Source organism: Equus caballus, chromosome 2, assembly GCF_041296265.1.
Source record: "Equus caballus isolate H_3958 breed thoroughbred chromosome 2, TB-T2T, whole genome shotgun sequence".
NCBI classification, from domain to species: domain Eukaryota; kingdom Metazoa; phylum Chordata; class Mammalia; order Perissodactyla; family Equidae; genus Equus; species Equus caballus.
In genome coordinates, this window is record NC_091685.1 from 103,582,974 (window position 1) to 103,655,062 (window position 72,089).

A 72,089-nucleotide genomic window follows, 5' to 3' on the forward strand; every position below is an offset into this window, starting at 1 on the left:
CCTCACAGGTCTGTTGATCTCACTTTAAAAAAGTTTTATGAGTATTTCTACTGTGGAAACAAAACTAAGAGGTGTCTATATTGTAGTCCTAAAAGGAATATCACTTATTTTTCATCTTTGGAGTCAATGGTTCATTATGAGAATTTATGTTTATGAGAAGATTTTTAGTGTTTGTAATTCTTTGAGACTTTTTGCCTATTGATATGGGCCACAGCAGAAAACCAGTGATGACTAGGACAAGGTTAGCTAAAGACAAGGATTAAAAATTTATAGATTAAATAACTTTTTGAACTGTGCATAAATTTATGTGGATATACCTCTATGCACATGAACACACACACACATACACACACACATTCTCAAACAAAATAGAGCTTATGTTTAATGACATATTCATTGATAGGTATGTTTCAAAGGTACTCATTTCTGCCTACTATAATTTTAGCAACCCCATTTCATGTAACCATGTTATTATCTTACTTTTAAAAAACAATTTTCACTTTCTTGTCACTTGGAAATTTTAAAGCATATTTAAATATTTTATTACACATACATCTGAAGTAGGTGCAGCCTGTTTCAAACACTGGTTCATTGTTCCACAGGATGGAAATTTTAACAAAAGATCTATTTAAAATTACCTTCTTCAGGCACAGAGAAACGGTGTTCAGCTATCTATAAGCATTCACAGAGCTCAGCACACGCACAGTGATGTGATCATTTAGAAGTTCGGTTATGGAGTGTGTGTAAGCCAGAACAGCTCGCTCAGCAGCCCCAATCTTATGCAAAACTGACCCAGCCTGATAGCCATCAGCCAGCTCTGTGCCTAACTCTCTGTTACAGCAGCCTTCTGTTATTCTGCAGTGAAAGAGAATATCAAATCAAGTCCATATGCATATTTAAATATTTAGGATCCTATTTTGCTGGTAAAATTCCCTTTATGATATTACACATACTTAGATTTTACAAATCAGAATGGGATTCTAAAGACAAGTACTGTTTTATCTTTTGAAGCAATAAAATAATTGTGAAACTTTTGATGTTGGGTTACTGGGATAAAATATTATGTTGTACGTAGGGCCACTGTGGTTGATTTTAAGATACCATCATGTTGATATATTTATACAGACTTAACAAGAGAGAATGTTGTTTCTATGCAAAGCAAGCAGTAAGCATATAATAACAGCAATGTAATATATCACAATGAACAGAAAATGCAAGGCAAATAGAGCTTTGTAACAGTTGTATGTATAAATCTAAAATTTATCCTCTAATGTAAGTAAAATACACTTTTACGATATTCCACATTTCAGGGATATAACGATGATTGACTGTAAGCATTTAAGTTATTTGACTAAACATAAGGATTGGATAAGTAGCTATCAGAAGAAATCAAAGGAAATCATGTGAATTAGCAAACTCAGAATGCTGCATTGCAAAATAATTATATATCTATAATGATGTTAATATATTTGCCATATTTTGGATTGAATTTCTATATATTCTACCATTGGGTTTCATCAACAAAGTCATCTTTTACACAACCCGGATCACAACAAACAGTTTATATTTTTTATTCCTGGGAAATACTTTAGCTATCAAGTAGTCTGGCACATAGATTCTACAAAATATGCTGGGTTGCTTTAATTTTCCAACACCGGATAATGTTGTATATTTAAAAAATCCTTTATATTAGGTTTTTTGGTATATTAATAAATTAATCAATAGGCTAAATAAGCTCTGAAAATATAAGAAGCAGGGAATGTATAGAAATTTAACATGAATTTTATTTTTAAATTTTTTTATTTTTTTTTAATTGAGTTCATAATAGTTTACCTTGTTATGAAATTTCAGTTGTACATATTTCTGGTCTGTCACCACACAAGGGCTGCCCTTCACACCCTTTACCCACCTCCCACCCCAGCTCCCTGGTAATCACTGAACTGTTTGCTTTATCCATCTGTTTGTTTATATTCCACATATGAGTGAAATCATTTGGTGTTTGTCTTTCTCAGTCTGTCTTATTTTGCTTAGCATAATACCCTCCAGAACCATCCATGTTCTTGCAATAGGATTACTTTGTCTTTTTTTATGGCTGAGTAGTATTCCATTGTTTATATATACCATATCTTCTTTATCCAGTTATGGGACAATGGGCACTTGGATTGTTTCCATGTCTTTACTATTGTGAATAGTGCTGCAATGAACATAGGGGTACATATGTTACTTTGGATTGTTGATTTCAAATTCTTTGGGTAGATACCAATAATGGGATAGCTGGGTCATATGGTAGTTCTATTTTTAGATTTTTGAGGAATCTCTATACTACTTTCCATTGTGGCTGCACAAGTTTGCACTCCCACCAGCAGTGTGTGGGTGTTCCCTTTTCTCCACATCCTCTCCAACATTTGTTGGTTTTTTTCTTGGTAATTATAGCCATTCTGACTGGTATAAGGTGATATCTCATTGTAGTTTTGATTTGCATTTCCCTAATTATCAGTGATGTTGAGCATCTTTTCATGTGTCTTTTGGCCATCTGTAAATCTTCCTTGGGAAAATTTCTGTTCATATCCTCTGCCCATTTTTTGACTGGATTGTTTTTTTTTGTTGTTGCTATTGAGTTGTCAGTGAGTTCTTTATGTACTTTGAAGATCAACCCCTTGTCTGATAAATGGTTTGCAAATATTTTCTCCCAGTTAGTAGACTATCTTTCTGTTTTGTTCATAGTTTCTTTGCTTTGCAGAAGCTTTTTAGTCTGATGTAGTCCCATTTGTTAAATTTTCTTTTGTTTCCCCTATGCTAGTAAACATGGTATTCGAAAAGATGTGGCTAAGACCAATAACATGAATTTTCTAACATATTCTGCTAAAATAGAAACTCTCACTGTCCACATTTTTAGAAAAGATACACTTAGTCTCTACCCAACAATTTCACTGCTAGAAATTAAGCCACCAATATATCTGAAAAAGTATAGTAATATATATGCAAGAGGATATTCATTGCTTCTATTATTTGCATTGGAGTGTGGATAGCTGTTGAAACCAACAAATGTTAATGAATTGAGGGCTGGTTATTAAACTTTGTTACAGTCATACAAAAAATTACTCTGGAAATGTTAAAAATAATGAGGTAGTACAAATTTAGGGCAGGAATGGGAACTTTATTGCAAAAATAATATAAATAGATAAAAATATCTTTCTGGGGCCATATCCAGGGGCCTAGTGGTTAAGTTCTGCTCACTCAGCTTCAGCGACCCAGCTTCAGTTCCCAGGAATGGACCTACACCATTCATCAGTGGCCACACTGTGGTGGTGGCCCCCATATGAAATAGAGGAAGATTGGCAACAGATATTAGTTCAGGGTGAATCTTCTTCAGCAAAAAAAATATATATTTTTTTTCTGGAAGTATCAGTAAGAAAATGTTTTTGATAATATATTTGGGGAGAAGTACTATTAAGGTTAAGAAGCTGTGGGGTGACGTTCATTTTTATTTCCTACCTTAACGGATTGGTTGACTACTCTTAGATTTTGCATGCATTAAATCTATGACTATTTGATTTTGTTCTCCAGAGTGATTATCAGGGACAATGGGTCATTTTAATATTCTCCTTTGTATTATTATTTATTTTTAAAAGGAATAATTATTATCAAAAATTAGAAAGTTAAGATGCCAGTCCAGACCACAAACCTATTTTATTAAAAATAAAAGAAAAACACTGTAAAACTAGTGCCTTTTACGGAATCTCTGATTCAGATCTAGAATTTTAAAAACTTGAATCTTCTATTTCTTCATCAATTAATATTTTAGAAACTTACAAGGAAGGAAAGATGCACTCACTTAACATTTTAGTCATATTGTCTGAGAAAAAATGATTACGAATATTGAAAAAGTCACTATGTTGCAGAAGTATAATGATTTTACAGATTAGAACAACAAAAATAACCAGTTTTATACAAATTGTTGGTTATCATTTCAATTCATGAATTTTACCATCTGTGTAAGTCTGACAGAATTCTGAATTCAGGCTTCTGTTTTACTAATTAAGTACATTTTAACGTTTAAAAAAGAAATAGAGAACATTTTTGCAATTGGTGACACATATTAACATGATTATATGAAACTGAACTTTTTGTACAATTATATTTTTCCTGTCTTAAGTAATTTCTAAAGGTATTTGTAACATCCTGTTGACGTTTTCCTGTTCCAATTTTGGATGAGCCACAACTAATGAAAATTATTTCTTGATTTCAATAGACATATCTTTATTAAATAAATAAATATTAACGTAAATATATACTTCATTAACTAAAGCTGAATTAGCTATAAACATTTATACAAACTTCCAACAGTTAGTTCTCGATTATTTTTTATAACAATTATCCATTACTATACCGAACTGTGAAAGGTCTGAAATTTTTACCATAATTACAAGCTAAAAAGCTAGTCTGTTATTGTTCATGGACACAAGACTTAAGACAGCTGGATCAGAGACGAATAATTTTACTACTCACGGCAAAAGTTGCAGCAAGAATTTCATGTTCATGCTGTTTCTCTATGTGCTCCAATCCCCAAAAGGCAACACAGGTGGGCTGAGATAGATAACTGCACACACAGAGGCTTGCATTACAAGAGAGAAACGCCATGAGCTGGGTTAACCTACTACTTTTATTGAAAACTTGCTCTTTGTCTGAGGGGTGGGTATTACATCAAGATTGCACATTGCAAACTGAGAAATGGACCATATAAAAAGTCATCAGGGCTTTTAATTCTACTCTCAGCATGATAGTAATAAAATGCAGGACCTTTGGAAGATTGTCTCTCATTACAATTGCTATCAATTAAGTTTCACCTGAGAGTTTTTCATTATATGACCCACACAACATTCATAGTGCCTCTATCATAAGGCATGATTGGCATATAATGAATTTCAGGTTTTCATGGGGGTGTTCTGGAAGCTCTTTTAATATGTATGATTATAACAAATGTAGTAGAGTGTAGAAAAATGTCAATGATAGGGAACTCAATTCTTTATAAATTCATTAAGAACAGGTTGAAAAAAATGTCACAAAAGGGAATTATAAACTGGTAAGTAGCACACTTAACCTAGTGGAAAGCAGCTGAAAGTAGTAGAAAATTATTTAAAATAGTAAGTACAACCCAGGTCAACAAACGGAAAGTTATGCCAAGAGATTTTAGAAGTATCTCCCGTGTCAGTTAGAGCTAGAGTTTGAAATAAGTATACAGTTGTGAAATGAAAACTATAATCCTTAGATAAAATCACTCTAGATTCGACTCAAGAAAATTAAGAACTCAAAAATTAGGAAAAATTAGATCTCTAGTAGCAGATCGATAGGTTGGATATCCACGAATGTGTTGAGGATGAAAAATAAGACAAAATGTAGAAAGAGATATAAAAAGAAAAAAATGAAAGAATGTAAACAGAGACTATATGAGACAAATATTAGTTAAGAAATCATTTATCTGTTTTCCCTGGCCAGGCACACAGAGTTTTCATTTCACTACCTTCTGAAGAGAAAGGAATGTAAAAGACACGTATTCTAATTCAAAATGTTACTTACCTAGTAGTTATCATTGTGACTTCTCAACCTCTTATGAAAATGTTTATTAAACATTAAAATATTTAAAGTGTCACAACACTAAAACTTAAGACTAACAGGAAGCAAAATGCCAAAGTCTGTGTGATATTATCATTAAACAAAAAGCAGAAGCACTTGATTAATATAAATCTACAGTGTTTACTTAGTTAAACAGAAGGCGATAGAAAGTCAAAAGATCTTTAAACTTCCCCCTTATTTACTAAATGATGCAGAAACCCAATGCTCGTGCCAACCCTGAACTATACACTCACCTCCCTTTATTTTTCAAGTGCAATGCTTGTGAGTCACTCCTCTGCCATCTAATTTCTATATATCTATTTTCAGGTAGATACATTTGAGCTTCAAATGCAACTTAAGGGAATGCAAAAACACTAATTTTCCTGAGGAAAGTTGCAGTGTCTGGACCAAGTGGAGCCAAAACCAAAAAAGCAAATAAAAATGTAGGAATAGTTATTTGCCAAGTGGAACACCCTGGGGTTTTTCTGGTGGGGGGAGGATTTTTCATTGTGTTTGTACACAGCTTGTGACAGTTTTTATCCTAGACTATCATTTCAAGGATGTTTGCATCACAAAGAGTCTTGGAAGATAGAAGAGTTGTCTCCTTCGGGTGAAGAAGACAGATATATTTTCTGACCAGAATAATAATATCTCCCTGTGAAGCAAATGCCAGACATATTTGCGAGCAGCCTTCTTACAAGACATGGGATTTTTTTAAAGTTAGGTTCCCTCAGATGTGACACAAACACATCCATCTGGATTTGCCCTGCATCACCCTAATGAGCGGCAATGGAAACCTATATGAACATCAAGCTGAGGCTGCCTGCAGGGCTGTGAGTAATAAATTATTTTGTCTCTGACCCAGGAGTTTCCAGTGTTTTTCGGGTATCTATAAAACTATTGCAAGCTAACTTGTTAACTTGAGAGTAGGCTAAATCTCAGACCCTTTAAAGCTCTAAACACCCAGAAATGCATGAGGCAAGGCTCCTCTACACTCCTGCCCCTTTGTCCATCTTGCCAGGTTCCAAAGCCTCTTTAGGTGTCCCTGAAGAAACGCTCAAACAGCAAACAAAAAGGGAGGCATGGCGTCTGTATTATGGTGGTTGTTTCTCTACAAACTTAGGAAAACCTTATTTTCTAATGTGAATTCCTTTCAGTGCAAAAGAGGGCAAATGCAAGGTTCTCGTCAACACCCACTCCGTTTTCAAAACTCGGGTCTATGTTTGGGAGATGTGAGAGGGGAACATAAATATTCCTGTTGATGGGAGGGGTTTACATAGAAGTAATCCTGGCTCTGTGCTGGTTGTTAGCTCTGCTGACCTGATGGATATTTAGATCTCCCCCAATCCATCCCATTCCCTACCTAGTTAGGGGTCTGAATCATTCCTGGGCAGGGCTAGTGTCTGAGCCTGAACTTACTGTTTTGGGTTTAGGACCTTGGGATAGAACAATAAATGTCTGGAGTGAGCACAGCCTTTCCTTCAGGGATCTCCTTTTGGAATCTGAGAAGGAGAGAAACAGTGCAATTGAGGTTGGAGCCTGACACTCCTATGCTACTACAAGAAGAGGGATAGAAGTGATATGCCAAATCTCCAAGAGGAGAACTCAGCTTCCCGAGTTCTTTTCAAAGAAGAAATGAGGCATAGACTAGCTTTGGAGAGAAGCTAGAAGTGACTAGAGAGAAGTGTCTAAAGTTGCTGCCTCTTTCCCAGTCCCCTTGAGGTCCTCCTGAGTCCAGGAGAAATAGCAGCTCCTGAGTCTCTAAAGAGTTTTGGAGAGAACAGACAGTACATCTCACCTTCAATTGTCCTGGAGTTTCCAAGGAAATTGTCTCAAGAAGAAATAGAGATAATCATCTTAAAAACTGTTAAATGATAAGCACCTACTACTGTTCAAGATGCACAAAACCACACAGGCAAGTTTATTTTGAAAAGAAGTTGGTGATGTTTTTTAAACAGAACTTTTCTGAACAGTCAAATGGAAACTTCTTGAACTAAGTTGTAAAGGTAGCATAACTATCCATTAAACAGATCTATACAGCACATGTAAATGAAAACAAACTAAAGGACTGCTTCACTCAAAAACATAGATGCAAAACTACCAGATGAAAACTAGTAAATACATTCCAGCAAAATCATTAACAGAATAGTGCAACATGACCAAATAAGTTTTAGTTCAGGTATAATTTATATTACATATTAACGATATTAAGATTATGTCTTATATCAGTATTACAAGGGAAATGAAAACAAAAAATTTATGATTAACTCAATAAATAAAGAAAAACACTAGGAAAAAACCATATCCCTCCCCCATAAGTATAGGAGTTGAACTAAAAAAATTAAAAATCAGAAAAAAATAACCTCTAATCAAATTCTAACAGCATTGTTTCCTTTTTATTGGGGAAAAAAGGTTCATTCCCTTCAGCATGGAAATATCCTGTAATATCTCTCATTTTAAAATACACCAAAGCCATCTTTGATCCTATTTCCCTTGACAACTATAATTCACTCTCTGCTTCTCTTGATAGCAAAAGTCCTCAGAAGAGTTGTATTTCACCACCCTTTCTCTCTTGAGTTCTCTTCAATTAGCTCTGGGTACTATTCATTCCATGGAAACTTTACAAAATTATGAACAACTAAATTCCATTGTTAATCTTTGTTATTCTGTAGCATTTGTCTTTCTTATGACAATCGTGCCACTTGACATCAGGGATACCACACTTCCTGACTTTTGCCTCACTTCAGTGACTGTTCTTGAGGACTACTATTCTTTCCTCATTAATCCTCCTAGTCTGTCTCCTGAATTCTGGAATGACCCAGGATCCAGTTTTTGAATCTTCTCTCCTGTGTACTCAGGCTTTGGCTGGGATGATTCAATTTCAAGGATTTAACAACTATCTACCTGCTAATAATTCTCAATTTTATATATCCAGGCCCAGGCTCTCTCCCACACTCTAGATTCATATGTCCATCTGTCTACTAGATATTTTCAGTTAAGGTATAATTTATCATCTGAATCTCAGTGTGACCGAAACCACAGTATTGGTTTCCCACCCGAAACCTCTGCCTGATTTTATACCTCGTTATGGCAGTCTGTGGTACTCAGCTGCTAAAGAAAAATATTTGAAGTTGATGGTCACTACTTTCTCTCACATCTATAGTTCAATCCAGCATAAAATTCTATTTTATTTACCTCCTATATATGTCCTGAATTGAAGCATTCTCACCACCTCAGTCACTATCTATGGTCACTGTCATAGGCACAATAATCTCTTAACCACTATAGCATTCCGACTTCATTCTATACACTATAGTCAGAAAGATCTTTTAAAAATGATTTAGATTATGTCATTTGTTGTTCAAAACACTTCATTGGCTTCCCATTACTCTTGAAACAAAATCCAAATCCCTTAACCTTGGTGTAAGGAGGCCTTTCATGATCTGTTTTGGTTCTGTGTCTTAACTCATCTCCTGCTACTTTCTGCCTCATCATACACCCCAGCTACCATCTTACTAGTCCTCAAATACACCACGCATTCATGGACTTTGCATTTACTGTGTCTTTCGATGTTGTCTCAGTCTGCACTACTCCATGCTAAATATACAACTTTTCTCCACGTCATTTTCCAGTTTCTGTTACAGCTTTATTGTTTGCTCACCACTTTATAATACATACAATTGTACTTATTAACTTATTTATTCATTCATTTTACATATGCCTACACCACTGAAATGCAAATATTGTGGGAACAGGAAATATATCACTTTCCTTCACTACTCTATTCCCATTGCTCACACAGTGCCTAATGATATCAATTGTTCCAAAAAGTGTCCAAACGAATAAATGCAACAGAATTTAGACAAAGGTTACATCATACAGGGCCGTGATATGGAGCTTAGATTTTATTTTGAGCGTGATGGAAAGCTACTGAAAATTTTAAGTGAGTTTCAGACACGGTTTGATTTATAATTTTCAAAGATCATTCTAGCATACTTTGAGAATTGACTATCTGGAAGAAAAACAATGGAAGCAGGGAACTTAGAAAGGTAATTTAGTGCCTTGTAATATTTATTACTTAGAAAAATAAGGGTTTATAATGTTTTTATATTATACCAGAATGATTTACAAATGGATTAAAGAATTAAGTACTAAAAATAAAAGCATAAAACATAGGGAAAAAAGTGTATAAAATGTAGGGGAAAAAGTCTGTAGATATTTTTATAAAGTCACAGTAAGAAGTGGCTCTCTAAGTAAGATACTGAAGATTGGAAAAGTTAAGGAGAGTTTTGTGACATCTGCTTACATAAAGTTTCAAAATTTCTATACTGAACACATACAAATAATATTAACTTCACTGTAATAAAGATGCATATTAAGATAGCAAATTGATGCTATTCCTAGTTGAATCAATTTTAATCAAATAAAAATTTAATCAAATTATATCATTTGTTGATAAGGGAGAAGTCAAATTACAAATTCCTTATTTACAGTATAAATATATATTGGTGCAAACTTCCTGAAATAACTATTAGCAATAAAGTTATTAATAATAATAATCAATTATAAACTTAAAAAGTGCAGAAAATTTTTACATATGCAGACAATGTTTCATCTATTTATAGGAAATTTCTCTAAGGAAGAAAACAGGAGAATTAAAAATACATGTGTGAGAGAATATCTATCATAACAGTCTGAAAGGAAAAAAAACAGAAAATTAATGTATGGCTTTATTAACTAAATTAACTTTAAATTAAAATTAAAGTGTGTATTTAACAAATACATTATTATAAATTATAGAAGGGAATTGTATTCCATCAATAAATGCTTTAAAAATGAGTATATGTGGAAATGGGAATAACATTCTACTCTAACCTTTACTCATTTACAAATAATATATTTTGGGTGTTCTAAAGAGAATAAATTATAAGTTCATGATCTATACTTTTTTTAGTAATCTGTTGTCCAACTTATTTTACTCTTCTGTAGGTGTGAAGGTTCTTTTTCTTTAATAGACTTTCTTTTTTAGTGCAGTCTTTGGTTCACAGCAAAACTGAGAGGAAGGTACAGAGATTTTGCATAGAGCCCATGCACCTACACATGCACAGCCTCCCCATTTTTAATATTCCCCATTAGAGTGGTACACTTGTCCATGTGCGGGTTTTTGTGTGGACAAGTTTTCAGCTCCTTTCGGAAAGTACTAAGGAGCGATTGTTGGATCGCGTGGTAAGAGTATGTTAATTTTATAAGAAACCACCAAGCTGTCTTCCAAAGTGACACCAGCACTGAATGAGAGCTCCTGTTGTGCCACATCCTTGCTAGAAGTTGGTGTTGTCAGTGTTTTGAATTTTGGCCATTCTACTAGGAGTATAGTTGTATCTCATTGTTTTAATTGGCATTTTCTCCGGTGACATATAGTGTGGAGCATCTTTTCATTAGCCTATTTACTGTCTATGTGTCTTCTTTGGTGAGGTATCTGTTTAGGTCTTTGGTCCACTTTTAAATCAAGTTGTTTGATTTCTTATCATTTAGTTTAAGAGTTATTTTTATGTTTTGGATGGCAGTCTTTATCAGATATGTCTTTTGCAAATGTTTTCTCACTGACTCTGGCTGTTTTTACATTAATGTGTAAGCAATTACAAGTCCATATTGAAAACAACGAAGAATCTGTCATGATAAGTACATTAAAAGCAGCAAAGACAAAAACCTAATTATAATATGCTCTAACATAAGTAAAAATTATTTATATTTAATTATAAATAATGGGCTGAGCTTTCATTTTGATTGACGAAAGATAGATATTCTACAGGTGTATGGGATTCGAAATAAGGTAAAGATAAGTATTCAGGATTACAGGTCTCTCATCTGAATTATCTTCTTAGAACTGATGAAATTATATGATTTTATATCATTCTAATGTATATTCTAAATATATTTACAAATTAATATATAAAGATGCAGTAGACAGAAGCATGTAAACAAAGATCAATCTTATGGAAAAATGCATTAAATGTAAGAACCAATTTTGTTTCATTTTTGAAACTTCGGTTAACTTTTGGTGAAAATATCAGTATCAGTTATCCATCTTGTGTCATATAAGGTTGCTCTTGTGATATTTTGATGATAGCACTATTCTATAGGCAGAAACTAAATTTTTCATAAAAGATCTTGAGGAATTTAAGAACTATTGTTTCACTCTGATTTTAATGAGTGGATTTGGACTCACAGCACAAAATGATACATAATCCATATTAATAATCTTTCTTAGGAAGTAATATAACAAATGGAATAAACACATACTGCATTGAGAGTAAATTTTACTTCCCATCCAAACGTGACCTCACCCAGCCTGTCTCCTCTTGTATTCCACTGATTGTTGAATGCTAGCATCATCTCCCTGGTCAATCAAGCTTGAAACCTAGTGGTCATCCTGACTCATCTTTCTTAATCATCCTGAGCAGCTATTTAACCAACAGTTCTATTTATTCTAACTCCTCATTGTCTCATAAATCAATCTCTTTTTTTTTCTTCCCACGATCCCTGTGTCGCTGCGAGTGCTCATCTTCCCTCAAAAAAGGGGAAGAAATAACAAAATCAGCTCCTCTAGTTTAGCCTACTTGAGAATCCCTACAATGTGACTTTTCTCAGGATAATACAACATAAACTTTCAATGCAGAAAAAAAATGCCTTTTAAGCAGAAATACTTAGAATTCTATGGAAAACAATGGTGTGTGTTTTCTAAAAATGGTATTTAAAATTTAAATTTAATATGGAAACAACTTTGAATAAGTTAGACTATTCTATTTTGGTGAATTTCTGAATGAGGTACCTATATTTCTATAGAAGAAAATTTTGGAGAATTATTTAATATTCAGTGTAACAGATGATTTACTTAATTATTTTATAAATGAACTGCAAATGATGCCAAGAGGGCATTACCTCCAACAAATATCCATACCTGAAAGCTTTCTTTAAGGTTAACAAAATTTGTGTATATGGAAACACACACCAAATAATTTTTATGCAATTATTTAGATACAAAAAAATCCTAAACTATCCTCCTATGCATTTTACATTTTATGAAATACGGAAGAATAATTGCAAGTGCAGTTACTACATAGCTAGTGGAAATTTGATGCAGACAGGAAGGAATAAGTTTTGAAAAGTATTCCTTCACAATTTGGTGAAACAAAGATGTCATTCAAAAGGAGCAGCTGGTGGGGCCGGCCTGGTGGCGCAGCAGTGAGGTTCGCACGTTCCGATTCAGCGGCCCAGGTTCTCCAGTTGGGATCCCGGGGGCCAAACACGGCACCACTTGGCAAGCCATGCTGTGGTAGGCGTCCCACATATAAAGTACAGGAAGATGGGCACAGATATGAGCTCAGGGCCAGTCTTCCTCAGCAAAAAGAGGAGGATTGGCAGCAGATGTTAGCTCAGGGCTAATCTTCCTCAAAAAAAAAAAAAAAATTGTAGCAGCTAGTGAAATCATTCTAGAGCCCTAAAGTTAATCAAAGCTCCAGAACACTGTCAAGCTGGGGAAAGAAAAATTAAGTGATGCTGTTTTTTAATTAAACAATGTTAACATTATTTAAATTTGCTGAACTTAAATGTATGAAATATAAAAGAAACAATTGTTCAGTTATGTCTTGTGTTTTCACTGCAGCAATAAATTAACTTAAAGCAGCTTTCTATGAAAAAATATAGAATAGACATACTAGTTTGAACTAAATTTGTGCTTCTTAAGTATAGCGGCTTTAGGTAGATTGGAAAGATGTACTTAAAATATCTACTATTGTTTTTCCCGTAAGTCTTTTACTTTTAAATCAAGAGTTGCAGTGCAGCCATTTCCCCCACGTACTGCTCTAATCTCGGGTTGTAGAGTTCACTTTTCTCATTTAAAGGCGTGAATATACCTTCTATAAATGGCTTAGCCATCTCTAGGATCATAACGCAGCTGTCTGAAGTCTACCTAGGGCTATAAGTATATGTCTTTCTGAATCAGCTCTTCTTACTGACTGTGGTGCCCCCAGCTTTGTATTAATTTGGCCACCATTAGAGGAGGAAGACTTCTATTATCTACTGTCTCATCCATTACTATGAGTTTTCAAAATATTTTCTAAATATCAGTGACAAATAATTTCATTCTGAAGAATCGTTTAACTTGACAGAAAGAATTTCAGAACACATCAGGGCAAGAAATGGATTCTTATTTTGCAACCACACTTTGAAAAGACCAAGCGTTTATCTAGGTTGACATCCTCTTATAGGAGAATAATTACTGCATTAACTATATTGAAAAATTTATGTTTTATGAAAGATATTTAACCAAGAAGTATATTTAATTATTAAAAATAATCTTCACTTTAGCTCCATCTCAGTATATTATAAAATATTTCTAGTTACTATTATTATTTTAATTTGCATACTATAAAAATCAATTTTTTGGTGTACAGTTATTTGTATTTTTATACACGCATGGATTCTAATAGCCACAACGACAGGCAATAAACAGAACAAGTCAAACACTCCAAAGAGTCTCTCATGCTGTTCTTACATTTTTGCCATTTCTAAAATGTCAAATAAGTAGAATAAAGTATGTCATATTTTGAGTCTGGATTCTTTCACTTAGCATAACGCTTTTGAGCATTTTTCATGTTGTGGCTATGTGCTACTCCACTGAGTGGTGTACACAGTTTGTTTTTCCATTTATCCGTCAATGGGCATTTAGATTGTGTTCAGCTTTTGGAAATTATCAATAATGTTGTTCTAAAACATTTATGTTAGGTTTTTGTGTCAAGCTAAGTTTTCGATTTTGGGAGATAAATACCTAGAGGAAATGCAAATCCCAGGTGATTTTAAGTTTAAAAGAAACTACCACACTATATTTCAGATAAACCAAATCATTTGCCTTCCCAGCATCAATGAATGAGTGTTTCTCTTGCTCTGCATCCTTTTTATTTTTAGCCATTCTAATAGCTGTGGTAATGGTATCTTTTTTTATAGTTATTAATTTGCTTTTCCTTAATGACTAAATGACTAAGGATGATGAGTAATTATTTTTCATTTGCTCATTTGCTTTCCATTTATCTTCTTTGGTGAAATGTCTGTTCAAATCTTTTGCTCTTTTTTTTTGTTGGGTTGCTGGTTTTCTTATTGTTCTGTTTTGAGAGTTCTTTATATATTCTGGACACAAGTCCTTTGTCTGATATTTGTTTTGCAAATATTTTCCTCTAGTCTGTAGCTTACCTTTTTGTCCTCTTAACTGTGGCCTTCACAGAACAAGAGTTTTTGATTTCAATAAAGTCTTATTTAGTGACTTTTCTTTTATGGCTTTTGGGTGTCATATCTACGAATACTTTGCAAAATCCACAATCATAAAGATTTTTTTCCAATGCTTTCTTCGAAGAGATTTGTAATTGTATGTTTTATGTTAAGGCCAATGATCTATTTTGAGTTAATTTTTATATAAGTTGTGAGTTGTGGGTTCATTTGTTTTTTTTGTTTTATTTTTTTGCCTACAGATGCCCAGTTCTTAAAGGTCCGATTATCGACAAGAGTATCCTTTGTCCATTGAATTACCATTGCACATTTGTCAAAACATCATCAATTAAAAATATATGTATGTATCTATTTCTGGATATTCTATTCTATTCTATTAGTCCATGAGTCTTACCTTCCATCAACAACACACTGAACTACTGTACATTTACAGTATTTCTTAAAGTCTGAAAAAGTGAACTCTCCAACCTCATTATTTTTGAAATTTGTTTGGCTATTCAAGTTCCTTTAACTTTACATATCAATTTTAATATCAGTTTGTTGATATCTATCAAGAATCCTATTGGGTTTTCATGAAGATTGCATCAAATTAATAAATCTATTTGAAGAAAATTGAGTCTTCTAAATATGAACACAATGTGTCGTTCTATGTCCTTATGTCTTCTTTGATCTGTTTCATCAACATTTCCTAGTTTAAAGCACACAGATTGTGCACATATTGTATAACATTTAGACCTAAGTATTTCACGTTTAGGGTAGCTGTTGTAGATGACATTGCTTTTTACAATTTCAGCTACTGTTTATTCCTATTATATTAGAAATATAATTTTGGTATATTGTTCTTAGATCTTTTCAACTTTCTAAGTCACTTATAATTTCTATGAGCTTTTTTGTAGATTCTTTGAGATTTTTTACATATATAATTATGGCATCTGTGAATGTGGATAGTGCTATTTCTCCTTCTCTAATCTGAACACATTTTATTTCTTTTTCTTGCCTTCCTGAAATTGCTTGAACTTCCAGAAAAATATTGAATAGGAGTGGTGAGAGAACACAAAACTTCAAAACAAAACCAATATCTCTCCTGAATAGGCACAAATCCTCATAAAGTATTAGTAAATCAAATTCATAATGCAGACACACACACACACACACACACACACACACACAGACCATGACCAAGTGGGTTTCTTCAAGGATGCAAGATTGGAACAACATTAAAAAATCAATTAATGTATTTCACCATATTTATAGATATAATAAGAAAAAGCACATAATGATATCAATAGATACAGATTTATTGCCTAATTTCCCATCTTAGCGAGAGAACATTAAGTCATTCCTAGTAAGTATGTTGTTAGCTGTATACCTTTTGGTTATGATCTTTATCAAATGAAGGAAATTCCTATGTTTTCCTAGATTATTTTATCATTAACTGATGTTGATTTTTTTAAAAAAACCACTTGCTCATGATATATATATATATATAGGTATAAATTTAGATACAGATACAGATGTAGATATAAATATAGACTGCTGGATTTAATTTGCTGCCGGAGTCCAGCTCCAGCCGGTAGGGTTTCCTGAGGGATGAACAGTGTCGGCGAATAAAGAAGTTACGGTGAGACTGGAAGTGAGGTTTCCAAGTCTGATTTATTCGAAGCATTCAAGCACTTATATAGGGTCCAGGTCACGCGTTTATGATTTCATGGAATTCTCTCAGTACATAATTTTGGCAAATAAAATGGGTACATAAGCATATCTTGTTATAATATTAGCACAGTATATCTGTGAGAAGTAAGCAACCTTTATTAAATATAGATATTGACCTTTTTCATATGTCTACTAGGCGTCTAGATGTTTAAGACTGATGGCAAAACGGAGTGTAACGTCTAGATTTAGTTCCTCATGGGTCGAATGGCCCTAAGCCTCTATCTTTATTCCTGTAATAATGAAAGCAGAAGTATTGCAAAGTGTAAGGAGACCGAAAGCCACACAGGCACAGTGCTTGGGGTTTTTCTTTTACCATTAACTATTTTATAGGGTTCCCAATCCTCATCATAATCCCAGTTCCCCTGTGTCAATATATTATATTTCCTTGCAACTTTATCAGGATGGTGAGTTGCCTTAGGAAGGGGTAGTTTTTGCACACCTCTGTTCCTGGGTGGGGCCACCATTTACCTCCTGTCCTAACAGGCTTAGGATAATATTTACCTCTTAGAAGGACCTGAGGAGGGAATGCTTTTTTTTTTTAGGCTGATTATTAGAAGGCTTCTTCCTTGAGGGCTGTCCAAATTCCCCTACCGCCTTTCCAGGAGGGGGTCAGAACGTTTTTTCCCTTCAGGCTGTTGTTCCCCTGAACTTTCCCTAGAAGGCCAGGTTACATCAGCTTTTCTCCCCTGCTTGGAGAGATTTTCCCCAAGATATCCCATGTACAGAAAAAGAACAGCAAGAGCAATATTGCTAAGATCAGTAGCATGAGTAGGATCAGGAGCGGCCGACCGCAATCTTCTGAGGGTCCGCCCTGCGTTCCCTCATCTCTCTCCCGGACCGTTGTCCTTGGGTAGAGGCTTAGCTGACTGGTGGGCGGCTCCCAGCAATTTGCTAATATTTTATTAAGGACTTTTGTATCTATGTTTAGGATAGATATTGGCTCAGGCTTTTGTTTTATCCTAATATCTTTATCTTAATACATGAGCTTTTTTCCCAAAAGAAGTTTTGTTCTTCTTCTGTTTTTTTCAAGAATTTCTGAAGAGTGTATTATTTCTCCCTTAAATGTTTGAACAGAATTGAGCAGTGTAGCCATATAGAAGTGGAGTCTGTTTTGGAGATTCTTTAACTGCAAATATAATGTTTTTAAACACATATATGGCTATTCAGGTTACGTATTTTTCCTGAATGAGTGTTGGTAATTTCTGTCTTTAAAGAATAAGTCAATTTTATCTGTTTTTAAATTATGTGCATACAGTTTTGTAGTATTTGTGGTGTATACATATTGTAGTATTTCCTTGCCCTTTAATGCCTGTGGAATCAGTGGTGCTATCTCTTCTTTATTCCTGAAGTGGTAATTTATGCCTTCTTTTTTTTTAAACTTATTGTCAATAAAAAATAAAATATATCTATTTATTTCATGACTTCCTTTTTTTTTTTTTGAGGAAGATTAGCCCTGAGCTAACATCTGCTGCCAATCCTTCTCTTTTTTGCTGAGGAAGACTGGCCCTGAGTTAACATTCGTGCCTATCTTCCTGTACTTTATATGTGGGACGCCTACCACAGCATGGCTTGCCAAGTGGTGCATAGGTCCACACCCAGGATCCAAACTGGTGAACCCCAGGCCACCAAAGTGGAATATGTGAACTTAACTGCTGCACCACCAGGCTGGCCCCTATAGCATGACTTTTGACACAATTTTCCTTCCTAAAATTAAGGACATCTCTTATGACATTAATATTTGAAAAATCACCAGCAACAGAATGAAATATGTCAATATTGAAACATGAAACATTCAGAGACACATTGCTAAGATATGAAAGTTGTCAATTTCATTGGTGCATTTAGGATTCTATTGTACTCAAAATAATATTGAGTCCTGTTTTTAATTGAAGAGAAATCATTTCACTGTCACTTCTCTCTTTAACCTAAATATCTACTACATTCTGCAATAGTAAAATGTAGATTGGATTATAAAGGCATAGGGCCTTGCATATTTTAGATGCTAAATAAACGGTTGTTGAATATAAAGAAAATAAACCTTTTTAACATTTTAATTATTCTCCCACGGTGTATTTTTCTTCAAAATAAAGCGTGTTTTTTTTTTTTTAAATAAATTCTGTTTAAAATAGGAGCTAGAGAATTTGAGTCACCGAGCTGACCTGACCTGTGAAGAGGGGCCGACTGAAATAACACTAACCTGCTAAATGCTGAGAGCTTCAACATGGCCCCTTAAAATCTCAGTCTGAGCGACTTGCCTTGCTGCTGTATTATACTCTCTAACTTTCCACAGTTTCTTATTTTGCAGAATAAAAGGGCACTAGCCCTAAAAACTAATATTTCCCCCTCCAAGTATCACTGATTACGTAGGTGAACTTGGCCTCAGTTTGTTCATCATTAAAACAGATGATTTGGACTAAATTATTTTTATGATTCCAAGCATGCATAAGATTTGATGCTTTTTATTTACTTGGAAAACAGATTTCACTCAATGTATAACATATTATGATCTCAAAATATTAGAGCAATGGGTGCTGAACAATGAGATATTGCTATTGAGGAAATTTGTATGATATAGTGAAAGGAAAATAATCTTGAGAGTTAACTAAATGTGAACTTGAATCTCATGTTTGCTTCTTATGAAGCATGAGATCTTAGATAAGTTCATTAAGATTTTGAAGATTTAGATACTCCATATATAAAATGGAGGCAATGAGACACAAATTGTGTTGGCAATAGCTCTAATAAGACAATGGTTATTTTCTTACATCTCTTAGATGGATGTTTACCTGCTAATTAGTGTAATGTACTTCGTTGTGCATAACAGTAGATTCTGGTAACTATTTCAACGTAACATAAGCTTATGCTTTCCAACTATGTTGTCTTCCAATGGTACTTTCTAACAACGTGCAGTTTCTCTTAAGATTTATCCATACAGTACTTGGTTTCCTAACAGCCAAGTGACTTACTTTCACCCCCACTACCATGAACACCAGGCTGTTTATGGTAGTCCTCCTTTCAAGTTCTGTAGCTACAACCACAAACACAGTTTTCCAAAAATAGCTCCAAGTTCTCCAGAGAAACATCTAGAAGCACACCTTAGCTACACCACATTTTGTCATGTTTAGCTTTTCCAGAGTTCGTTTTGGCTGGCTCTGAGGCAAAATGCAGTGCTGATACTCCCTGAGATCAGGTTCAAACTTCAAACCCTCAAGTTTTTTCTTTCCTGCCTGCCATATGGTATAAAATATATCCTACAGGGAATTTCCCAATTCAGGTACCTGGAGGACTTGAAAACATCCTCAGAGATCTTTCAGTTCCCTGGATAAAACCCATAAGCCATGAGGAAAAGCAGATTCCAGCCAGACCAGGTCTGTGTATCCGGTAGCTCTTTCCTGCAAATATTCAGACTAATCTCTAATAATTGCACACATATTTAAGGTTACTGCACAGATTACATTTAATATACCTGTGCCCACCATCTACTATACCTCTTGGGGAAGTGACACTGAAAGTTTGGGAATTCTTTTTTATAAGCAATAATGTTTTATAGCTCTCAAAGTGTGAATAAAATAAACTCTTTGAGTTTTAATTACATATGAGACACCTATGTTAGTTCTGGCAGAGTTATGTATCTCTCCTTTAGTCGTGCTGAATTATAGAGGCGAGGAATACACGCAGGTATGCACACCCAAATATACCAACTTTCAACCAATTATTTTGTGTTTTTCTGACTTTGTTAAAGAACAAAAATTATTTTTTAAAAAATGTGTAGCAAGAATTCAAGCAGAAGAAAGACAGGAATTCCATCTTCCCAAGCAGATGTCAAAAACATTTAAACAGCTGTCAGACCAGTTCAGACTGTCATCAGAAGTGACCTTAAACGAGTTTAGTTTTTAAATGTTATGAAAAAAAAAAAAGAGTGCAAAAACAACACAGTGCCGTTATGCAGCTGTCTGAAATATTAAATGAAAGAACGAACATCTGTTCAGTTGCTCTTCAAATTTTAATGGTTTGGAGAGAAATTCTGTTGTCTCAGATCTTTAAGACCATCTGAGGCCCATACAGCTTCAACACCTGGGAAGGATTCTGTGTGAAAACATATATTCCCACTTCAAAGTCTTTGACTACTGTTTCCTGCCAAACATATGCCAACAAACAACAGAGCAAATGATTAAGAATATTTATGATATTTCAGATCCTCTTATAGTGTATATTGTAGAGTGAGAATAAATTCTTCTGGACTTTAAGAAACTTTTGTTCATAGAAAATATATATTTACTTTTTAATGCCAAATACTAAAACAGAGCAATTTGGTAGCAAACAATCGAGATAGCATTTTTAGCATATTTGAACAGTAGATATTTAGAATTATTTGTTTTTAGTCTTAGCTATACATATAATGCAATAGTTTTAAAATGCAATCCTCTTAAATATGATTATTTCATTCAGCATTTGTGAAAATCATTCTTTTTAGAGTTGAAAAGAAATCCTACACAGAGAAGTATCAGGTTTATGTAAAACCATTATTTGAATAAGAACTACCTTGCTGATATAAATAAAATGCCTCCAGACATACGTTTGGTTAGTTAATGTGAATATCTATTTCCTGTTAGTCTTTTACACATACATGTGTGTATGCGAATGAGCATCTATACCTATATGTCTGTGTGTGTATAATGGATTTTCTAGATTTCTATTATAAGAAATTCTAGCTGGTGATACAATACTCCAAATTTAATATGCAAAATCTACAATAGTCCCTGGTCAAAGAAATTCAGTATAGATCTACTTGTGTATGATAGCATGGAGAAATTTCTGTTCCCAGGTGTTTCTCTTTCTAAGCTGAAAGCACCTTCAATTTCCCCATTGATCTTTTGAATCTTTGAAGAGAAATCAAGTTTAGGATTTAAAGTCCAAGTGACGATTTAAAGCCAGAATTGTTTTAAGTTAAATTAGGATTTAGGCACTTGCACACTGTTACATCTGAAAGTACTGAAAAGAAACCATAATAAACATTTCACCTGAAGAATATAAATAAGATATTAAATGTCTACCACCTGAAAAATACTAGTGAAAACGGGGAAGGTTTTATAGGGTAACTGTATTTTTATTCGAACGCCTGCATATATGAGGAATATTTCTTTATAGTGATGTTAGATTGCAAAATTTAATTTCTTCATGCTCCTGGAGATGCAAGTCAGTCATTCTTAACTACGGCTTTACATTAAAAACACCGGGAAATATTTTTAAAGTCCAGATACCCAGGATATTCCCCAGACCAATTAAACGGGAATCTCTAGGTTGACATCTAGGCATTAATAGTTTTTAAAGCATCAAATGTAGTTATAATAAGCATCCAAGTTTAGGAACCATTTGTAAAATATGTGAACAAATAATTATGCATCAAATACGACTAAATAATCATGTGCTTTGTGTTCAATTCTCTATATTTTAGAACCTATACACAGCATGCTTTTAACGCACAAATGTCTCTTTAGTTTTATTTTCTCAAGATTTATCCTCAGCTGGTATTTCCTTTTATACTCATACTTGTATAATATTCACTGAGGGTTTAAATAGTATTCCATCTATCAACTAGTAAAATCTCCTCATAAAAATATTTATGACAACACATCATTAATGAGTTTTAAAATTAAATCTAAGAATTAGCAAATTGGAGGAACTTTGAAAAACAATTTAATCTACTCATTGCCAAAGGCACTTTAAATTCAAATTTATGTGGTAGGTAAATATGTATGTTTATAATGGCAGCATGTAACTCTTTCAAATACATTACTATATATCCATTACATAGTGTTGCTAAATAATTTACACATTATGACTTCTTTTGTAGAAAAATACATAGATTAGAGATCTATATGATACACGTATAGAAATATTTGTGAGTACATAATTTCGTGAAATCTTAATAATCAGTATGCATGAGAGGGTGGATTTGGGACTATTTCTTCTTATTTATTTTATATTTTCTACCATAAATACATAATTATTTTGTTTTAAGAAGATAATTAAAAATAGTTTTTGCATTCACAAATTTTAAAATATTGGCTATTTCAAATCTCCAAAATTATTTACCAATTATAGCACTTTTAAATCTTCACTATCAGTTAATCCTTCCCATTTTAACCTAATTTTTTTCAGCAGTTGCAGACTATCCAAAGGCAGATTGGTTTATAAACAGTATTAATCGATAATTCTTGTTGCATCTTACCCTTTTCTGATTGCCCCATTTCAGTGACCCTCTGGAGGTTAGAGGAAGCTTGCTGTCCTTTGCTGTATTCTCTACGTTTTGTTGCATGGCCTCGGGTAGATCATCAAAAATACCGTGAAGATTAAATCGTTTAAAAGAATATAAAGGTCCTCAAATAAAGTGTTGCAGTATTTTTACCATAGTACTTTATTTTAGCCTGTTGAAAAGTTTATGGTTTTACATTTCCAATGTTGTCATCTGAGCCACTGCATCTCTTACCAAATGATTGTAACCCTCTGCTATTTTTCCTTCCCGGGTGATGTGTTACCATGAAATTCCTTGATTACTTTCCTAGTCATATTTTAAAGTACTTTTTAAAAGTCAACATACAAAGTTTCATTTTATTCTTAGTTTAACAAAGGGGAAAGCTATATCTTCTTAAAGTTACAGCTATTTAGAAGGGTTTAGTAATACTAAAATATACTTTAAATGCTAAAATATATAATAATTTTCAATAAACATTCTAATTAATTGAGACATTTCATAAACAATCAATGTGCTGCTCATTTATGTAACGGTATTCAGTGCCACTATATCTCCATGTCGGAGATGACCAATGAACCAAACAAGCAAAAATGAAACAAAGACACTCATCTAAGCGTTGTGACTTATTCCTATTAAAAAAAAAATCTTGTTTATTTTAAAATTATTTACTACAATAGAGTAGACATGGCAGCCTGAGTTCTATATTTTCAATTAAAAAGATTGATGCTTCTATACGGAATAGCTAAATATTTAGGAATATTAGGTAATATTTATAAGGGCTGATATTTACAGCTTCTATTATTTTTTCTATATGAGCGCTGAAAATAATATTCCCCTTCTTACATAGTTTTGTTAATACTTTACAAATTAAACAAGTTTTATAACTTCAAGAATTTTGTGACAATTGATAAAATACTTTAAAAGTAGTTTGCATTTTAGTCTTTTATAATTAAAATTTGCATACTCAAAGCAGAAACAAACACTGGGCAATTCTTCATTAGTGATACAAAGCTGTATGCTATATTAGAAAACACAATGAACTTTATTTTGAATTTCCTCAAATTCAAGTATTTGGATTAATAGTTTGACATGTTTCTCAGAAAAGAGAAACAATCTTATTGACTAGTAGTCTGACAAGCTGCTTAATTTCACATGTCATTTACAAATACTTTTTTATGATTACTTCATTGTGTTTTTTTACCTTTACAGTTATAATATTTAAATTCACTCTGTCATACAAGGAGACAGAAAACATTGAAATCCATTTCATGTACTGACAAACCATGATTCCAATACTTAAAAACCTTGTGAAGGACAGCCCTGGGGGCCTAGTGGTTAAGTTCAGCATGCTTTAGTTTGGCTGCTAAGTTTGGTTCCCAGGCCAGACCTACATTGTTCTGTTAGCAGCCATGCTGTGGTGGCAGCCCACATGCTAAAACATAGAAGTTTGGCATGGCTGTAAGCTCAGGGCAAATCTTCCTCAGGAAAAAAAAAAAAAACCTTGTGAATATTTGCTCCATGATTTTTTTTAAACTACGTCACTTTTTACAGTTCAAACCCTCTTTAAAAGTAGATATTCTTCAGTTAAAGTGTAAAGACTAAAGATGAGTAACATCAAAAAAAAGATGATAAATCTTTTAATTATACAATGTTTTAGTTTAGATTTAATTTAATCACAACAGTATTAACAGAAAAAGAAAAATCAGCACAACACTGGTTAAAATATCTAAGGTTTTGGCAGCTCATTTGTTGAATCTGGTGGCTTAGAAAATGCTATCTTGTGTTTGGAGTAATAGAAGGAACCTCTTTCTCCCTGTGCAACACAATTTGAAATAGCATAGTGGTTTGTTTGTTTGGTTCTCTTAATGGAATGTGAATTAGTGACACATCTACTTAACAATTACTTGTCTGAAAATTTGAAAATATACAGATAGCCAATGCACACACACAAGCATATCCAGATACCCTCACACGAATACATCTATGTTTATATGTAAATGTCTCTCTATATTTATATATGTTTAGTCAAACATCACATGTAAATAAATATATATAGAGAGAGACCTATCATCTATATGTCTTTAGAAGCATAAATTTATGTCTATGTCTATGTGTGAATACACATCCGTATCCCCATAGGTATAAATGTATTTCATTGCATTTTTCAATTTTTTTCCAGCAAGGTTCAGTGCCTTCCACACAAATATCTTCGAATAAATAAAGTCATGTGATTATAGGCAGATAATTAAAACCATAAATATGGTGGGGAAAAACCCTCCTTCTCTTGACTAGAAACAACACAAATATATGATAAAGTGGCTTCTAAATTGAAAATACTAAATTCTCCCTTAATTTCTGTTATGATATATATGTTTGACCTTTAATCTTGTGTTAAACTAGTTTTTCTTTCATTTTTTTTCTAGTTAAGTTACTAGTTGCCAAAATATGTAAGTAGTAAAAACTGTGCTGGCTTATTAGCAGATGATGTACCGTTTGCATATGGAGCTCAGTATGGATTCATTCTTGATACCTGTGATTAAATGCCGTTTGGAACACGTTTCCACAGGGACAGCTTTGAGGAAATGCTTTTATGTAAATTAAATATATGTAGTGTTTAAGGGAAATTATGGATTGCAATCACAGAATGGCAGTACTAAAATATTTGATAATTGTTTACAACGTTTTTGCAAATACAGTTTTATTGAAACAAGTAGTATTTGGCTCTCTGTGTTGTCAGTTATTCTTGGCACTTCGTAATTTCTTGGCAGAGTTTAAGCTGTGAGTGGAAAAACAATCTAGAAAACTGTCACATCAAATTGGAGAGAATTATCTAAACATAATCTAGTTAGAGCAAAACGATGCAACAATTTTTAAAAAAAATGTGGCAGCATAGCTTTCATTTAAGAACAAAACTGTTCTAAATGGACTTTTACTGTAAACCAAGCCTTGCCCCGATGACAATAGTGCGTTATATATGAAAGTAGCCTTTGACACAAATATTTAAAGAGAGTGAAAATGGAGAGCCAGAATAAAATGTGTAGAAATAAAAGTATGCTAAGCATACACATATTAGGCACAATTTGAGATGGTCAACTGATGCCAGGTTGTTAAAGGAAATGTATCTAATTCAAGAAATTTGAAACTCTTAAACACTATACTGCTTATTAGAACACATTGTTTTGTCAAGATTTAGTATTAACCTATTAATACATTAATCTCATATTTGATTAAAAACTGGATTAAAATGACTGCTGTAAAAAATACAACTCCTGAATTTGTGATTTTATTGAAAACCCCTAAATTCCCTTTGGTTTGTTATTTTTCTTTAGTATTATTAGCCACTTAAAAATCTCATGAAATAAATTAGACAAATCTTTGCTATTTTGACTTTTGTCCAGGCCAAATATAATAAGTCTTCTGACATACCTGTTTGATTAAAATGCAGTATAGAAGCTAAAATTTAAACAACGAGAGTTTAGAATTCTGTTTCTTTTGAAAAGGAAGTTCATTATTACTGCAGTTAAAGGTAAGCTTTTTAAGAGAAATCTAAAAGTAAACTCTTTATATATTAACAATGAATTAGGGTCTGGTCTAGCGGTATAGTGGTTAAATTTGTGCACACCACTTCCACAGACCAGGGTTCATGGGTTCAGATCCCGGGCATGGACCTACATATTGCTCATCAAGCCACGCTGTGGTGGCGTCCCACATACAGAGCAAGGGAAGATTGGCACAGATGTTAGCTCAGGGCAAATCTTCCTCACCCAAAAAACCCCAAAGTTTATTTTCTATAGTATATTTTGACCTTTTGAGAAATGAAATTATAGTCAGTAACCAACAGTAGAAAGAGAGATAAATCAAATTTTAGGTTTATAGCTAAAATGTTCTAATCTAAAAATAAAGCAAAAAGAATAAAAGTCTTATCCAGAAAATATATTAACTTTTGTTTTCTCTTTTGCCTAAATAATTCAGTAAAAACACAGCTATTGTCAGAGGCCAGAGAGTTTTCTGTAAATTTTGTGGTTGAATAAATCTCATGGTTGAATAATCAGGACTCAGGGATAATAATAATAAAATAACCTATTTTGTCTCCCACTGTTCTTCTTTCGCATGGATGAAAACTCCAGCAATTCCATGATTCTCTGTTAACTAATAGTATATAATCTTATGGCCATATCTGATTTCTATTTTAGGGTATCAGCAAAAAGCCCATGTTAACATTCTTTTATCATTGTAATTCATTTGGGGAAAGGATGGAAGAAGAAACATAAATAACTAGTAGTCAAATTTTCCTATGGCTAATCTGCTAGTTGACATACTCTCCTTGCTAGGTACTATTCTGTTGCCATCAGTGTTCTTAGCATTAATTATGTTTAAGCAATGTGTACTTTAGAAGTACATTTTTTAGAAATATTTTTTAGAAATATCAGAGGTTTGGTGCATATAGATATAATTGCATGACCATTGTATTTCCATAATAAAAACTATATACTCAGCACTTGTTTTGCTAAATATGATCAAGTTGTTCTCTAAAGAGTTTAAACAGTACACAGCAAAATCAATTCTCCAGTCAGGGTATGGATATGTGCCAGATTGGGTCATGGAGTGCAAGACTGGGAAAGCAAAAGGAACAGCAATTATGAAAAGACACGATACTCCTTTACGCAGAGGAATTGTCTTTTTCTGCCCCACCTCACATTTCCCTTCCTTACCGATACTTGTTGTGCTCTGTGGTAGTCACTACCGATGGACTTCCACCTCCGTAAATACTTGAAGCAAGGGAACGTGCATGTACACGGCATTTGTTGTAGCTAGTAGTCTTCCTAAATGAGCATCAAATTTTTTGCCGGAAATCTAAGCAATTTCTCACTTGCAATATATGTAGCAGTAAAGATAATTTTGCTCATGTGAGAATGGTCTCAGTACTTATTTCAAAATAAGTACTTTTGAATTTGTTGTCAATATCACAGTAATTAAGTACTTATAGATTCTTTTCAAAAACCAGAAAAATAGGCAACCCTGGACCCAGTGCTAGATTGTAAGAGAAAAACTCACTGGATTTGGGGGCAGGAGATGGGTTAGCAGGAATAATTTAGATCAGAAAAACAGAGTACAAGTCACCTTTGTATATTAACGGGAAATGCCCGCTAGAAATACGATGTGGGAAAGAGAAAGGAAGCTGACTACAGTGATATCTTTGAGTAGGCAACAGAGGATGAGCTATATTAAATTTGTAGAGAGTTTAGCCTTCGTAGACATATAGACAGTTTCTGCATTGCAAGAGGCGGGAAAGCAAAGTAGATTAATTCAGAAGCTAGTGACTGGCTGTGAGAGCTTGTAGAAGTTCTCTGATAGACTCTATACTCTCCTTGAGATGGGAAATATAAGACTCAGGTGAGAGTGAGGAAGGGAGGGGCGCTATTGGAAAACTGTATAACAGTTACATACAGAGAAGAGGAGAGCAATTGCACCAAATAAATACAATATAATGCCTGGACAGCATGGAGGACGCCCTTTCATTTAATAATCATAAAATGAGACCAATCAATATGGTTGTTGAACATTATTAGTGGAGCCATGCGATATAGCTCTTTCATCTCTGGGAACCAGCCTTCACAGATAAAAGGGTGTTTTAATGTCACTCACTACCATTTATCTTTGTTATTATTAGTGCATCTAAAAAATCAAATTAACATTGATTACATGCCACTGCTGATTAGAGCAATTGATGATTAGCCAAATCTAACTAATGGGCTGATGTCTTGCATGATCCGTAACTGTAGTCTGTTTTACTTTCACAAATCAGATGGGTAAATTCCCTTGAAACCTGACTATTTGGAAGCGGTTCCATGACTGAGAGCTGTTGTTGCATTCTCCTCTTACTTTAAAATTTAAAAATTCTAGGATTTCCACAGGAGATTTCCAAATTATCCAATTATCTGCTGAACATTGACTGTCAGGCACTGATCCAAAGTGTACTGGAGGCAGCATGCTTTAACCACATTTGGGGCTCCTAAGCGGCGTTTTATATGCGTACAGAGTCAAACGTGATACTATGGAGGAAGAGCTAAGCTTTCTTGTGCAGAAAAAAAAAAAAAAAGGAAGATCTTGGTTAACTTTCTTTAGAACTCTATCAATTATATATATTTGTTTCAAGAAATAGATATTTTTTAGCTAAGCTTATTTTTTTCTTCAGTGTGAATAAAAATTGAGTGATTCCTTTTCTCTGCTTTGTTTGAGGATAGATGCACTGTTTTCTTTTGGAAAATATCCCCCATCCTTGACTTACACTGATCTATAAAAATGTCATTTGGAATCTGTTAGTGGAATATCAAAAAGTACCCTTAATAATTTGCCATTTTCCTTCTTTATTTTTATTTTTAAATAAGAACAGTGGTCCTTGAGAACTTATATAAATTAATTACGCTTTAAGTTTTTAAGGTAAATATTTATAATTCATTCAAAAAAGATTTGTGAATTTATATGTAATGTGTGCTGTACTGGGTGTGGTGGGTGGAGCATATGAAAACAAGTGGACTATTCTGAAAGGCAATGCATAGAATAACTGGATTGAAAAAGTAATGTGTCAAAGAGGTTAACAGAAGAGTTATGAGGATTGAGGAGAGAATAGTGTTGTTTTCATATTTTCAGGGTAGACATCTTAGGCAAATCAGTATTTGAACCTTACTTTGAAGTACGCAGAGGATTTAGGAAGGTGGGTATACACTTCGAAGGCTACTGTGAGAGCATACACATAATCTTATGCCCTATATGAGGAGCATAAGTTTATTTTGATTGGACGAAATAAAGAATAAAGCTAGAAAGATATTTAGTTGAGAGTATGCAACTCCTAGATAGAAAGTTTTCATGTTGTTTACTTAAAAGTCATTGAGTGTACATTAGAAAGAAAAAATATGATTTAATCTGTGCTGTATGGAAATTCCTTTGCATCTGGGTGTTCGAGTCACTGGAAGAATGTCAGGACTTGGAAAACAGTGCAACAACATTAAAATAGCTTGGGCATGATTGTTATATGTTAATAGAAATTGTCGGAATTAAGAGGAAGGAATAGAGTTGAATAATACTGGGGAGGTAGACTGCAGATTAACATGGGGAACAAACTGAATTATTTCAAAAGTGTCAATCTTAGATGGTTGAGATGATACTAACACCATTAAAAAAAATAGCATATGAGTAGGAAAAGTAGTTTCAGAAAAGAAGACGAGCTCAATTTTCGATGTGAGTTTGAGACCTCCAAGTGAGATTAGACTTCTGTGAAATGATCACTGAGGGTAAGAAGTTACAGTTGTAGTTCTAGATCTGGGATCCATGCACACATAGTCTGCTTTAAAGCCTTGAAGCTGGGTTGTATAGTCAAGGGGAAAAGTGCAAAGAAGCAAAGAAGAGACAGAACAGTGCCCTAGGGGAAATGAACTTTAAAGTACGAAAAAAACTCCCACAAAAAACAAAGATACAAGCGCTTTAAATTAGTAAATCCGTATATTTTCCTGAGAATTTTAGACATCCATGAAGTTTCAAATTATATATCATTTACTTGTTCTTAAATTGCAACTTGCAAAGAATATATTTTGGTAAGAAGTCAGTTTACAAGAACACTATCTTTTTATGAAGCGCAATATCAAGGCAATTATAGAAAACTGCTGAATTGCACTTATCACAATTTATCCCCAAAACAAGAAGATACTTTCGTTACAAGTACCTATGTTACAACACAAATGCTGTAGATACAGTTATGTGTCATTCAAAAATAATTGGCTATAGACCATATATAATAAGTGCTCAAAATATTTATCAAATTAATTAGCACTTAAAGAAATACAAGCAGATTGAAGAATTTATCCAAAAGTCAACTATTGAAATTAAACACAAAATGAAAAATAATATTATAATTTCTGCTCACTAAAACCATGACTATATTACCATAAAATTGAATTTGCCCCAAGGTAATATAATTTCTATTGAGAAAATGTGCAATAATAATATAGTTATTAATATAAAATTCTCCCTAACATTAGGGATTATAACTTAAACAAAAAGACTGTCAATTTTCTGTTTCAGTGTTAAAAAGTCAGCTTCAAACATACGAAAAAAACTGAAACTGGCTGATAGTTGGTTTGCTTTTAAACGTTAGGGCTTACAAAGTCTTTACTGAGCTATGTAGCTGAAAATGCCATTTCACATTTAACAGCCGTAATAGAAGTCCTTTACGATATTTATTCCACCGTGGACACCCTCAAGTCATATTTCTTCTCTTGTCAAAAAATATTTACTTTTATCATGAGCCTGTCATTCTACTGCATTAAAATGAAAGAAGTGAATGGTTTCGAAATCCTGAAGTTTCTTGTAAATATAATGGCCCTTGATGTCTTGTAACTATTTTGTTATTAAAACATCTTTTAAAACTAAATATTGATTCTAAAGTATTGTGAACAAGACAGTCAAAGAAGAGAATACTGAATTCAGAGGTAGTAAGTTTTCTTTTGCCCATTGACAAGACGCTTCATCCTGATACTAGGCAGCTTTACAACCTAGTTTGCACAGTTCGCTTAACTGTCTCTTTAACAGGGTTGGAATTAGCACTCATACATAGAATATTTATTTTATGAACTGGGAATACAAGAAGAAAGTTCTTTGGAATGGAAATAGCTACTTGAAAAGATGACCTTGAGAATTCCTGAGGGTAACAACTCTACCTGAGTAGCCTTGATCTAGGTTTAGTGTATTTTTCAACCAATAGATAATTAGGGAGAAATATGCAACAAAGAGAAAAGAGAGAGTAGCTTAACCAATCAGATGGGCCAAGTGAGCCTGAAAATGAAATGTTTGATAAATATCTCCCTGTTTACCCGTTCATCCTGGTGTGACTCTGAAGAACAGATCTTATGCCTGATGTTTTAAACTTTGGTAAATTTATATGGCATTACATAAAGCAAAAAATCTGAAGATACAAATAGCCGGCAGGGTATTTCTCAAAGCAGAGAAATTTCAATTCAAAGACTTTCAATGTTATAGTTCCCTACATTTCTTTTTAATTCAAATTGTAGATAAACATAGTTTTGGGAAGACCAATATAGTGAGTTTGTAAACTTTTGCCTAATGTTCTCTGATCTATACATACAGAGTTTTGAAAAAGCAGAATTGCTAATTATGCTGAAATTTCAAAGCTAAAAACTGCTGTTCCACCCATATGTATTTTAGGGTACTTTTTTTTCTCTTCTTCATGTGTTTGTGCTACACACTCTTCTTGTGGGAGGAGTTATTCTATGAATCTTCTACCATATTCTGCAGTTATTCTATGGCTCACAGATAACATAAATTTCTTCTTTCTTGACATTTTCACTGAGCTCTAGTCCTTTATATTCTAGTGAATTGTTGACATGAATATCCCCCAGACTTCCTTAATTTAACATGCTCAAACAAGTGTTCATTATCACTGCTCTTTTAAATATAATCTCTGTCTTGGTGACTTAGGAAGTCATTCATCCAGCCCTGTAAGCATATATCACACAAGTCCGTTCCTTCTTCTCCCACCTCACATTCAATCTGTCGATAAATTGCATTGATTCAACCCCAAAAAGTCCTCTTTAATATACATCTCAGGTCTCCAAGGTAATTTTTAATGTCTTAGATCAGGATCTGTTTGTTTGTCATTAAAGAAAATCACCATGAAAATTGTCAAAGCACAAGTGGGTAAATTAAAAAAGGGTAAACATTTCACAGAAGTGATAGACTACGTCACAACATATTTGGCAAAAAGTTTAATTTAACTGTATATACGAACTATGCAAATTACAATACCTTGGAGTAATTGCCTTGCATATCTTAATTTAGAGAAGAATAAAGTGAAAATATCAGGTTCTCCTAGTGATATTGATACACTTAGACACCATTGGTGCATCATACATTGATTCAATTTACTTGAAATTTTGTGCAGCAACAAATTTGAACAGCCATAAAAATTCAGATTTTTTAATCTGAAGACTCTTCTTCTCCCTCTCAATAACATATTCCTGGAAAGTGTTCTAGATTTGGAGGATGTATGTTCAAAAGAGATATATATGTTAACATTCTTTTTAAATGTGAAACTACAAGAGATAAACTGTAGACAAATTAAATTTTCAAGAGTCGGGGAGTAGCATAATGTTTCTATCCCACCCTGGTGCTCTAGTGGTTAAGATTCAGCACTCTCACCACCACAGCCCAGGTTTGTTTCCCGGTCAGGGAACCACACCCCCCATTTGTCTGTTGTCATATTGTGGCAGCTGTGTATTGCTGTGATGCTGAAAGCTATACCACCAGTATTTCAAATACCAGCAGGGTCACTCATGGTGGATAGGTTTCAGCAGTCTTCCAGACTAAGACAGATAAGGAAGGAGGCCCCGTCCGCACAGTTTCTGAAAAATTGGCCATGAAAACCCTATGAATAGCAGTAGAGCATTGTCTGATATAGCACCAAAAGATGAGAGGATGGCACAAAAAACCCAGGCAGGGTTCTGCTCTGCTATACACAGGGTCACCAGGAGTGGATCCAAATCGACTGAATAACACTAACAACAATAATTTTTCTAGCTGTTTTTACAAATGAGAGATATGAATGTTTACCTATAGACAGAGCATAGGAAAAAAAAAAGAACAAGCATAGAAGAAAACAAGTTCTTTTAGGAGCACGGAATTAAAGATTCTAAAGTCCAAGCTTAATTAAACCAGTTAGATTTATTTCATGTTCTGAAACAGAATGCATAAAATCACACTTTCTTTTTTGCAAATTTTTCTTTGCTGTGAGCTGAGTACTTAAATTAAGAAACAATTGTCAGTTAAGTGCCTTTTCAACAGTCCAAACTCTTTCGCATGTAATTTGATTATTTATCGCTAAAAGAGATTTAACGATATTAAACTTTCCAAAAAAGGAATATATTCCATATATTGATAATATATGAATTTTCCTTACTATTTAACCTAACAATTCACTTTATAGGAAAAACCAGTTTTTTCCCCAGAGTTGCATCTAATGGCAAAACACTGGAAAGTATATGTTACATGACAGCATACTGATTAAAACAGATATTAGTACATCTAAAGAATAAAATAGCAGATACTCAGTTGAAATTATACAGTACAAGAATATCTAATGACACTGAAATATGTCATATTTTCTTAAGTAAAAATTAAGTGGTATATTACCTTCAATCATAATCAAATTTGTGTTGAGAAGAAATATAGGATTTTTGAACGAGGCTGTTTGGATGTGGCTGCCTATGTTACTACACAACACTGTTAACAATAGGTATCTCTGAGCAGACCTCCGAACTGGAGGACTTTGCTGTCCACAGGACCGCCTATGCAATTTGCAGGCTCAGAGCAAAATAAAACCGCAGGGCATCTTGTTTGAAAATTATTAAGAATTTCAAGACAGCAGGCAAGCATGAGTCCTTTCTGAGTACAGGACCCTGTGCAGCTGTACAGGTCACATGCCCATAAAGCTGGCCCTGGCTGTCCTGGATACCTGCTTTATTTACTCCCATTTTGTTGAATGTTTTATCATTGTGTGTAACTTAATGTCAGAGAAAATATTAGACATATTTTGTAGTCTTCTAATATATACTTAACATCTTAGGTGGTATCAACCTTGAACCTGAAAACATATTCATAAATAAAATTGTCGTATTGAATGTTAAATACGTATTATTTACAAAATTGAAAGTATTCTTTGAAAAATAACTACAAATATTCTGTAGGGCAGAAGCTGACATGAAGCTCTAATTACACTAGGCAAGCAGCACCTCATAGAGCATGGTCTCCAGAGCTTGATCTTTCTCCTCCTTCAGCCCTGATTCCTATAGACATTACCCAGGATTAATTGTGGGTATACTTCCCTTTTCTTATCTGTTTTTTGTTTGCTAGTTTGCTTGTTTGTTTGCAGTAAAATCAATCAAGGCATCCAATCACCTTTAAGTCATATTCCATTGATGAGTGTTATGGATTTGTTCCACATTTGAGAATTTCTTTCAAAATTCTTTATAAATGTGGATGCCTGTGTGAGAGCTTTCTGCGACTTTCAATGGTTGGAAGGTTTAATTTGACTAAAATGTTTGGCTATATATAAAATTCTAGGTTCTAATTTGGTTTCATTAAATACGTTAAAAATATCAACATATTGTCATCTGGCATCCAATGTTGCTACTGCAAAATCTAGATTCTTCTATATTTTATGTGATTTACTATTTCTTCTTGGCATCTTTTAGAACAATATCTGTAGATTTGATATCTTAACATTTTATAGGGGCAGATTTTTTTTCTGTTTCTGCTATTTAGTTCTTGGTCCTTTAATCTGAGTTCATTCATCTTTACTCAAACCTACAAAATTGATCTCTATTTATCCCTAGTATTTCTTTGAACACTTTTCCCCGTTTATATTTATGTTTTGTCCTTATATTACGTTCATCTGAATATTAGCACATCCATTTTCATTCTTCAGATTTTAACTTTTTTAATATTATTTATTTCAATACCTTTCCAAGCTTCCTTCTAGTGGAGATCCTCTAGTTGATATTCCAATTTAATAATCTGCTCTTGAACTAAACTCAGTTTACTATCTATTCAATCCATTGTGTCCTTTGGTTAGTGTAATTTTTATAAAAAACATTACCACTTGTTTTATTATTATATTTTGTTCTTAGGTTAATGTATTTATTTCTTTATTACATTTATTAAATTTGATGTATATTTTTTTACCCCACCTAGTTAAATTCTCTCTGATTCTGAAGGTTTGTATCAGGGGTTTCAAATTATGGACTACCTGCTTTTATAAACAAGATGTTATTGGAACTCATTCATGTCAATTTATTTATCTATTATCTATGGTGGCTTTAGTGCAATGAAGGCAGATTTGAGTACTTGAGACCATTTAGCCCATAAAGTGAAAATATTTACTTACTCTCGTATATATAATTTAACTTGCTGGATTTCTTTTTGAGGTAGTTATGCTCGTTTTCCTCTGAAAGTGTTGGAAGTTATTCTGAGAATGAGATTGAGGAGTGGCCCAAGGTCAAAGCTTGGTTTTTTGTCAGTTCATTTGCATGTGTATGTCCAAAGACAGTGCTGTAGAGCCACCCCAGCTGCAGGGAGGATTACCCCGCTGATGGCTCACAGCTGAATTCTTCTCTACCGGATTGTTCTCAGTGGAAGGGACTGCCTTAGCCTGCCCCGTGCCTTGATTCAGGACATCTCTGAAGGGCTATCCCACGTAGGAAGCTTGCTGGAGGATTCTTTAAGGCATGTATTGTAACTGAATCATATTTTAAATTCCCCTCAGCCCAATCCTGCTTTCCTCACTTCCTTACACAACAGTGTGCTAGAGCCAGTGAGAGTCGTTTTTGAACATTCAGGAATTTTGCAAGCCAGTTGTTAAATCATTAGTAGATAGGAAAAAAAAAAAAGCCATGGTAAGATTATTAAAACCAGAGAAACCAAGCAATTCTATATACTGTGGCTTTGTTTTCCCCTGAGAGCCGGTTTACCAGCATACAATTGCCTACAGGTGCTGTTCTCAAGAACATCCCCTAAAAGACTTCCTTTATGCAACTCCCCATTTCAGAGTCTGATTCCTGGGAAAGTGACCTAAGAGAAGTGGCAGCAGAAGAGGTTCAAGGAAGCCAACCCCAAATGGGATTATATAGCTGCATCACCCAACACGTGGATGGCGATGAGAGCTCCGTTACTGGTATTAAGAAGAATAACGACCTGGAATAATGTAGCAGTGATACTCTTATAGTTATCACTAGTGATAAACTGGGATTGAATGGCAGTAGAAGAAAATGCACTGATACAGGATCTCAGACATCTGAGTAGCTCAGGCAGTTGTAGTTACGAGGCAATGCATTTAGATGCCTTTTACTTAGTGAGATAGATGCATTTAAGAAAGACAAGGAGAAGATGAAGGTGATTAATCATCAATTTAAGGTGATTAATTAAGATTAATTATAATTAACTAATATATTTAAGGTGATTTAAGTCATAAAGTCAGAGGGATTCTTTGGTGGCGTGTAAAGAGACTCACCTATTGGAGCCAAAACGCAGAAAAAGCTGAGGATCAGGCCCAAGACTTCATTATCAGGAAAGCAAAGATCCAGAGAATGTTGAATTCTCAATTCTGGAAAGTTTGCTATGCTCAGTCAGGGACCTAGTTGCGACAGAGAAATACCCTTTGCCTTGAGACGGGAATATCTGATTCAACATGGTCAAGAACAACGAAACTCCAGATTCCCACAATCCTTTGGACATGCAGAAGTGTTCCATTGTTCTTTCTTTAAGGCTAGCCATCTCCTCTTTCCTTGAAGACTGTGTGGAAGCCTCTGGCTTACCAAATAACACCAGTCTCCTTAAGAATCTACTCATACTTTTCATTCTGGATGCCAAAACAGCTAGAGTAAAATCACAAACTACCCCACCTAGAGAAGCACTGAGTCTGCTTTGAAAGGCTAGGTATTATACCTTAAAGGAGCTTAGGATCTATCAATTATGTGTCAGCAGGAAACAAGTATATATGAGGTTGAATCATGAAGATGCAGAATCAAAGGAGTTGGGATATAAAGCTGAAAAGGGGATAGCCCATCCATATGGTAGTATGCTCATGTAAGAGAAGCTTTAAAATCCTGGCAAGATTCTAATGATACTATATATATATATATATACATATTTGTTTTTTTGAGGAAGATTAGCCCTGAGCTAACATCTGGTGCCAATCCTCCTCTTTTTGCTGAGGAAGACTGGCCCTGAGCTCACATCTGTGCCCATCTTCCTCTACTTTATATGTGGGATGCCTGCCACAGCATGGCTTGCCAAGCTGGAAGTAGAACTGGCAGAACTGCCATGGCTAACCATGTGGGTGTGGGTCAAGAGGCTCAGAAAAACAGGAAGGAGAGAATGGATATGTTATGCAAGGCCAAAATCCCACCTGGTGACTATGTTCCATGGGACAACCCAGAGAATACTTCCTTTACCACAGTGGTAAGAAACGTGCCATTAAGGAAGGTTGTATGCCAGGGCTGATAATAGAAAATGTTGTTATAGAATTATGCTCCCTGTTACCAATGCAGATGATCAAATTCCAAAATAATAGAGGCCAGGTGTCGGCCCTTAACCATCAGACTCCAGATGGATAAATGCATTTTAATAAACAGCAAGGTTGCGTTGGTAGCTTGGGATGTCTGGCCTTGGGCGAGAGTTAGGCTGCCCATTAAGGAATACAGCATCACTAAGGGCCAAGATAAGTGGGCAACTGACAAAAGAGTTTCGCACAATCTATTAAATCCAAGAGCTTAGAGAATGAGGCACCTAGCCCCCCAAAAAATCATGACTACTTGCCCATTATCTGGAACTTAGTTATTTTTTTAGCCCTGGGCCCAACTGAAAGAGAAGATATTTACCTGAGGACCCTCATTCATCCTTGGACCTGGTTTAGATGATGACATCCTGAACTTCAAGCCTGAGGCTGGTGCCATAATGGGATAAGGCTTTTGGGGAAGATGATATTGTGGGAGGGCTGTGCATATTGTGCACGTGGTAGGTATGTGAATTGTCATGGGAGACTTCAGAAGGTTGTAAGTTTTCTAAAATGACAATAATATTTCCTATCACACGTGCTTTTCCAGGACATTGGCCTTCTGCCATCAGAAGGTAGAGTTTATGTCCCATTCCCTTAAACCTTTTGTGATAGTCTCAACTGATAGAGTATGACAGAAGTTGCACAATGTGACTTTCAAAGCTAGACCAAAAAACAATACAACTTAAGCCTGTTTCTCTGTCTTGAAATTCTTGCCCTTGTGATCCGGAGACTGCTAAATCCAGAGACTACTAAAATGTAAGTTCAGACCACATAGAAAGTCCGACTTGGAGAAGAACTGGGGCTATTGCCCATCACATCTGGCTGAACCCTCAGTTCAGCGTCAGCCAATGAGTGGGCCAAACTGAAACCAGATTCTCCAGCCCTCAGTCAAGCCACTCCAGTTGATGCTGCATGGAACAGAGAAAAGCCTTTCCCATCAGGGCCTGTGTCCAATGGCGATTCAGGAGAAAAAGAAATGATGATTATTTTTTCAAGCAAATAAATTTGATTACTATAACTTTGTAGTATGTCTTGAAATCAGCTAGTAGGAAGCTTCCAACTATATTCTTCTTTACCATGATTGCTTTAACCATTAAAATTCATTGCATTTTCGTAGAAATTTTAGAATGTGGTTGAAATAAAAATACAATTAGAAAAAAAAACTTCTGGGATTTTGATTTGACTTATAGTGAATTTAAAGATTACTTTTGGAGAGAAATGACACATTAAGTATATTGAGTCATCTAATACATGTGCACATATACATGTAAGAATTTTATATCTTTTTAATGAATTTTCCCTCTTGTCATTATGATATGCCCCCTTCCCCTGTGATGTGACATTATCTGATGTGAATATAGCCACTCGAGCTTTCTTAGGTTTATTTTTATCCTTCATTGTTTCTAATGAGAAACAAGTCATCATTTATATTACTGCTGTATCATATGCAATGTATTTTCTCTTTGACTGACTTTGGTAGCTTGACCACATGTATAGAGCTGTAGTGTTCTTTCATCTATCCTGCCTGTGGTTTGCTTAGATGATTGATTTGTAGACGTAGATTTTCTCAGTGAACTGGGGAAATTTTCAGCCATTATTTCTTCAGATATTTTATTTCTATCCCATTCTCCTTCCTCTCCTGCAACTCTAATCGTATGTCCATTGACCTACTTGGTATAATCTTAGAGATTGCCAAGGCTGCATTGCTACTCTTCATTCAGTCTTTTATCTTTGTTCTTCAGATTAATTGATATCAGTATTTTGCCTTTAAATTGACCTAGTCTTTTCCACAGTGCCAAATATGCTGAAGTGTTTGTCCCGTGAATTTTATTATTCCGTATATTTTACTTTTCAGTCACAGAATCTCCATTTGTTTTTTTTTATGGTCTCCATTATAACTCAGTCCCATTTGTCCACTCACTATGTCTATCCTTTCAATTTAGTCTTTGATTGTATTTTTACTAGGTGTTTTTGGTCTTTTCCTACTAATTCCTAGATGAGAATAATCTTGCGGTTTCTATATATGACAGTTTTTCCTCTTTATTATGAGGCACATTTCCTGCTTCTCTGCAAGTCTAGTGCTTTTTTTCTATGCTATACGTTGTACGCGATAGATCATAGACAGTCTGGATTATGTTATCTTTCTAAAAATGGTGTTGACTTATGTTTCGGTAAGCAGTTAAATTACTGGCAGATTGTTTTGATATTTTGGGCTTGGTTTTGTTATTTATTAGATCTATTTTGGCTTTTTACCTAGGCTTAGAGTTTGGATTTTTGCTAAATCATGCTCTTTTCACCTAAAGCGTGGCTTTTCTGCAGTTTTACCTGAATATATGAAGTGCAGGGAGGTCTCTGCATTCTAGCTGAGCCAGAGCTCCAACACTTCCCAGACCTGTGTGAATTCTGAGAGCTCTGTTTAGCATCCAGTCACACAAAAGCCATCTTTGACATGGCCCCTTTAGTTTTCCCTTTGTGTACCCAGCCCAACATTGAGGCAAGAATCTGTGAGGAACCTGCTTGTGGACTTATGATGTCCTCTTCTTAGCAGTTCCAACTTCTTTGGAGGCTTTCCTCACAACTTTTGGTTGTGTTAAGAAGTTTGAAATTCGAATTATATCTTTCAACTAAGCCTGAGTCCTATGATCTGCTTGGACTCACCTCCTTGCCCTATGATCTACAAAGTACCCCCAGGCAGAAAACTGGGGGGTTATTAGGATTTGTCTCAAGTGCTTTCCTTCTATCAAGGATCACTGTTCTGCACCATCCATTTTCCAATATCTGAAAATAATTGTGTTATATATTTTGTCCCTTTTTATAGTTGCTTATGGTGAAATAATGAACAGAGACTCAGTGACTGGCGAGACACTATCAAAAGGTCTAATATCAAAAAGTCTCTCTCTCATTCTCCCAGAGAGTGATAACAAAGAGATTGAGCCAGAAAAAATATTTGAAGAAATGATGGCTGAAAATATCCCAAATTTGATGAATTTAATGACATGAATTTACAGATTCAAGAAACTCAGCAAAACCCAAATAGGATAATTCCAATAAAAATCATACACTAGACATATAATAAGTAAGCTTCTAAAACCCAAATAGGAAGCAAATATCATAAAAGAACAGTTTTAACATTTTTCCTTTCCTACGAGGACCCTGAGTTTATCATAGGACATCTGTCAAGGGTACCATCAGTCTCCTTGCAGTTCTGCTATACTTGTGTTTAAGTCCTGGAACCAATTTTCAACCCAGTTTTCCCTTCTGCTGCAGGAGCTGAGGGGTTCTTAAAATGTTTCCTCAGAGGCCTTCTGGCTTTTACAGCATCCGTGAAGTTGATAAATAATAATAATGATAATAGGCTCAGATCATCCAAATTTATTCAAGGCTTCTAAATCTGTTAACAAAAGTTAGTTAAGACTAAAATTCTTAAGTTACACTTGAACCATAGGTTCAAGTGCTTGAGCTATTGAAAAGCCCAATATTTCACCTTTTGCCTCTAGTCGCAATCCACCATAGATTAGAGTCTTTGCATCTTTGATGTCACAGTCCTCCAGAGATGATCACCATCCTAATTTACACCAGCAATGGGTTCTTTTCTCTGTCTGATTAGTGAGTGATCCACTTTCATAATTACATCTTGAGAGTCTATTGTCTATACCTCTTATAAAGCATCCAAGTGTTTCTTCTAAAAGCAGGGGATGAGAAAAGGTCTTGTCTGTAATTGTTAATTTGTAAGATGATCCCAAGAAGCAGAATTTAAGGAAAAGGGAGATTGGAAGAGGAAGCAGTGGAAAGGGAAACTAAAGGTCCATTACTGAGGGACTGCTGTAGGCGATGTCACCATTACTACTGTTGATTCATTATTGCCCCTAGGATGTCCACCAAATGCAACCCAGAATCGTTGACCAAAAACAGGAAATTCTGGAGTATTTATGACTTCCATTCCTCTATTTGAGGGTTTCTCTCCTGGTGCTCCCTGCATTTTCTGGCTGTCCTTGTCAATAGATTAAATTCTTACTGCAGTAGAGGTGGCTCTGAATTGTAAAGCAGAGCCCATGGTACAAAGTCAAGATGAGGAGCCAGTACCATGAGGTGAATCTCTGAAAACACTGACTCAAAACACTGACCATCACAGCTTAAATGCGAATTAGATGCAGGCTGGAAAGCTGTAACGTGGGTCACCAACAGCATCTGCTGCACCTCACTTTCAACATTCTGAGATTTTGTTTATCTCTCTAATCTCCTTTTATCTCCTCTCTCATTCTCTGTCATTCTGGGTTAATGCCTGTTTTGATTCCTTTAATTTTACATTACTGGATGTTTTGGAATGAGGAGAGGTAATTGCTTGTTTAACTAGAGATACCATAGAAGTACAGTCGGCCCTCCGCATCCATGTGTCCAGTATCTGCAAATTCAGCCAACTGTGGGTCCAACCAACCGCGGATCCAAAGGCCTACAATAGTTGCATTTGTACCAAACACGTACAGGCTTTTTTTCCTGTCATTATTCCCTAGACAATACAGTATAACAACTATTTACATAGCATTTACATTGTGTTAAGTATTATAAGTAATCTAGAGATGATTGAAAGTACACGGGAGGAAGTGCACAGGTTACATGCAAATACTACGCCATTTTATACAAGGGATTTGAACATCTGAGATTTTGGTATCTGTTGTGGGGGTTCTGGAACCAATCCCCCATGGATACAGAGGGATGACTGTATACCTTATTGTCTGTCTTAAAAAAGGTCCCTAAAGCAAAACATTCAGTTTAACAACATTTGTTTCTGCAAGACTGTAAAACAACATTATGATCAAATGCAGTTAATTCTCAAAGACTAGTATTCACGATCTAGATTCTGTTGTCTGAAAAATAATCAAATTAATCATTCAATTTTCTCACACACACAACCTGAACATACATTATCACTCAGAATTAAAATACACAGAAAATAATTTAGATATGACATTGGCATACTTATCTGGAAACATAGTGTCATTTTATAAGATAAATGTGAATTCAAAATAAAGCCCAACCAAATACATATGAAAATTTTTAAATGATAATTCTAATTCCATCTTACATAAAAATATGTTTCGTAAATATTATATGTATGGACAACTATTGAGGAAGAGAAATGTTATTTTTACTTAAAATCCCCATGACCTAGTTCATAGCATTGTAAGAAGAGCATTTTTTCAGAAATATAAAATGTATTTCTATGAGTTATAAGTTTAAATTTATGGAAATGATTTGTAATTTATTGATATACATTTGACATTGTATATTGTGTTAAATATCCACTGGGAATATTTTTCTTTACTCTTTTTAGAACAGAGAAAATGCCTCAGGGGGAAATGCCAAGCTTTCTCTCTTCAGCTGACAGATAATTTTATGGCAATAGTTATTAAATTTTTTAAAAAACATCAGTTTTATATCAAGCCCTATCAAGTAGGCAATTTTAATAGAACGTTTACTGTTATTTTTGTTTCCAAAGACCATGAAACTCAAATAATATGAAGTAAAACAAAAGAATTATGTTGCTACAAAACAGTGAATAATTTTACTGAACTGTCTTGTTAAATATCTTGGGCTTGACACATTGTTGGTTATGATGACAGGTTACATGGAATTACAGTACATGCTCCCTTGGCTGGTATTACATATCATGAGAGTGTTTCAAACAAGAGAATGATAAAAATGCATGCTGAACCAAATGTTGTGTAGAAAGGAATATATTAAGAACCAGTCTACCACTTCCAATATATGCTAATGCTGTTAATTACAGAAACGCACATCATATAACCTTACTTTGCTAACGATTTCAATATTAAACAATTAATTCAGAAGTAAAAGTATCTGTTTGGATCCATTACCCATCCTTACCTATGGTTGCAAATTGGGTTCCCCAGCTAGCAAACTCTGATGAGGAAAGCAGCATACAAAGTTTATTGGGCAATATTCCTGAGGTAAAAATCTCTGAAGGAGAAGGGAAAGAAAGAAAATTGAGCAGTGGGGAAAGCTAAGGTGTAACGTAGTCTCGACAAAACCCTCCGCCTGTTTCAAGGGAATCTCTGAAACTAGGATGGCCCTTTCAGGGTACTCCTGACTGCAGTGAGGGGTCTGACCCTTGGCACCCTCATCTAAAGCAGTCTTTGGTTGCGGGCTGCCTCAGAGAGGATATAACCTTAAGCAAAGATATTTTCTCTAGGTGAGGCAAATCCAGAAGCAGTCTGACAGCTGAGAACTGTCTGCTGGGAATGCTCCAAGGAACTGAAGGGGGGTGAATGCAAGTATTTTATTCCTGAAGTGGAATCTGTTAATGCCTCACACAATCCACTACAGTTTGCCCCTTTGCTACACTGCGAATAAACGTTATATGACTTCCAGGATTCTGGTGTGCTTCTCTTACCAGGGGAAACATAAAATAGGAAGGTGAGTGGGAAGAATTGCATCCCCTGCAATTGCAGCTGGGCTGGGAACTGTGACTGGTACGCATCATCTCTTGTTGTCTTCCTCCCTATTATCTACTCTAGGTTCCTGTCAAACTCAAATAGCAATTGTTAGTATCAGTGACTTAACTGGTGGTGTGATCCAGACTTTCATTCATCAGCGGAAGCGTATATTATTTGTAGCATGCCCAGCTGGTTCCTGGTCTTTTTGGATGATGTTAAGACAGAAGGTAGAAGAAACAACATAGCACGAGGCACAATTGTAAATGAATACTGAGGTCTATTCCAAGTAACTACAGACTGTTTCTGATCCTGTTTTCTGATAGAAACGGAAAAGAACCAATTTGCCAGATCAATGGCTGCATACCATGTTACCAGAGGCCATGTTAATTTTCTCTAGCAAATATATCACATCTGGCAGAGCAGCTGCAATTGGGTTATTACCTGGTTGAGTTTGCAGTTATCCACTGTCATTCTCCAGGTTCCATCTGTTTTGTTTTCTAGAGCCAGATGGGTAAATTAAATGGAGATATGATGAATTCTTGGTTCCTTTATGTCTTTAGGAGCCGTGCTAATGTCTGCCATTTCCCCTGGGATTCAATATGGTTTTTTATTTTATTGGCTGGGGGCTAGTAAGTTTCTAATAAGTATATTTATTTAATTTGTCCTCAAAGTAAACCTGAGGTTTCTGGATTAGAGATCAGACAGTGCAGCAATAACAGCACTGATTTGCTGTGCCCTAATCCCCCTGGGATGATACAGTGACGACAGATGTCACTTGCACATTTCTGGGAGAGGAGCCTCAAAATTATGTGCCTGGGAGCTTATATAGGAACTCCTTTACACCGTCCCTGCTCCACTTCCAGAACCCTCCACCCCCGAGAGAGAGAGAAACTTTCTTTTTAATGTAAACAAATTGTCTCTTAGAAAAGAAGGGGGAAGTCCCCAATTGTTACAGCCTTTGGGAATATAAACAAATGGTTCAGGGCTTTATTACCTTAAAAACGTAATAACATAGCTACAGGTAAAACATCCTTAGAATGTGAAGAGCACATAGTTCTGGGGAAAATGGCACATTCTCTATCATTACAGCATGTCAATTTTCTTTGCTCAGAAAGTCCTGACGTTGCAGAAGCGTGAAAATATCTTACCCCCAGGAGGTGGCAGTTTTAGCGTCTTGCACTTGGGCTTCTCTATGGTAGCTCTTACCCTGAAAGCCAAGGCAAATAGAGAAGATTCTTCCAATTACCTAGTGTGTCTGTTCCAATTATATATTTGAGGACTAGAGAGAGAACCAACTGATGAGTTTACAGACTCAGTGGACCCACTCAGACTGACCCACACCATATGCTCATACATCCTTATGTCCCTACTCTAACAGGGGCTCCCGAAAAGTTTCTGCTGTGCTGCATATCATTGTCAACTTGAAACCTGCGTCCAATAGTCCTCAAAATATATGTCTCTTTCCTTGTCAGATATTTACTTGAGTGAATAGCTGCAGGTCGCTTTGAGGAATGATGGTGGAACACACAGGAGTCATGGTGCGGTTTTTCCTCCTGAGGACTCAGGCTATTCCTCACCCAGTGTGTTCCTGATATCGACCCTGATATTAGTTTCCCCACGTTAAACCCAGCATATATGGGGTTAAAAGCAAAAGACCCATTCCCTGCATACTCTCTGGCTTCCTGGCTCCAGAATCCACTATCCTCCATGGAGACAGACACCATCAAGGACAAGCACCTGGACTATCTCCTCCCACAAAGAGATACGGGCTGGTGGGAAAGCTGCTGACCAGCAAGGTCATGAGTTCCCTCCTGTCTGCAAGTAGTCTCAAGGCCAAAGACAGGCTGGTGGGAAAGCTCCAACCAGCAAGGCCATATGCTCCCCCTCCCCTACCTAAAGCCCCAAATAAAAACCCTTCCTTTTAGCTTTTCGGGGAGTTTGGGATTTGAGCGTTAGCTGCCCTCTCTCCTTGCCCAGCGCTGTGCAAAAAAATAAAATTCCTACTTTCTTCCACCACACCCAGTGTCAGAGATTGGCTTGCTGTGCAACGGGTGAGCGAACTCACTTCAGGTTCGGTAACAATTTGGCACCCCAGATGGGACAATGTCCCAGGTGGACGTCTCACCTGTGGCACACCGGCCTCTGGCTAAAGGCCTCTCTTGGAAGCTGTCCTGCAGCTGCCTGAGCCCCTTGTCTCAGGGACAGCCCCAAGTGGCTGGCTGCTAGCCAGATGTCATTGGCCCATGGCACTTTTGCTTTGGTGGTGGAAGAAACTAGGTTTAGGACATAGGAAGACGTCTCTTGTAAGTAGCTGGTAGTTTTTGTTTTTGTCTTTGTGTTGACCTTTTCTAACAGGACCAGCTGGAAATAATGGGTAGCCTGGCAGCCCTCTGGGCTTCATTTGTTTTGAAGTTGCCGCGACGCCCCAGCCAACTTTTGGTAAGTCCCCCAGGTGTGCACAACTGAGGTCCCTTGTCCTTGCTCACTTGGAAAGATCTGCATGGTGGATCTTCATTTGTTGGGCGCCCCCGAGTGTAGGACACGGACTAAGCTGGGACTAGAAGCACTTTGGTTTTTGGTTTTGGTCTTTGTTTTGGCTTCCATTTGTGGCTGAGGGTTTTTGGGAATGCGCGCTTGTTTGGTATTTGTTGTTGTTGTCTGTTTGTCTCTCCTTTTAAAAGTGTTAACATGGGAGATGCTGCATTTATTCCACCTAAGAGCCCCTTGGGAAAAACTTTGGCTGACAGTCGACCTATAGCTATAAGCCAATGTCTAAAGAGGGATGATTTTCTTTTGTAACACCACGTGGCCACAATATTCTTTAGACTCCGGAGAGAAAAAAAAATCGCCAAATGATGGATCCTCAAGCTGGGAAACTTTTTAGAGAGCTCTTATGATCAACAACTGTTTTATTGGTACCTATGAAAAGACCAAATTAAAAGGAAACTATAATGACTAGTCTTAAGAACTTAATCAAACTTGGGTTCTCAGCTTCTCGTAGTCTTACAGATGCTAATAAAAATGTTAAGTTAACAAAGAGAAATCAGAAAGGGAAGAGTCACAGGACTGGTCCCAATGGGATAAATGGAACAAATATAAATGAAGTTAAAACAAAGGTTTTAATAAAACACTGCCTAAGGTTCGATGGGCTAAGGGGACCCCCTATTGGCTCCCCAACATTAAAGGACATAAGACAAATCTGTTCTATTTTGTTCTATTTCAGTTTGAAAAATTTAAAAGGTCAGGAGGCAAAAAAATCAGAGTGAGAAACCTGACCAACAATTGTTTGGGGCAACAGTTAGGCTACTAAGATTAATAAGACTATAAAGATTAAAGTATTTAAGCTAATATTATATGAAGGGGTTATGTCAACTTTGCCTGGATGTTTTCTTTGGGAATAAATGTTACATCTAACTGGGAATGCTTCTGCTGAACAATACTGTAATACCAAAACTTGTTAATAGAATTCTAACGTAAGTTATAATTAAAAATATAAGGGTCAGTAAAACTAAGATAAAGTTTTGTAAAATTTGATATACTTAAACAGGCCAATTTCAGTTCACCCAAACTGATGTATGCAATTGGAAAAGCCAGCTGCAACAATGGGGAGCCTGTTTTAATCTTTTGAGGCTTCTAAATAAAATTAGAAATACTTTACTGCCTCTTTAAGAGAAAATAATTAAATAGTTAAACATGCCAGCAGCCAACCTAAATCTGCTGCTTTTGTCTACTCTCTTGCTGAGCTTCCCAGCAAGCTGAGCTTCGCTTTAACTCCCCCAAAATTTCTGATCTAAAATTGAACAAGTAAAAATAAGCAAACTTTTGAGATAATTGGGAATTGTAACGACCATTATGAAAACCTGTTTCAGAAGAGGATTCAAAATCTCTCATAATGGAATGCAGTCTTTAATGAATATGCAAGAACTTCTAAGAGACAAAGTTATTTAACGTGATATAAAATGATCTTTGATGAATAAAAGCCTGTTTAAGTTTGCTGGTTTCATTTAAAATGAACATGTCCTCAAAATTATCAGCATTGGCTACAATGCAGACATACAGCCTGGGTTTACTGGTCAAATGAGCTCATGTCATGTCTGTTACAAAATTTATCAGCAAAACTCATAACTCAGTATAATAGCTAATTTTGTTTAATGTCTCATGGAGTTTTTGTAGATGATCTAAATATAATTGTTAAGAACAGGTAAACTAAATAAATATATATATAATTATATGTATAATAATTATATTGTGATATATATACTTAAAACAACTGAGGATAATACTTCACTGTTGTAATGTCACATGAAGTTTTTAAGAGTAATTGTTAAAACTGGGTAAGGGTTTTAAGTACAATAATTACGTTTTATAGTCTGAATACTTAAAAAAACAGCTTCCAAAATCTTTTTGGAAACTTAAATTTTATAACTTTACTCAGTTAAGTTAAATAATAACATTTTATTGGGTATCAACGTCATTTCCACATAAGATAAAATATTAAAGGTTAACTACTAAGCAGATATTTGTCTGCCTTTGGTTTCTTATATCAAAGAGACTGAAAAGTGCTTAGGTTTATTGATAAACGTTGTATGTATGCTGAGAAATTTTCTATGAGAAATCATATATTTCTAAAAGATCTGTATACAAAGAAAATAAAATGTATGTTTTCAATAAAAAGACATAAAGAATGGAAATATTTTTGTTTCTTGAGTTGAAAAAGATAAATTTGTCCTAAAGTACTGGGACAAATTCTGAATGTAAAAAAAGTAACCAAAGGTTTGTAAAAGTAAAGCCCTAAAAAGATTTATGTATGGTCAATTTGTCCAGGATTAAAGTAAATCCAATTAAATAAATAAACATATGTCAAAAGTAAACTGGTACAAAACTAAAACTTGGTTTCCTCTTTCTTAAAAGGATAATTTTCCTAAATTTTTAATCTGCTCTTTATAAAAAGGTTATAAAAAGGCTTTTTTTGTACTATTTTAACTCTGTTTCCCCTTGACTGTTTCTGTTGTCACTTTGAATAGATACCTGAACATGTTTTTACAAGTGAACTTTGTTTCCTATCTGAACAAATGTTTTAAAGCTTTTAATATTTTTGACAAGCTTCACCCCTGACACAAATATTCAAGTCTTGAATAAAAGCTTTCTTTTGACCTGGAAGAGGAGAGAAGGTTTCTCTGGGGATTTTCAGAGGGCCCCTGGGACTTCTTGGAGAAATTTGCTCTCTTCCTATAAGAAAAGAAAGCTAAACTAATAAGGCTTATTTTGTATGCTAAATTACATGAGAAACATTGTCAAATAAGTAATGGTAAACTTTCTTAAATGATATTATATAAATGTTACTGATATAAATATTTTAAAAATTATCTGATCTATTCTGATTGTCAGCTATAATCCCGGTTATTATCTCAAAATGTTATATATCACAGAGATGGTCAAATGCCTTTGTCAGTTACCATTTTTGTATGTTTTGTTATTTATGAACAGTGGCTATTTTACTTTGATGTTTTTGCAAATATGTTTCATCTTCAGAGAAATTCGTGGAAAGGACTCTGACACTCTAGAATACAGGTTTCCAATAAACATTCAGATTGTAAAACTAAACTGGGTAAAAATTACAGAACTCCAACAGAGAAACTGATGACCTCACAAACTGCTGACAGAAGATTAAGGTCAAGAACCAATTACACAGCACAAAATAAACTGATAGGGATGATTATAATTTTTATGACTTTTTGATCGAGATATTGCTGATTTCTGATGTTTTGCTTTTTTTCAGAGTTAAGAAAACCTTTTTCTCTATTCTGTTAAAGAACTATGACTTACAGCAATTTATAAACAAAATTGAAACATTTGTCTTTTCCTCCCTATCTGAGCCCCCCAAAACGCAAAACCCCTGATAAGTGAGTATTCTTATTCTTATGGCAATATAGTTGTTTGCATAAGTACAATAAGAATCTGTTCTTCTTTTAACAGGACAAAATTGGAAACACTGGTTATATTACCAAGACTTTGACTGGAACATCATATTTAAAAAAAAAACATAGGGGCTTGGATATAACACGACAGCTTTTGAGGAATGAAGGTTGACATTCTGGAATAAAGCCACTTGGAAATATTGGCCTGGTACTGTGCTTATGGGTTCTGTAACCTGGTAAGGTTGAGCAAAGAATGTCGCTCCCTCTGGCAAGTACAAGGAACCTCAGTATTTTGGGGAACCACACGAAGAGAGGGATTCACCCAAATCTGCAGGTACTGCAGGCAGAATGTGATAACAGGTCCTTTGCTTGGCTTTCCTTGAGAGGCCTTTAAAGATCAACCTGAGATTCCTTATAAGGTTCCAGCAAAGCAGATTTAAAAGAGCCTATATAATCAATTACTATTCTTGCTATACTTATGTAAATAGTTATGCCAAATTTATTAAAACTAGACTTATTTTGCAAACGAGTTAGTCTTAATTTGGCTATGTCTAATGAAATTGAGGGTGATTTTAGGGAGGAAGATTATGTTTCAATAGAAACTATAATACATGTTTATAGATATTGAATTTTAGTTTTTTCAATTGTCTTGCAAATTTTTGTTTTACTTCTGTTAACTGGACTGGATCTTAAATTCTTCACCTCCTGAAATATCTGGCTAAAAACCTCCAAACGAACATTTTCAGGGTTTGTCCCATTATTTTCATTTGGAGTCATTGAAAACTAAATCTGCCCTTTTTCCTAAAGCCTTACAAACTGAAGCTGGAAGACCTACTATAAACTTAAGAGAGATTCATGTCTGCTGCTGTGTAAGCCACTCAAAAAGCTACCCTGAGTGCCCGATGACACCATGAGAGACATTTCAAACTGCAAAAGATCCTTCGACCCTGAGTTCTAGGAATCTTGATTGGCTGCCCCCTGGGCTCAGACACTGGTTTATAATTTGCTCCAATCATTAATTGTGTCTTTCTCTTTTTGTTTCTCTAGAAAAACTTCTTATTAAATACCTGGTTACTTACTTACATGATACACGCCTAACTTCAGGAGCCCACCAGCATCACCGCCTTATTAAAAGACTGGTTCAATGAGATGAAACGACCTATGCCCCATTTCAGCAGGAAGTAGATAGATTGGTTGTTGCCCCAGATCCCACAAGATTGAGGAACGGACACAAAATAGGGGGGAGTTTATATCGACCCTGATATTAGTTTCCCCATATTAAACCCAGCATATATGGGGTTAAAAGCAAAACACCCATTCCCTGCTTACTCTCTGGCTTCCTGGCTCCAGAATCCACTATCCTCCATGGAGACAGACACCATCAAGGACAAGCACCTGGACTATCTCCTCCCACAAAGAGATACGGGCTGGTGGGAAAGCTGCTGACCAGCAAGGTCATGAGTTCCCTCCTGTCTGCAAGTAGTCTCAAAGCCAAAGACAGGCTGGTGGGAAAGCTCCGACCAGCAAGGCCATATGCTCCCCCTCCCCTACCTAAAGCCCCAAATAAAAACCCTTCCTTTTAGCTTTTCGGGGAGTTTGGGATTTGAGCGTTAGCTGCCCTCTCTCCTTGCTCAGCGCTGTGCAAAAATACAATTCCTACTTTCTTCCACCACATCCAGTGTCAGAGATTGGCTTGCTGTGCAACGGGTGAGCAAAGTCATTTCAGGTTCCATAACATTCCTATGATGGATACTAGCTCCAACTTGGAAACTAGGCAAGGAATCATGGCATTTTATTAGGTGAGGCCCTTGATTGTCTGATTGTCTATCTTTGATTATATAAACTGAGCATTATCCTTTGTGACTGCCTGTCTTTTTCACTCATAGGGAAGATGTGTCTTATTAAAAATTTTTGTAACACTTGTGGGCCAGTCTCCCATATTACCACTTCCACCTTGCCACTCATTATGACAATTTTGATCACTGATTAAGCTTTGTCAGCAATTGGGAGGCACCAGCTCTTGATAGGAAGGAGATGAACTCTATTGTAGGCTCAGAGTGTTCAGGAAAATCTGGAGATGCATGATTTAGGAGCAGATCAACCCAAATATTCCCATCCCATGTGTCAGGACTCCATTCCTTCTCAATTAGCATCCAGATCTTGGCATAACAGATATATATAATTTAAAAGACTAAACTTCTATAGACCTCTGCTACTTTCTTTCTTTTTTTTTTTTCTTTTTTTGGCTGAGGAAGATTTGCCCTGAGCTAACATCTGTGCCAGATTTCCTTTAATTTGTATCTGGGTCACCACCACAGCATGGCTGCCAATGAGTGCTATAAGTCCATGCCCAGGAACCCAATCTGGGCTGCTGAAGCAGAGTGCACCAAACTTAATTACCAGAACATGGGGCCAGCCCCTGGAGCTCTGCTATTTTAATTACTAAGTCCTCAGATTTTTCTTCCTTATGGCTACAGAAGTTGAGACTTTATTTGCTAACAAGAAATACTTCTAACTTTCATGTTAAGAACATCATTTTTAATTAATCACACTTATCCTTTTCTTCTTTTTTCAAAGCATCAATTGTACTTGGTAGCAGCAACTCAATTCCAAAGTCCTCATGGTTACTAATTCTTCAGTATTCTTTAAATTCTCAAAAGCTTCACATTTTGTATCTGCTGGTAAATTCTCTTCTACTGGAATATCATTCTGGTTCATTACCAAGAAAACTGTTAAAAAGTTCACCATTACCTAATGCCAGGAGCTGTCCTTGCTTTGCCTACTCCTAGTGACCGTGACTTCATTGCCAGCTAAACAGCAGTTGATCCAAAAATCTCATCTTAGTGTCTGCTTTCTCAAACCAACACTGATAGCAGATGCCACATCTTGATTTCCCTGGGATGTATATTTTTCAAATCTCTTTGAAGAAGACTTTGACATGGAGATTAGCATGTAGGAAGTTTATTAAGGAGTGTTCTTGGTACCCTCACTCACTGAAAGGAAGGTTATGAAGCGGTATTGGACAGCTAGAGAACTGGGATTGTGATGTAGTTTCAATAAGGGTCCCATGTGGCCCCATGCGAAGTTCTGTAGAGTGGAATTCTTCTGAGTTCTAGCAAATGGACTGCGCATCCATACCCTTGTCTCAGCTCTTCATTAGTTTTGAGCCATTGCTGTAAGAGGGTGTGAGCTGTTTGCTGCCGTGGTACCTAATGCTCCACATGAACCCTTAGAGGGAAAGGGCTGTTGCTTCAGTTCTACCTTTCAAAACAACACTCACATACGACTTCTGCCCACCCCTAGTCTGTAATCACGTGGAAAAGAAACTCTAGGAAACTTCGCTCCATGTGCTAAGCTGACACAGTACAAAACCCACCAAAATTTATCCTTCGTCAACTTTGTATCCACATATACTTCTTTTACACATATTTAACTTTTAAAAACTTCAGGCATAAAACCATGCTTTCACTTAACATGATACAAGTATCTTTCATAAAATCTAGAGTATACTAATCCCCTCTCTAAAGTATCTATATCATATATCACCTCTCTCTTATATACCATCCTATCCACCTTACAGTGGCGGTCATTATTTTTCTCACTAAGTAATAACTACCCATTGATATCTTGCAACTTAAATACTGAGGAATAAGTTTAAGCACTATTGACTTGTGTTATGTTGGATAATATGAGAATGGTAAAGGGGGAAACAAAAGTAAAATAATTGGTTGACATAAGAACGTATATATTTATACCAAGATAAGAAAGAAATATTTTATTACAGTCTTTCTTTCTGTCTCTGTTGACACAGTCATCGCCGGTATTCATAACATCTTCCACAACCCCTTCCTTAATCCCTTTCACCTCAGCAAGAACTTTGAAAAGTAACGATTCATTGTCTTGTATAATGGTCCTTTGTTTAAATTAAATGACTGGGCTTTGAACTATTCTCTCCATATTAGATTATGGTAGTTTTCCACTGAATTTTATCAAAGAACGTGGTCACACTGGAAGACCAGCTGGAGGACTTCATGTGTTTCAAACATTTTCCTCCTTCCCTCCGTTTTGAAGCAGAAATCCAGTGTTCATTTGATTGTCATGATAAATCACCCCACCCAGTACAGTAACCCCATTCTTTGTCTATTAGTTAACTGACAATGAGGAGCTCATGTCATGTGGCCAGACAATAGTCCCAACTTCCATTTTAATGGAGCAAATGCTTTGTCTCTGGTGACAGATTGGGAACTTCTGCTGTCCTCTAGAGCAACACAGCCCAAATTTGGTGGGACTGGAAGCAAAAATTTCACTAATAAGTGCTTAGAATTAATAGTAAGAGAAAAAATTTTCCCAGTGTACCGAAGGCTCTTCCCCTTGATTCCCAGATGTATAAAGTCTAGATAGGAGAAACATCACTGTATATTGGTCCATGATTTAGAGCGTACATTTACCATGTTCTGGAGCGTCCTACTTCAGCCTACAAGGTGTTGCTAGCTGATGTCTTAACTGAGTCTCTAAAGGAATTTTCAATTGTTTTATCAAGGTAGGTGCTTCTGTGTGAAGGAAATACAATAAGACCAGAAAATTTCATAAGCATGAGACCATTTCCACACTTTATTTGCTATAAAATGAGTTATTTGACAGGAAGCAATGCTATTTAAAATACCATGATGGAGAATAAGACATTTTGTGAGTTCAAAAATGGTAGTTTTGTCAGAAGCTCTCTGAGCAAGGAAGGTAGTTTCACATTCAAAATAAGTGCCTATTATTATGAGTAAAAGTTTTGCACCTTTCTTGATGGAAGGGATCCAAAGTAATCAATTTGTCACCAGTATCCAGTTGATCCACCTAGAAAATGGTGTTGCTTCCCGGCTCAGGTTTGACATCAGGTATTAAAAAGTGGACCACTGAGTAGTAGCTATAGCCCAATATGCCCTGGTGAGAAGAAGTCTGTGTCTTACATATATTTTATAAGCAAAAGGCACTGCTGCTGTTACTATACTGCATCCTCAATAATGCAAACTGTAGCTCCCATGAAGTTTTGGACTTTATAGAGTTTGTTTAGAGTTTGCTAAGATTACTTTTCTACTTCTTGATATTTTTCTGTGAGATTTTTCTCTTTATTAACAATTATGAGACGGAAACGTTTAACCCTCTTATCAGTCTCTGCCATCTTCTTGCCTCATACACGGAGACATGCACACACACAGATGTGCACACCCCCAGAGCCACTCCTCCCACCCGTAGATCCAATGCAGCTATATATTCATGTTTTATAACTAATCGTTACGTATATCACGAAGGAGCTAAACATTATTTACAACTAATTCACTTAATGTTCCCTGTTTGTAACATAGACTTTCTTATGTAATTTTTATTTTCTTTTGAATTCTTAATTGCACTGTTTTTTAGACTTGCTGATTTAAAAATTTTTTTCTTTTTTAATGTAACTTTTTATTTTAGTGTTTTTATTATAATGAAGTGCAATATAATGAATATTCTATTCAATATAATAAAATATATTCCAAGGAATGATTATTTAAATAATACCACCATGATTTGGATCTCATCTGTCAGAAAGAGTCTTTGCTAAAAATTTAGTGTGTATTCTTATAGAATTCTTCCCATGCACAAATGCATATATGTGAATTATATTTATTGTATACCAAAATGTAATAATGATAAGTATACAAGCCAAAATATTACAGTATAATGATTATGCGTACAATTCCAGACATAGAATGCTTAGTTTTAAATCATAGCTCTCCCACTTTTTTCATCTGTAAAATGAGATATAATAATTACCTTATAACTTTGAAATATATACAATTTATATTTATTATAATTATATGCAATGTTTATATTGTATATTATTTGTATTGTATCTACTATATATTATACATACATTATATTATATATAGATAATATAATTTATATATTATATGTATTGTATCTACTATATATTATACATACATTATATTATATATAGATAATATAATTTATATATTATATTATATATGTATTATATACATATTACATGTATTATATAATATATGTCTGTGTGTATGTGTGTGTATATATACATATATACAGCACTCAGACCAGGGCCTAGTACATAATAACTATTATGTAATTTTTTGTCAATCTATTATCCATTATGCTTATTTTCTTAGTATCATGGACAACTTTCTGTGTCAAAACACGTAATATACCTAAAAGTAAATAATCCTCACTGCCTGATCCTGCAAAATATCCCAAATCAAATAATGTTCAGATAAAAATTTCAGGAAATTGGGCGGGCCCTGTGGCGCTGTGGTTAAGTTCGCATGTTCTGCTTTCGTGGTCCAGGGTACTCCAGTTCGGATCCAGGGTGCGGACATGGCACTGCTTGGCAAAAGCCATGCTGTGGTAGGCGTCCCATATATAAAGTAGAGGAAGATGGGCACGGATGTTAGCTTAGGGCCAGGCTTCCTCAGCAAAAAGAGGAGGATTGGCAGCAGATGTTAGCTCAGGGCTAATCTTCCTCAAAAAGAAAGAAAATTTCAGGAAATTATATAAAATCAAGGAATTTTACATTCGACATACTTTGTTTTTTCTGGGAAAGTACACCTGATCCATTGTTAAAGAAGCACTGTCTTCTGATAGTGAGTCAAAAAACTATTGGCGAGTTCTGCTATGGGGGTAACACAGAATTCGTGAGGCAGAACGTGAAATGTGCAAGCTTCAACATTAGCCATTCACTTTCTAAGTAGACACATGGGATCTTATCACAGTATAAGTTAATCTCTACTTAAATGCAAACAATAGAGATTTGAAGAACTAAAGTAGATATTTAGGGAAAACACTAAGACGCCTGACTCTAGAACTATTATATATCTGAGAGGTCATATGGCCCAAGCGACAGGACAGCGTGCACCACGACCTAGATCTGTTATAGAAACAGAACCTATAGGAGATAGATAGATAGATAGATAGATAGATAGATAGATAGATAGATCTCACACACACACACAGGGAGAGAGAAAGATACTTATAAGATTTTTTTTTTTCCTGAAGCACTGTTATTTTCCTCACACAATAATGCATCACTGGGGCCTAATGTTCTCATATGACAGTAGAGACCCAAAATTTGTTGTCATCTCTTAAAGAATTGAGAACTGTGTACCAAAACCTTATATAAATTAAAAGGATCAGTAAATTTATAGGTGTAAATGCAAACCATTTTCCAATTCAAGGCAAGTAACAGCCCACAGTGTCCTGGTGGGAAAAGATCGAGTAAGAGGTTTTCTTACCGGAATGGGTAAGTCCTTCGCTACAGATGGGAGGTCCTACAATCTGCCATCCACAAGGCAGAAATGCAGGAAAGCCCGTGGTATAGTTCCAGCCCGGGTCTGAAGGCCTGAGAACCAGGAACTCTGATGATGTAAGTCCGGGTCTGAGAGCAGGAGAGGACCAATGCTCTTGCTCAGGCAGTCAGACAAGGACAGTGAATTCTCCCTTCTTCCACCTTTTGATTCTATTCAGGCTCTGCATGGATTGGAAGATGCCCGCCCGCATTGGTGGAGGACCATCAGCTTTACTCAGTCTGCCCATTAAAATGTTAATCTCATCCAGAGACACCCTAACAAACACACCCAAAAATAACGCTTAACCAGTTATCTGGGCACCCCATGACCCAGTCAAGCTGACACATAAAATTATCCATCACCGCAGCCTTCTGAGAGAATGCGTGCTGTCTCTGAAATCCAAAGAAGTTGCCATAACCTCTGCCTCGTTCAGTGTGATGGAAGATGCAACACTCAGTACCTTGTGCTTTGCCTTAATAGAATTTCGTGGCATAGCCCAAATCACTGAACTCTTCAAAATTTCAGTGTGAGACAGCTGAATCTTTGCAGGGTTTCTTTCATTCCTAGCATGCATGCTTCTCATTTGGGCATCTAGTGTACTCGTTACTTCCTGTTCTTTAGGTATAATTAACATGATGTCATGCATCAATACAGTGGGCTAGTGTGAGCTATGTGGAATGTCAAGATGATCAAGGTCTTTTTGAACTATATTGTGACAGAGCAAGACAGTTAACATAACTCTGCTGCAAAACAGATCATGTAAATTGCTGTCCTTGTGTGCGAAGGAACAGATTTTTATCTCCTTTGCAGATAAGGATTGAAACTAACGCATTTTCCAGATCAATAACCTCATAAAAATTTCCAAACGCTGTATTTTTCCCCTAGTGTAGATACTGCAAAAGCTGTGATGAGAAGCACTGCTTGGTTGAGTTATAATTGGGGCTCTATTTGGTTAAGTTTTCTGGCATCAGTTGCCACTTTAGATGGGAGTGAGAATCTAAAATAAATGTGGGGGCTGGTGCAGTGGCACAGTGGTTAAGTTCACATGTTCTGCTGTGGTGGCTTGGGGTTCCCCAGTTTGGATCCTGGGTGCAGACCTAGCACTGCTTGTCAAGCCATGCTGTGGCAGGCGTCCTACATACAAAGTGGAGGAAGATGGGCATGGATTTTAGCTCAAGGCCAATCCTCCTCAGAACAAAGAGGAGGATTGGTGGTGGATGTTAGCTCAGTGCTAATCGCCCTCAAAAAAAAGAAAAGTAAAAAAGACAGACCTAATATTATGAGGCTGGCCCAGTTGCACAGCAGTTAAGTGCACAACTTCTGCTTCCGTGGCCCAGGGTCCACTGGTTCGGATCCCAGGTGTGGACATGGCACCGCTTGGCAAGCCATGCTGTGGTAGGCATCCCACATATAAAGTAGAGGAAGATGGGCACGGATGTTAGCTCAGGGCCAGTCTTCCTCAGCAAAAAGAGGAGGACTGGCAGCAGATGTTAGCTCAGGGCTAATCTTCCTCAAAAAAATAAATAAATAAAAATAATATAAAATAAATGTGGACATGTTGGACTTCATTACTTAAATATCCTTAAGTCTTTAAAGGTGCAGAGGATGGGGGGGGGGGTGCTTAGTTTCAGAGGTGTCCGATTTCACTCTTCCTTTTATTCATAGCTCTTCAGCAAAGTGAGAGTTCCGTCAATTACTAAATGTCTCTCTCCTAATTAGCTACTTGGGAATCAAGGAATGAAATAAGGGAGAGTTTGTGGAGATTTTAGATGCTGAAATGCCACGGTAGGCTACGACTTCATTTATCATCTGGTTTACATTCATACGCTTTTTCCTACAATGAAGTCCATCACTGATCCCCAAGCATCAGTGTCATCTCAGAGCTTCTGCTCTACATATTTCAAGAGGTCTAGGGGTTTCTTCCGCGCACTCCCACCATGTAAGTTACTCTCATAAATAACCACAAATCCTTTTGGAAGAACTGGAAAAATATTTCCTGTCCTTATTTGTCGTGGTGTTTCAGGGTCATTCTTAAGGAAACCTTGCCTCCATTCCGATGTATGGGCTGTGGCCTTAAGCACTGCTCAGATCTAGAAACTCGGCGAAGAATCATAATTTTCCATTTTGACAGCTGACTTGAGCCTTCTACTCACCAGATTTTGATTTAATTCTCCTATTCTAAAAGTCAAACAATGAGGGCCTGCCCCATGGCCGAGCGTTTAAATTCACATGCTCTGCTTCGGCTGCCAGGGTTTACCAGTTCAGATCCTGGGCGCGGACCTACACACCACTCATCAAGACATGCCGTGGTGGCATCCCACATAAAAGAACTAGAATGACCTACAACTAAGATATACAACTATGTACTGGGGCTTTGGGGAGGAAAAAAAATAAAAAGAAGAAGATTGTTAACAGATGTTAGCTCGGGGCCAATCTTCCTCACCAAAAAAAAAAAAAAAAAAAAAAGAGTGAGACACTCTTATCAAAAATAAAATAAAATAAAAGTCAAACAACAACCAGGTCACCCACTACTTTTCTCACTCCTAGGAACACTAGTTTATGAGCCATCACTGCAGATCACTATAGACACAGGGACTTTGGCTGCAACTTAGTCTTTACTGCCAGTCCAGTAATTATTTCTGGCTCGTATTTTATGTTTAAATGTCACTATCTGGCCTTAGCTATTCAAGAATCCTCTCATTCTCATTAACCAAAAAAGCCCAGTTGAGTGGGGTCAATGTCAATTCTGGTCTTCTGAGGAAATTGACCACTTAGCTACTCAAAGCTGTCGGTGCATCCTCAATAGATATCCTTTTTTGCACTAAGAAAGTGAGTGTCTTCTTAGCTGTCCTGGGGAACATCATCAGTTTGTACATTCCCTGGTTTTATGTAATAAATTCATTTGGAACATACCACATCCCTGTGAATTCTCAAGTCTTTCTCATACTTGACAAGCATCTCGACTTCATGACTTTTGGCCACTGACATGTCAAAGCTTCAAAGAACCATCCCACCAGAGTATTATGACTGTTTAATGTTATTCTTGCCTGGACCTTAAGTCCCATGTTCTGCTGCCATTTGAATAATCTCCTCTATTCTTCTGTAGTCTACTGCCTGGTTCAATGCCCTCTAGATCCACTCCCATATGTGTTATTAGTCAGATTCTGCAATTAATGTGACGAATAAGTTATTTCTTCCTAGAGAAATTACTATTTTCCTCGACTCAAACTATTCTGAGCCTTCACCCTTGTTGGTGGTATCAAAACAATTAGAGGACGAGAAAGTGGGTATTGAGGAGGACAATTATCATCACATTGTAAAGTATCCATATAAGATGATATTTTTTTGTTTGTTTCTCTTTCTTTCTTTTCTTTTTCTTTTTTTTTTTCTTTGGCATGATGTCCAGACAAAGAACTTCTCTCCCAAATGGAGCTGGGCCACATACGCTGGCTCAGAGGTTTGAAGACAATCTGGGGTTAAACGTTCTCATGTGCATTCATCCAAATGTCCTCCTTTTGGGTCTCTGAGACTCCCACAATTCCGATTGGGGCACTGACTTTTAGACACACAAATCTAGCCATAGATAACTTTCTTTTTATGACATGCCCAGAGTTGAGAGTTAACTAACCTGAGGCTGTCATTCTTTCTTCAAGGAATATGCAGCATTAAAAAATGCCACTGAGTCTACAATCCTTATGATTATTATTGCTCCCAAATAATTTATGTGTTAGAGCATTAATTCTCAAACAGTTAAGCATTAGTTTCCCTGGAGGACTTATTAAAACACAGGTTTCTGGGCCCTAACACTTAGAGTTTCTGATTCAGTAGGTCTGAAATGAACATACTAACTATATCATTTGGCACAAAATTCTTGGAAAGCTGACACCGTGAGTCCAGGCTCGGTCCACAGCTCAAGAAACGCAGTGCTACAATTTCGCCACAGCCCAGGCCTTTCCCTTTCACTTGTACTTAGTTCTAATCTACCACAGGGGAAATTAGTTGTTGAGATCCTGCAATGGAACAGAGTTTATTTCTGGCTCACCTGACGTCAGCATGTGCCCTTTCTTGCCATCCAGCCCGTGATGACTCTTCTTCCAGACATTCCATGAATGTGCTTCCTATGAGCACTCCTGATAACAACTCTCAACTTTGAATTTCCTTGAAAACAGAACTTGCAATAAAGTCTTAGATACAGATGGTTTAACTGAGAGGCGATCACAGAAATAAAGATTAGGAAGTGAGGAGAGTGATTTAGGAAAGTAGAAAAAGAAAATATAGTGATTCATTATCTATACATATAAAAATACTGATAAGTGACATATATGATGTAATGTTATATTAGTATGACCAATACCAGCTGTATTAGTCAGAGTTCTCCAGAGAAACAGAACCAATAGGATGTAGAGAGAGAGAGAGAGAAAGAGAGGGAGATTGTAAGGGATTGGCTCACGCAATTATGAAGGCTGAAAAATTCTGAGATTGGCAGTCAGGAAGCTGAAGACCCAGGAGATCTGATGGTGTAGTTCCAGTCCGAAGGCTGGAAGGCTTAAGACTCGGGAGGAACCAATGCTTCAGTTTGAGTCTGAAGGCAAGAAAGAATCTATGTCCCAGCTCAAAGACAGAGATTCAGAAGGCAATTCCTTCCCACAGGTGAGAAAGTCAGCTTTTTTCTGCTCTTTCGTTCTGCTCTTGCCTTCAACTGATTGGAGGAGGCCCACCCACATCAGGGAGGGCAATCAGCTTTACTCAGTCTACTGGTTCAAATGTTAATCTCATCCAGAAACACCCTCACAGACACACCCAGAATAAAGTGAGCAGATGTCTGGGCACACTGTGGTCCACTTAATTAATTATATTAATGATTTTGAGCCCTGATTGCCCACTGGAATGTATACTGACTGATTCTGACATGTTGTTTTTAAATTTACTGTTGATAGTAGTTAGGCGATTAGCTTAGAAATGTTGCATTTATGTTCAAAAATAGATAAAATTTAACAATAATTCCCTTTCTACTTTCCTTATTCTGTATTGATAGCAAGACTCTATGAGCCTAATAATTGAGTGTTTTTCCCTTTTTCATCTATTTTCTTAAAAAATCTCCACAATATAAGGGTTAAATCCTTTTGGATGTTTGTCAGAACTCACCTTAATACCAGATAAAACAGGATATCTCTTCAATAGTGCTGCTTACTTTTAAATTTATTTAATGCTTACTGAGCTATTTTAAGTTTTAAGCTATTTTAAGTGTTTTAGCTTACGCTGATTTTTTTTCACCTGTGTTCCATAAATTTTGCATGTAATGTTTTGATCGTGTTCAACATATTTCTCTTATCCTTTTTCTTAGTCCCACTGTTATTATTGGTGTATTTTCTTTAGTTAGCAAACATATAGAAGTTTTAAAATTCTCCTTTTAAAAAGACACGGTGGGCTGGCCCCATGGCCAAGTGTTTGAGTTTGTGTGCTCTGCTTCAGCGGCCCAGGGTTTCACTAGTTTGGATCCTGGGCTTTGACCTAGCACTGCTCATCAAGTCATGCTGAGGCACTGTCCCACATAGCAGAGCCAGAAGGACCTACAACTGGAATATTCAACCTTCAGGGAGAAGAAGAAAACAAAACAAAAAGACAGGAAATGAGGGCCAGCCTGGTTGTGTAGTGGTTGAGTTTGCATGCTCCGCTTTGGCACCCCAGGGTTTTCAGGTTCGGCTCCTGGGCATGGACATAGCACCACTCATCAAGCCATGCTGTGGCAGCATCCCACACAAAATAGAGGAAGATTGGCATAGATGTTAGCTCAGCAACAATCTTCCTAAAGCAAAGAGGAAGATTGGCAACAGATATTAGCTCAGGGCCAATCTTCCTCAAAAAAAAAAAAAAAGACACCAGAAGAAAACAAATCTGTTGAGAGGATATTTAACCATTTAAAGAACCACTGGCATGGCTGTATAACCAGGTTTGGTGATCACAGGCACTCTCTGACCTCAGAACTTGTCCTCTGAAGGCGCTCCTGCTGGCACTGCAGGCCCTGAGATACCACTCATGGTGCCACCAATGCCACTGTAGTGGGCAATGAAGTTGTGTATGGCACTGATGTCCTTAAGACAAGGTTATAGAAGCTGCTGTCTCTGCCACTAACATCATTACGAAGAATTTTTTTCTGTGGTTCCTGCTTCATTTTACTTACGTTTCTGTTTTTATTATGCAATATTTTACACAATAGGTAATGGATGTGAGAGTTAAGAGGCATGGAGCCCAATAAACACCCATGCACCTCATGCCCAACTTCAGGAAAACACCAAGACAACCAAGGTTCTATCTTTTGTTGATTTTTATCATTTGAATAATATATAATATTCTCAGTCCAGCAATGTGTCAATACTATGCTCCTTCAGAAATAAATTACAAGCCCTAAAATTTTTAAAAACCATTGAATTTATTGCCACTTTTAAAAAAAATTATTTTTGAGGAAGATTAGCCCTGAGCTAACATCTGCTGCCAATCCTCCTCTTTTTGACAAGGAAGACTGGCCCTGAGCTAACATCCGTGCCCATTTTCCTCTATTTTATATGTAGCACGCCTGCCACAGCATGGCTTTCCAAGTGGTGCCATGTCCACACCTGGGATCCTGGCCGGCAAACCCTGGGCCGCTGGAGGGGAACGTGTGCACTTAACCACTGCACCACCGGGCCGGCCCCTTATTGCTACTTTTATAAAGCTCAAAAACATACATGCAAAACAAAACATATACATATTTTTAGAAAAACATACATGTTTTATAAAATATTAAGGGTGGCTTGTCCAATATCATAGCTGTTAGCCAGATACAGCTCTTGAACACTACTTGACATACATCAGGTCTGAATTGCGATGTGCTGTAAGTACAAACTGAACCCCTGATATCAAAGCTTAGTATCGGATACAAAGGACTAGCGAGGTAGGTTTATAGAATAAAAACAGTTGGAATGGCAAGTGCAAAAACATGAAAAATTCCTTAAATGCTTTTATTTACTATTAACATGAGCCTTTTAGATAAGTAATTCAGCAGCCACATTATCATAGAATTATTTATATATTTATTAGAAGTGAGTATATAATACATCAGAAAACCAACTTTAAACTCACGCAATTATAGCTATATATATAGTCACATTCTGAAAAATAACATTGCCAGAAACCATTTCACAAAAAATATGCTTAATTACTACAGAAGATATTTTTGAAATCTAAAAAGTAGTTTTAAATAGAATATTTTAAATGACAGAATTATATTATTACAAAGATTATATGGGTAAAATGCAAAATAGAACTAACCTTTTGAACTGTTGAATTAATACATGAATTTTTACGTATAGTTTTTAAAATTTTGCTAAGGCAAGATGTGTCAAACGCTTTGTAATTAAATAGTAGATGGATCACAGATTTATAACATGAATATAGAATATGCCATCTATGTAAAATGTTGAAATAATATTTTGGATATATGGGGCTAAATGGATAATACTTTTAAATAGTTTCACCTATTCTGGCTAGTAGAAACATTATACACTTGCCTCTCTATGTTTCTATCGTACAGCACTGTTATAGAGATAAAGCAAGGAGCTTGTCATCGCCAGTTCAGGGTCATTTCCTTGAGGTAGGCAGGATGAGGCGATAGGCTAGCAACCCGCAGTTTATTTCATTCACAATGTATCAAAACCTTATCAATGCATTCTCATCAAATTTATGGTAAAATTCAAGAACTTACATAGGGCCACAAAAATGGGCATATTCTGGTCCCTGGACACCTCTCCAATCTACGTCTTGTGGCTGTTCCTCCCATGCTGGTCCTCTTATTTACTTTACGTAAAATGTGGTAAGCATGTTCTCACGGCAGAACCTTTGAATTTGTTCTTGTCTTTATTTGGAACAGTTTTACCTCAGATATTCCAATGGATTCTACATTTTATTTATGTTTCTACTTCAACATCACCTTATCTGAAAGATCTCCTTTCACCATCCTATTGAACATTGTACGGTGTTCCATATTTTGCACTGCATAGCTCTTCTTACTATTTGATGTTTTTTTAATTTTTACCATTTCTTTATGTGTGTGCTTCTTCTCACTCTGCCTCATTACAACATAAACTTCTCAAGGCCAGAGGCTTTGTTGCCTCCATTCGCCGCCGTATCTGCCGCTCCTAGAGCAGGATTGGCATACATTTAGCACTCAGCAAACAAAGTACTCCCCACACCTCACTGAACTCCATTAAAGGAAAGAAAGGATGGACAAAACACGGAATGAGTTGAACTAAGCAAATCAGAGTGCAAAAATATCTGAGAATCAAAATCTAATTATTATATAGAAAAAATATATGTTCACTCACATGTAGAATTCCATATGGAAATATTTTGCACCAGGGTACTGCCAATGTTTCTATCATAGCATGCAATTACAACTAATTTTTTTCACTTTGCATATGTATATATTGTATCTTTTCTACAATTAGTATATTCTATTAATTCAAAAAAATCATAAAATATAATGTTTAATCTACAAATCTATGTTTCCTATAAAGAATTTAAAAGATAAATTGTGTTAAGCTACATTTGACATATTGTTTAAAGAAGAGCACAAATATGAAACAAATTTTCTTATACATGATTGATTATGTTAACGATGATGAAAATATTTATAAAACAAACCACATCCAAATCTCATAAAATCAATATACATATTCAAGACTGAGAGTAATGGAAAATCAGTTACTTCAGAGTATTAATATTTCACCTTATTTTTGAGAAACAGGTATAATTCACTTCTATAAAAATCCAAGAATAAGGTTCTATATATTTTTTCTCTCTTTATCTTGTAGTAATAGGTGCTATATATTGAGAAGAATCAAAGGGTAGTGGACATTTTATCCTTAGCTTTGAGTAAGATTTAAAATTCAAACCAGGTTTGTAATTAATTCAGTACTATAAATCTAAATCTTTTAATGGAAAGAATTGTATTTTCAATGTAAATATACGTTACTTATCTGAGTGTAAAATGTTCTTGATTTGTCAAGTGGGCACACTTTAAAGAAAAAGCAAAATTAATATGAAGGGAGTAACTATGCATATCATCACCAGAGTTCGCTTTCTTTATGGTAATAATTTGAAGGTTGATTGAGGTGTTTTATACTTTTTCTTAATTTAATAAGATGAATGAAAAGAAACAACTGATTCACACAGCTTTTAATTTATATAAAAATAGGGTATATTTAAGGATCTTTCAGTAGTGGCATGCAGAGATTACAACATTTTCTTATTATTTCCAATGCATGTAAATTATTTTTGATAAATTAAAATTAGGCATTTTGATTAATTCCTCCTTTCCTGGAAACATATATCATACTCCATTCAGGATTAAATTGGACTTTTAGAATTTAATTAACTCATTTTAAATGCACATAACTTCTACTAGCATAAAATGAAAATTAAGTACATATATAAAAAAGAGTAAATCCCTCTGGCCTTTGGAATTTGACTAACACAGTGACTAAGCACCACTTATCATTTGGGGTACAAATACATATATCTCTTCCACTTAGAAAATCAAACACAATTATCATGCTAAATACAGTGTGCTACCATATCTATTAAATCAAACACTTTATTATGCATACTTGAAATGTTAGATTATTGAATTATAAATACTCATCTCTAAGCAATTATTTGAAATATTAATAATGTTAATTTAAAAGTCTGAAATGATACTGTTCTGATGGGTGGCATGTTTCCATTAATAAAAAGTTTAGTAGAGTTACACGTGATTACTAATTGATTTTATGTAAGAGTATAAAACTAGTTTTAACTTTATTCAGATGGAGTAGGGAAATTTTAATAATATTTTGGAAATTGGATAATTGACTCTATTTTTTGAAATTCTACTCCTTTCAAGATGGTTGAAAAGTTATATAATCATCAGACTGGAAAATTAAACTTACTAAAGTTATAATATTTAGAGTACTTTGTCTCCTAAGATAGTCTATTATGTCAGTAGGCAAAGTGCCTATATTTCACTGGGGGAGCCTTAAAAGAGAAAATAAGGATACAAATCATCATCAAAGGGATTTCAGGGGACTTGAAAATGTAATGAAAGAGATACATTGTAGGGGCTGGCCTGGTGGCGCAGTGGTGGTTAAGTTCACAAGTTCTTCGGCAGCCCGGGTTTGCCGGTTCGGATCCCAGATGCAGACATGGTACCACTTGGAAAGCCATGCTGTGGTAGGCGTCCCACACATAAAGTAGAGGAACATGGGCATGCATGTTAGCTCAGGGCCAGTCCTCCTCAGCAAAAAGAGAAGGATTGGCGGCAGATGTTAGCTCAGGGCTAATCTTCCTCAAAGAAAAAAAAAGTAATATATTGTACAACCAGCTATTAAAAGACATTCATTCATTCAAGAATTATTTATTGAGGACCTCTTATGGGTCAGACAATGAATAAAATAGTGAACAAAATAGACATAATCTTGAACAATGAACAAAATAGGCAAAATCTTCCCTGCTCATCCTCTGTTACATGATCTGGTTTGGAAATCAAGTGAGAGGAAAAATAAGTACAATAATTTCAACTATGATAATGCCTATACTTTTTAACAAAAGGGTGCTATGGTTGTGACATATGTTGGAAGAGAGGAAGAGAAGCCTTGCTTTTCTGGGGACTTTATCATGTTTCTATGTATTCAATTATTTGAAATTTGAAACCTGGTACCAAAAGACCTAGACAGTGAAAAGGGAGAGAAAGCTATTAGGATTAGAATTGGTAGTTCATTTAACTTAACATATTATATTTTTTAATCTATTTACTTCCTTTATCCTATCCCCAATTCATGGGCTGTAAGTACTTTGAGGACCCTTTCTATGTCTTCATTTCTTCATAGCCATTAACTTGCACAATACCCACACTAAGAATGCCCAAAATACATATTTGTTGAGGGAAAAAAAAGAGAATTAGTGAATGCCTCTTTGTTTTCGGGTGTAAAAAATGTGGATTTAGATATGCTATTCTTTAAGAGGCCCTGATTGTTATAGAAAATGTAATTCTCTTCAATACTAGGTGCCTTGACAATGAATAGTCCATACTTTAGAATGTATTCATTCTATTCCATAAATTATAGACTATATCATATATGTGCCCAGTTTGTTAATAAACATTCAACTTGGTCCAAATATTTGTAAGAGTGATAATTAGCAAGCATCCAGGAAAGTGTACATCTCAGTAGACGCCATTTAAGGTGATTTCTTAAACTGATACAGCCAACTATTTTTCTTTCTGTTGCAAGAAGCCTACCTCAAAAAATCCCTATTTTTGAGGGGGATTAGATTATTGAATTATAAATACTCATCTCTCATGACCATGAGAGATGGGTCACCATTATGAGGGCATGGAGGGATGCTGTTAGGGACTGAGTATTAGTGTCCTGGCCTCCAGTTCATATGTTGAAACCCTACTCTCTGATGTGATGATATTAGGAGGTAGGGCCTTTGGTAGGTAATTAGAATTGATGAGGTCATGAGGGTGGAGCGCTCATGAGTGTGACTATTGCCTTTATAGAAATCATAAGAGATCTTGCTTCCTCCGTCTCTGCTCTACACCATGTGAGGATAGAACAAGAAGCTGTCCATCTATGATCCCCGAAGAGAGTTCTCACCAGATCCTGACCATCCTGGCACCCTGATCTCGGACTTCCAGCCTCTAGAACTATGAGAAATAGATTTCTGTTGTTTATAAACCACCTAGTTTATGGTACTTTGTCATAGCAGTCAGAACTGACTGAGATGGATGCATTGCACACAGAAATATGTGCTCTTTTGGTCATTGCTAATGGTATTGGGAAGAGCAACACACATGACATAAAATTTCAATTCTCTTTTCCATATTGTGAGATCATAACACTAATATAAATATGAATTTTGTGACTCAAAGGCACATTACACATAGTAATTATGCATCCATTTTTAGTCTCATTTGTGACACTGTATTGTTAGATTGAACCATAAACACTTCATAATTAAGATACATCTCTACATCTGTACAGCACATCACTCTACTACCCAATTAACCTGATACCCAAAACTATTCTTGATATTACAAGGTAATTAAGATTTCATACAAATTGTTCATTTACTGTTGACTTAGCTTCTATCAGAATTTTCTCCTAGTCAAAACTTCTCACAAGTTTATTTTGTACCATTTTTTTAACTTAAAAACTGTAAATACACATTTTAAAGGTATATTTCTGCTCACTATTATTTTATTTGGCATGTTTCTCCCTTCCCAGCACCATGGTATGCCTAATTTAATGGAAGAAATTTTCTCCAAAGATAATATTCAGGAGCGTTAACATATTAAGATTATTACTTAACAGAAAATATTATCTATTTTTAAAAATCCGTAGATCACCTACATTCATTATGAGTGCAGAGAAATGTAATCTTTCTAGGTTTCTAGGACATTCACATACCATTCAGTTCTACCCTGGACACCAATAAGTGTTTCCTTGCCTGCATAAAACCATAGCAGGTATCCAAATGTCCTGGTTGTTTTTCAGGAGATCTGAAAGTGTTCCAACCAGAGCGACACTATTTTATTTAAAGAAATATGCAGTACAGTGTTCTAAATGGCTTGGGGATTTCTATCAACGATTTTTCCTCATCTCTGGGATAGAAGGTCCTTCTGTTAATTCCCACATGCAGAGCTCTGTGCATCACAATTTTTTGGTCTCAAGTTCCATCACCTGTGCACCTTTCTTTACCTTTCCCCACTTGCATCTTATCAAGTCTTTGGGAGAAGACAATGAGTTCTTCAAAATGCATCTGTAATTTTTCCTGTTGCACTAGAGTGATCGTTTCTACATTAGAAAAGACTGGATTAAAATGAGAGGAGTAGAGAAGAATGGAAACAGATGGATCATGAAACGATTAATACTTGGAATAAACTGACAGAGAAACAAATAATTACTGGGTCTCATAGTATTTAGCAACCCATTAAACTCACACTAAACGCTTGAAAATGCTTTTCATTATTGAACACTCAAATATTGGGACTCATCTTCTTTTCTATTCAAGCTGCATTGATTACACTCTTCTGGCTCTCCACTTTATGGAGTTTTTCTTCATATAACATGCACATTTAGGTTTCCCTTAAGTGAATTTGTCATTCATGAGTTCCCCAAAGAACTTTTCCCATAGGCATCCCTGAGCTTCTCTTTCTCCTGACCACACTGCTCAGTCTTCTAGTGGTCTTTGCTGACCTTACTTCCTTTGATCAACAAATAGTCTTTTTTCTTTTTTAAAAATCTTTACAGGATTCCATATATCAAAAAATAATTCCTGTCTACTACTATCATATTTTTTATATTTTATTTTTATACATTATGCCTTTTTCTCTACTACTAAAAAATTATTTTTGGTCACCTTCATCTGTTTTGGGGATAACTATAAAGATGCAAATGAGACATGTATTTAATGGGGTGAGCTCTACCGCCTGAATTAAGAGGCAAAGGAGATCTCAAAATTGCCCTTCCAATATCCTTTTGATTGCTTTCATTCTCTTCCCCTTGGAGATTGCCTTTTTACTATGAAATAGAGCTTTCTAACACCCCACATCTCTTTGAGATTACACTCCCCAGTGAAGCCCTACATTCCCTGATGGCTTAGAATGCTTCCTTACCTATTTTTTTATAACTTGGATATAGTTAATTTGTTAGATTTGAAACTAAGCTTCTATATATTTTCCCTGAAGGGTTTATATAGTCTTGATCTTTATCTTCTGGATGGGAAATGACATATATAATTCCCTATTTCAAATTTTATATATCTTTTAAATTATCCCAAGCAACAGTCAAGAAAAAGATCAACTTCGAACTTCCAGTAACCTGTGTGTTAGACTGATTTTTATTTTGAAATACGTTGGTAATCCTTAATTTAGTGGGAGAAGTGTGAAGTTTTCTGATACCAGGAAATCATCATTTTCTTTCTGTGTTCCCAGTTCTCCATGGATCTTTTTCAACAGTCACCAACTTACCCACAGTAAAAAATTACTAATATTTCCAAGATATATATATCACTTAAACCAACACCTCCCGCAATGTACTGACTTTCCTTTTAAAAGAAAATAAAACTGGGTCATATACATGTGCATATTTATATATGTACTGCCATATGATTATGCCCTGTGAGATTTTCACCTTACATATAGTTCATGTTAAACTATAGCTAGGGCTTTTACTAACATGATATTTTCTTATTCTTGTGTATTTTCATTCCCAGGCTGTATCTTTTTTGGCTTTTCTTTTATTTTTATTATTAAAAATTTACACTTATATTTTGACCTCAATTTATCTTTCAAAGTTTTTCTCTCAGCTA